At 40.3% G+C, this 72,089-nt stretch overlaps 1 pseudogene; it reads right to left on the bottom strand.

Annotated features, from left to right (window-relative positions):
- Window positions 1-8,427: 8,427 nt before the first annotated feature.
- LOC147621434 (bifunctional pinoresinol-lariciresinol reductase 2-like) lies at window positions 8,428-23,678 on the bottom strand (annotated as a pseudogene).
- Between the last annotated feature and the right edge of the window lie 48,411 nt (window positions 23,679-72,089).

Consider the following 72,089-nt stretch of genomic DNA (forward strand, 5'->3'; position numbering starts at 1 on the left):
GCTCCTGCAATTAAAAATGTCTATTAGCTATTTGAGTATAAAAAAAACCACATAACATATAACACATGCAGATCTTGATTAGCATAAAATAATATTTGATAGAATTACTTACAAAAGCATTGCGTGTTGGCATCTCCTTCTGTAGCGCTCTGTAGCCGTAAATTGTGGCTCTCTGTATCTCGTTTGCAGATGGTGCTCGACCATAATCCTTTCTCTGTCATTTAAACATTGCATATATATATAAGTAAGAAGTGAATTGAATGCATATGAGATCATAGATACATGGATACATATATATATATATATATATATATATATATATATATATATATATATATATATACACACACACACACACACACACACACAAATAGCTATAGATAGACGAACAAAAAATTTGTGCACTTACAAAGAGTGCTCAAAAGCCACTAGAGCCCATCCGGCCAAGCCGAGAGGTGTGCCCTGACTGGACACAAGCCTATGCTGCCTCCTGCAAATTAAATGCGCTTTTATATGAATATATAATTAATGCTATTCGAGAAGTACCTATCATATGCATTGAGTGAATTAACTTTGTGTACCTTCTGTTGAGGCAATGTCACTCTCAAGTGAATCTCTTTCCTGAAGTGCCGCCAAGAATCTCTGCACATTGCAGGTGGACGTGTATGCTCAGGGACGACCGAAAATTTCCTAAGCATTTAACAACAGTGTGTTATTATTACAAGGTTTCACAATTTACGATCAATAAACATATAGATGGATATATAAACACATACACATAGGTAGGTGGATAGATAAATAGATAAATGTAGCGGTCTGTATCTATGGATGCTCAATTGGGTGCATTTGGAGAGCGTACTGGCTCTCCGAATGGACCAATTGCACATCCATAGTGCATATGAACCGGCTGACGGTCCATATATGCTATGCTAATGCATTTGGGTGCATGTCAATTACACCTTGAAGAACTATTTTGTGCAAGGTTACTGTAAGCCTCTAATATGGACATAAGTACAGTAAGAAGGTATGATTACAAATTAACTAGTTTCTGCTGAGGGAAGAACATTATTCCTAACCTAGGGATAAGCAAATATGCATTGTGCGCTACCATAGCATTTACAAACACTTCTAGGATGATTTTGTATGTGTATTATTTTTGTTCAAGTTTTCTTTGATTTTTAATGATATTAATATGACATTAATATTTTTATGAATGCAGATTCCGGGTCATCCTCTGGGACACCGCCTCCTCCCACTCTTTCTGTGCGTCCATCTGTAGTTGCGAGAGGAGATGATTCCTCTTCTTCCACATCATCTACGACACTAGGCGACTCACAAACATATTACGTTGAAAGAATCCCATGTTGGTGTGCAGCATGCCATGGCACTCATCGACGAATGCGACGCATATGTTTTGCCCATATGGAGCAATATGGTCCATGTCCTGATATGCCACCACAAGAGGAACGGGAGCATCCCATGGTAAGTGATGTCATTTTAGAACTATGTATAAATTCATATCCAAGTTTACTCCGCACTATTAATCGTGTTCCATGTGTGTCTCACCCTTCATATAATCAACAATGATGCATTATTCAGCACGTACCAGTTCTACATCCTCGATTTCATGAGGATTGTGAAGACCATGGAATTGATCCTTCATTCCTTCCACGCACACGATATGGTCAAGTCGTTTTTCAGTTGCAAATGGAGGCATCATCAACTTCGTTGCCCCTCGGTGCCCAATCAGAGAGACATTGGGTGATCATCCATTGCCTGATCGTCTTCTATCTCTCATTCAAACGTACGATCGTAGACGCTATGGAGGATGGTTGGGAGCAGCCCTTCCAGCAGACGGAGAGGTTTTCAGCTTTTGGGGTGCTCGATATGTGATTGCACCATCTACCATTCCCAATGGTGGACGAGGTCTCTTTATTGCACAGGACTTACACGTGCCCGCAAACTCAGAGGTGACTCTTATGTCATTTTGTGGGCCCATTTATGGTTGGGGCGCATGGCATGCACTTGTTCGCTTTATCAGAAGTATGACAACATATGGGCTTTGTGCTAATGCAGCCTCACTCACCGAAAGAAACATTAGATATAATTGTGGATCGTGGCTTTATTTTGATGGAAGACCCTATGCTCAAGGAAATATAGCAGGGCTAATCAATAGTAGTAGAGGGAGAAATGAGAGAACGAATTGTAACTTTATGGAGTGTGAGAATAGTCACGAGCCATGCTATATGATTAGAGATGTACCCATATATATAGTAGTGTGTGCTACAAGATCATTACAAGCTGGTGAGGAATTATTTGTAAATTATGGATGGCGTCGGCCATCACCAGCCCCTCTTTGAGAATGAAATTTGAGATAAAGTGTCGGCCTCTTAAATTATGTATGTTTCAAATAATGTATCCAGCTTTGTAGCCCAATCAGCATTTAATTTTGACAAATATTTGATGATATATTTCATTGTCTGGTCAGTAATACAACCAAGGGTATTTTAGTGTCTTGTCTAAGGTTATCGTGAGTATAGATTTTTGCTGCTAATATGCTTGAATTGTGTTGTAAAAAGGGTTTTAATGTTATGATTATATCACTTAATAATTCGATTGTTGTTACTTTAAATAATTTCTTCATGTAGACTATGTTTATACATGCAGTGTCCAGATGTTGAGGGTGTATCTAGCTCTCACCGAAGTCACCATATCTTGCTAGAGGAGTACATGAGGCTTTTACGTACACAAGATCCAAGTACGTATCAATGACTTAGAGATGAGTACAATGCAAAATGCAGAGAAAAAGCGACCAATGAGGGACATGTTGATGATGACATCAATGAGTTTATCGATGATTGGTTCCAAGCAAGTAGTGAAGAAGAAACTTGTTCGCATGAAAAATTTCTACGAGAAGAAGCTTCAAGGCCCATCTACGATGGTGCATCCATATCAAGATTGAGTGTGACCTTACTCATCTTGAATCTCCAAACATGCTACCAATGAAGTAATGCATCGGTTTCTGCATTACTATCGTAAGTTATATTTGTATTTTTTTTGCATAAAAATAATGGCTCTCAATCACTTTGGTGCTTTGCATTTAAGTGGTAGGCTTCTTTCGAACAAGATTCTACCATCAAACAATGTGATCCCAAAGTCGAGGGACGAGGCAAAGAAAATGATCGCATCCCTTGGACTCGAATACAACACAATTCATGCATGTGTCAATGATTGCATTTTGTATCGTAGAGAGTATGAAAATGCAACGACTTGTCCCAAATGCGGTGTTGCTCATTTCAAGGCAGGAACCTTGAATGTCCCTATGAAAGTTCTACGACACTTTCCCTTGGCACCATGAGTTGAACACATCTTTCGCAGCCTCGAAATAGCCAAGCTTATGGATTGGAGTTCGAGAAATGCAAGTATAGACGGAGTCATGAAGATTCCAAGCGATAGCAAAGCATTTAAGCATATCGATGCTACATGGCCAGAGTTTCATTGGGAGCCTCGCCATATAAAATTTGGAGTTGGCTTGGATGGAATCAATCCCTTTTCCATGCGATCTAGCAAGTGGTCAACTTGGCCCGTAGTTCTTTTCAACTACAACATCCCACCATTCATGTCAATTAAGAAAGAGCATTTAATATTGTCTTTGTTGATTCCTGGTATGTGACAAATATTCTCATTTCTAAATAGCACACTCATTTCTATTTGAAAAATGTCAAATTTAAACGATGCATCAATGTAGGAAAGTGGCAAGTTAAAGACATCAACGTATATCTTGCACCGCTCATTGATGACTTGCAACAAATATGGAAAGGAGTAAATGTTATTGATATGTCAAAACCTATGGGTAATAGAAGTTTCAAGGTTCGTGGCATTTTAGCATGGACAATACATGACTATCCTGCCTATGGCTTTGCATCAGGTACAGCAGGGCTCTTTAGTTGTTTGTTTATTTATACAATCAAAAAATTTGGATGTTGAAAACATAAAAACAATTTTTGTTTCTCTTAGGCCTATCAACAAAGGGTTACAAAGCATGTCCACCATGCGGTGATTGGCTATGCTCCAACTATAGTCGAAGTTTGAGTAAAAATATATACCTTCGACATCGATGATTTCTGCCTCCAGATCATGTGCTACGTTCCAAAGCGAATGCGAGACATTTTAATGGCAAAGTGGAGAATGGACGTTGTCCAACGCGAATGACTCCAAGAGATTGGTACATCAAGTGGACAAACGGACCTTTAATAGATCCGGAGGCAGAACTTGCAAGCGATAACGATGACGAATATGATTTGCGACAGTCATCGAGAGGCAAGAAATCAATGGCACAGAATTCCTCCATATGGTATATGTTGGAGTATTGGAAAGATCTAAAAATAACTCATTTGCTTGATCCCATGCACATATTTAAAAATGTTGCACACTCGCTTTGGAATCATCTTGTGGGCTTCAAGGATACAGAGGCTGCAAGGGTAGACCTAAAAATTTGCAACTGCAAACGATCACTATGACCTATAATCAATGAGGAGACAAGAAATATTACTTATTCACAGGCACCATGGGTACTCACAAAGCAAGAGATAAGCGTCATCAATGAGCGGATACAATGCATACGTACTCCTACGGGCTATGGTGCTTCATTGCAAATTTACATGTTTACCATGGATGATAACTCTCTTTCGGGTCTAAAGACACACGACTGGCATAACTTCATTAAGGTATGGTGCCTCTCTAACATGTATCGTCAATTTCTAATGAAGGTGCCATTACAGTATCATTTGTTAACACTAGAGCTAATCTGTGTGCAGCACGTCTTGCCACTTGTTATCGACGGTTGTTTGACTGAGGGTATTAGGGATGTTATATATTGATTGGGATCATTGACAAGGTATTGACAGTGGAACATCATATTGTTCTTACTTCTTTGTCACAAAAATCTTATGCTAATCACATTGTTTCTCTTTATAGATGGATTACATCCAAAGAGATCGACTCACGTGATATCCCGCAACGAAAGCTAGAGTGTATTGAGCTCCTTTGTCTGATGGAGAAGGAGTTACCTACCTCCTTTTTTGACATTCAAGTCCATGTTATGATCCATCTCGTTGAAGAGATAGAGATTGCTAGGACCATGAGTACACGATGGATGTTCTGGGTTGAAAGGTACATGGGGGTATTGAAAGGATTTGTGCGCCAGCGAGCAAGACCCGAGGGATCCATGGCAGAGGGATGGTTGCTTCACGAGTGCATGTATTATCTATCCGAGTACTTGCAACATGTGGATAATGAAGCTCCTCCTGGTTGGAGAGAAGAACAATCAGACAACGAAACCACAGAGATGTTATGTGGGCAAGGGGTCCCACTAAAGATAGGTACTGAGGAGAGGGAAGCGCTTAGTACTTTTGTGGTGTATAACTCAGATTGCATGCAAAAATGGATTGACAAGCATGACAAAGAATGCAAAGAGAGAAGCAGGAGAAGTAGGGCATCCAAAAAGGGTCGGAGTGCACCTCCAACGATGAACCTAGAATGGTTGAATACACATATCAGAGAGATGCGAGGGTAGGGGTTTGAAATCTCACGAGAAGAGTTTGAGCTTAGCCTAGGATGCGACACCATGGTAAGTTACTCCAATGTTATATTTTAATTTGAATAATACTACATGTTTTTCTAGATTCTAACCATACATGTTCATGTGGTTCCCATGTGGTTTTAGGTCCGAGCTCACAACAACATGTGGGTGTGTGGTCAGCATCTCCGCGTCAAGAGGATTTATGATCTTCGTGTTACTTAGGACTCTTGCATCGTTGCATCCTTTCATCAACTCTCTCGTGCAAGTGCTTGTGACACAAATTTGATTGAGGATGAGCGCGGCTACGTAGGGGATCTGGAGGGCATATACAAAATTAACTATCATGTTATGAAACAGGTATGCATGATTCGTTTCAAAATATTATGCAAACCAAATGATTGAAATATTCAGCATATTTGAGTAACAAGTTTATATACATTATAATATTGCAGGTAATTTTGAAGGTGCGTTGGTTTCGAGTGGAGTACAAAGGAAAAAGGGCCACCTTGAGGCACGAACAAAGCGGCTTCTGGTCCGTTGACTCATCGAAGCTCCTATGAGCAACCAAAGAGCCCTATCTCTTCCCGATGCATGCGCAACAAGATTTCTTTTACAAAAATCCAACTGGCAATCCATGGTGGCAAATTGTTCATGTGAACCCGAACAATGCTCCACTCCCTGATGGACTCGGCATATGCCTAACAGAGATGGAACTTCAAGAGGCTATGGCTGACAACGACGAGGTGTTCTTAGAGATTGATATCTTTGGCGAGGCATAGTTTCCAATTGTTCATAAACAGCTTGGCTCATCAATTCATAAGAAAATGGTAATGTGTTTCTATCTCGATATCCTTTTTTTTTCATCGCTTGTTTTGATTGTACATGATACTAACTATAGGGTGGGGTGGTAGGGGGAGCCTCTTGGTCTTAGAGTGGCCTTATGCTGCTACTTAGGGGTTCGATTCCCCTTAGGCTCGTGTTCTGTAGTCATGAGTCCATGTACTATGCGTGTGTGTGTTTTGTCTTACAGGCAAAAGTGTTGTGAAAAGAGCTGATCGTGAAGCTAATGCGCAATGAGCAGCTGACGTGGCTGATGATGTAACTGACGATGCTGATGTGGCATCAAGAGCTGAGGTGGCAAATTAGCAACATCTAGTTAGGGTGTGCAAGCATCTAGTTAGCAAGGCTGGACTTGAGAAGTTTCTGAGACAAGTAGGGGAGAGAGGGTATAAAACTGCTCATACCCTTTATACCTGCTTCATGCCAGAAAGAACTCGCTTCTGCCAGAAGAAGCTGGCCTTTTTGACCAGTAAAGCTGCCCTTTTCCTGAGATGGCGAGGAAGAGCTATGCACAAAAAGAAGAATTGGTGGGCTGATTTGTGTGTGTGTAAGTGCGAGAGTATGTGAACTTTCTAGAGAACGTTTCAGGTGTTTGACGTTCCAAACTTTCTTTATTTAATTTAACAATAATTCAACCATATTACTCAAAGAAAGAAGTAGACTTGAATAACATAGCAAAGCAAATAATTGTACCGTGCATTGTTCTGTCGATGCTTTAGAAGCGTTTGCATCTCATGCAATACAGCGGTCTCGTCCCAACCAACGCCGAACTCCTGCGCGAGGATTGCCAACACATATTTCTTGTCATTATCATCTTGATCCCTACAATTTGAAAAAAAAAGTCACTTTAGTTAGATTTATCATTTGATATCAATGTATACAGAGATTTTAAAAAATACATGAAAGAATTGGACTTACCGCCAGTGGATGTGTATCTTGGGCATGTATGTGTGCACAAGCTTTCTCAAGCGGCGATGAAAAAGTGCCCCACCGTCTACATACTGCACTCGCCCACTCTGATCCACCTGAATGCTAATGGGCATCGTGCCTGATAGCATGCGAAGCTCCGAGGTGGTAGGTGGAGGTGCAGAAGGACACATGGTGAAGAGACTGGTGATGGTGATGGCTGACTACTACTACTGCACAAAAAACACATATAATTTTTAAGATTCATTTGGGATGGTTTCATGAAAATTACACCTAGACACGGAGTAGATTAATGCATACCTCGAATGGCGGCGCCTCTGTGCCAAGGGAGTGCCCTCAGCCTGTGTCAAAACACTGGGGCCCGATGTCTGCTGTACCTGCGTCTGCACCAAAAGCGTATGCACGGGTTGGGGTGTGCCGCCACCTCCCGGGAATAGGATCCCTCAAAGAGCCCTCCCCAAAGGCTACTAGCCGTACTAGTGTCACCCATGAGTGGTCTCCCTACATCTAAAGTAAGGAATCCCTTCAATTGCATCTTTTTTCTCTTCTTTATCCCAACCCACCAATGTTTAAGACTCTCTTCTCAACAAATTGAAGGGATTTTCTTCTAATTCCATCAAATTAACACACAAATATCCATGTGGAGACTACTCTCCCTGCATCTGAAGTAAGAAATCCCTTCAATTGCATCTTTTTTCTCTTCTTTATCCCAACCCACCAATGTTTAGGCCTCTCTTCTCAACAAATTGAAGGGATTTTCTCCTAATTCCATCAAATCAAATATCCATGTGGAGACTTGATGAATCAATGGTGGGATTTAATTTACATGGTCATTACTATAACAAGTTGTGGCATCTCTTGTTTTTCTTTAAAATGCAAAGTGTACTCCAATTTACACTTTGAAAGACTTGATAAATTCAACCAAACTAGCACACACATAAGCATATAGGAAAACCATAAACATGAGAAGCTTCATGTTAGCAAAGTTCTATTCACTCCAACCATAAAGCTCAAAATAGTGAAAATGCTCATACATCAAAAGCAATAAGAAATTTGCACAAATAATAAACATAAGAAACTCAAAACTGAGAGCTTATCATAGACAAATGGATTTGGGGTATGCACAAATCCAGTAAAAATTTAGAAGTCCTTGAGACCATCAGCCACCTTGTCCACAAATGAACACTTGATGTTTTCCCTACCACGTTCACAAATCACCACTTCATCTACTAGATGAGATCCAAACCACACAATGAAAAATCATCACATAGTTACACGCACCCTTAGGACTTATTTCTAGCCTTATAAGTGGGATGTTTAACTAGCTTTCCATGATTCAATTACTAAACCCATGTAATCACAAAATGCCTATCCAAAGGTCAATCTATCCCCTATCTATCCTAAGAGAGAAAGACCTAGGTTGGGGGGGTACACAATGTATTATGTTTGTCTTTGTGGTTATATATATATATATATATATATATATATAGAGAGAGAGAGAGAGAGAGAGAGGGAGGGAGGATTTGTGTCTTTGCCCTACCATGTAGAGGTAGATACTATGTTCATCAGTATGTTTTTTTAAGTCCAAGAAATCAAGGCAACTAAATTTGTTTAAATGCATACCCACATACCCCTTTTAATGTTAATGCATTTTGCAACTAGTTACAACTTCTCTCCACTAAGTTTCTCTCTATAAGGAAAGTTTAATGTTAATGCATTTTGCAACTAGTTACAACATCTCTCCACTAAGTTTCTCTCTATAAGGAAAGTTATTATGAATATTATTTCACTAAATATTCATAATCTTTGTCGGACTAAACCAAAGGAAGGTTATTATGAGTACTTCATCTAATATTTATTATCTTTTGCATACTCAAACATTAACATAACTAAAGGTTATTACTAAAGTGAAAGAAGCTATCGCTTATCGTAACTCAAGAATATAGGTTTCCCTTGCTGTGTCTATTTCGTGAAGGAAGGAGAGAGAACAAGAACTTATCGTAAATACTAGTTGGGAACCCGTGCTTCGCACGTACCCAAACCTCCTCTTCCCTTTCCCGAACCTCCGAATTCTTGCCATGTGGCAGCTTTGTGAAACCCTTCCTTAAGATAATGTAGAGATGTAGAGATGCATCACAGATTTAGAAAATTCATATAAATCTATATCATGAAGAGAGAATGTATGCTTACCATGCATGTCCTTAAGCCATGTAGACTCAAGAATGTGGGTCTTTTGTAGTGCTGTTCCTGACTGCTCTTCCCAAATGGCCACCACCTCGTTTTGAGAAAGGACGTTTGCTGCTGGGCGAATGTAGACAGTTGTGTTTACTACACGAGGATCCTCTACAGTTTTGATCACATAAGCTGCAGCATCCTCCTCTCTCACCCAGATTACTGCAAAGCCTCAAATTATCTTGAAATTAATTCATAATCTAAGGTGTAAACCTTCGAAAAAAATATGGCAAAAATGTTATACGTAGGATTTGACCTTTTTGATTGCCATCACCATAGATGACCACGCTGTCCGTGGGTGGCAAGAACCGGCCATACTGAGCAAGGCCAGCCAGGAAGTAGCCGGCAAAGCAGTTGGCCGAGACGTAGGTGTAAGGGATCCCTGCCTTCTCCACAGCTCGCCGGACTTGTCTCTTTTCCGCAAACAAATCACCCGCCTGCCGACGGACAGTCCACCAGATGGTTCGGATCCATCCCATACTCCGAAGGCAAAAACCTCTACACCCACCATTAACACGCATGCAATGCTTCTGAATTAACCTTGATGCCCAATTAATTAATCATGCCTGCTGCATTCATCATGTCACTGCTGATTGCAATAAACAAATCCAATCATGATTATCACCGTCTGCTTTCTATCAGTCATCTACCTATTCCTCGTCGCTATCTAGCTCAAGATAAATTAGTCGTCCTAACTCTCATCATTAAATCCTGCATCTTTACAGCTGCTGATGAGCCGCGTGTAAATGAAGTCTCGAGAGAGAACAAGAACCTACGAAAGACTGAAGTCTCTTTTGACACATGTCATCAAAGATCACAATGTCTACTTGCTTCACTGCATCTACCAGGCTGCTATGATCTTCTATGCTGCCCTGCAATTAGGTACTGAAGCACAGAAATTAGTCTCAAAGGAATGGAATAATCATTGAAACATTTACTTTAATTCAAATAAGTAATTTCAAGTATTGCGCTGTTCACAACTTTGATTCGAACTGAGGGACGGTGCAGTTGGGGTTTTTTTTTTTTGCCTTCAAGAAGGTAGCGCCGGATCTCTTGAGGGACATCAAGAGCTGGGCCTTGTGAACATCGAAGGCTATGTCCAGGAGGACGAAGAGAAACGTAGGGTGCCCAGCATCCAAGCTCGCCTGGGCGATGTGCTTGCCAATGTAACTAGTAGCACAAAATATCAGCACACGACCGGGCTATGACATTGCTTGTACGAGAGAGTGCGTAGGGAGGGCACGTTGTCTCTAATTATGCAGCCACACATGCGCGCTCGCACACTCTCTCGTGCTCTCTCTCTCTCTCTCTCTCTCTCACACACACACACACACACACACACACACACACACACACAGATGCACACACTCTCAAGTGGGAGAGCGTCCGACAAAGCGCAGTGCGCCTACACTCCCTAACACTGTGCCTTTCCTTTTGGTGAAATAGATACCCCAACAACACTCACCTTACCTGCGCACCGCCTTGAGCGTGGAATCAAAGTTTGAAGCTGCTACAATGCGCGTGAAACGGGTGAAGAAAATGAACACATTTTAGTTTTTTAAAAAACTCACGATGCATAAACGACCCAAAAAAAAAGGTGGCTTATGCATCGCAAGTTCGATGCATAAACCACTCATTTTCAATTTGCAAGGGTCGCTACAATGGTGGCATAAACAACTGCAATTTAAAGGTCGCAGAAGCATCCACGAAAGCGACCCCCGCTATTTTCTTCATATTTATATGAGGGTCGCTATGTATAGACTATTCTTGTAGTGTCTTCTCTAGATATGGTAGAGGCAGAGGTAGAGGTTATGGTCAAGGCCAAGGTAGAGGTCATGGTTAAGACTTTGTACTCTAACTCAAGTAGAGGTCATGGTTAAGACTTTGTACTCTAATTAAGGTAGAGGTCACGGTCAAGGCCAAGGTGAGGAATGTTCACAAACCAAGGTCACATCAGAAGAGACCTTCTACTCTAATTCAGGTAGAGGCAGAGGTAGAGGTCATGGTCGAGGCCAAGGTGATGGCCGACAAGGAAACTAGAATTCTGGAAAACAATAGTCTAGTGATTCACCAACAGTACAACAATCATACACATGTGGAAGAGGGCAGTCTAGAGGCAGCTGGAGCCAAAGAGACTGAGGTGGTTTGCAAAGAAATCATAGTGCCAATATCATAAAGTGATATTATTGTGGTAAACCAAGGCACATGGCAAAGGACCTATAAAAAGAAAAATGATATTAAAAGATGAAAGTTGCAATGTAACTTTGCATCATCTAGTAATCAGGGTGGTGGTGATGACAAAAGTAGCAGTTTTTTGTGATGTAGCACATGCTTAGTTCCACAACATCATATGTTTCAAGATCGCAAGATATATGGTATGTGGATTTTGGTGCCTCTAACCACATGACCAGTCATGGTGATTGGTTTAGAGACATGCATAAAATGAAAAAACCAGGTTATGTAGAAATAAGTAATGATATTGCGCATCCCATTATGCATGTTTGTAAAGTGCCATTGTCTATGTAGGATGGAAAAATGTACTTGGAAAATATACTTCATGTTCCAAATATTACAAAGAACCTAGTTTTTGTTGGATAGATAGTTGAGCAGGGTCTGTAAGTCAAGTTTAATCCTCAAGGATGTTTTGTGAAAGACTTTACAAATTAGCGTCACCAAAGGGTAACAGAAATGGTAGGATGTTTACTTTGGATGTGAACATGTCTAAGGTAAAGGTAGCCATGTTTAACATGTCACAAGATCATTATTCATGTTGTGGATATACAATGGTTGAAGTCTATGCAGGCCCAAAATATTGTTGTAGGTTTGCTAAATTTTAAGGTTGATGGTATGCATAAAGTATGTAACACATGCCAGCTTGGTAAGCAGACCAAACATGCTTTTCCACATGAAATGCAAAAAATTAGGGTGCAAATTATGTATTGGCTTTCAATCAATGTCAGAGACACAATGAAACTCTACCTAAAATAAGAGTTGCATACTATTGAAAAGAAAAGCATATTTATCAATGAGTATTCTTTAAATATTAAGGATATTGTTTAATCCCTCAGGTCTATTAAATCGGTGGAAGATGATGATTTGATGAGTGTCTATTTGAATTGGCATGGTAAAGAGTACAAGCCATTTAAGACTTCCATTGTAGTCAAAGAGAATTTTTTCAACTTTCGAGACTTGATGTCTATGTTGATTATAGAAGAAAATTATCTAGGTGAGGAATCTTCTTCACCAAGCAAGAACACATCAAAACAAGCCTTCTACTCTAATTCAAGTAGAGACAGAGGTAGAGGCCATGGTCAAGGCCAAGATGAGGAATCTTCTTCATAAAGAAAGAACACATTAGAACATGCTTTCTACTCCAATTCAGGGAAAGCCAGAGGTAGAGGTCATGCGCGAGGTCAAGGTGGAGGCAAAGGAAACTAGAATTCTCAATAATAATAGTCCAGTGATTCACAGTACATCAACACAATCATACACAGGTGGAAGAGGTTAGTCTAGAGGCAGGGGGAGCCAAAGAGGCTAAGGTGGTTGGTAAAGAAATTAGAATGCAAATAGAATAGAGTGCTATTATTATGGCAAACCAAGGCACATGGCAAAGGACTGCTATAAAAAGAAGAATAAGATTAAAAGTGAAAAGTTGTAGAAGCAAGGCAACTATGCATCATTTAGTAAACAGGGAGGTGATGACAAAAGTGAGTAACTGTTTGTGATGCAGCACATTCTCAGTTCCATAACAAGAGATGTATTAGGATCTCAAGATACACGGTATCTGGACTTTGGTGCCTCTAACCACATGACCATTCATGGTGACTGCTCTAGAGACATGCATAAAATGAAAAAACTACGTTATGTAGAAACAAGTGTGATGATCCCATTATGCATGTTGGTAAAGTGCCATTGTCTATGCACAATGGAAAAATGAAGTACTTGGCACATGTACTTCATGTTACAAATATTACAAAAAACTTGGTTTTTGTTGGATAGATGGTTGAGTAGGGTCTGCAAGTCAGGTTTAATCCTCAAGGATATTTTGTGAAAGACTTCAAAAATTAGTGTCACTTGGTTACAAAGGGTAACAGAAATGGTAGGATGTTTACTTTAGATGTAAACATGCTTGGGGTAAAGGCAGCCATGTTTAGCATATAGCACATGCGCATTGGTCATGTGAATATACAATGGTTGAAATCTATGCATGCCTAAAATATTATTGTAGGTCTGCCAATTTCTAAGGTTGATGGTATGCATAAAGTATGTGAAGCATGCCAGCTTGGTAAGCAAACTAAACACGCTTTCCCACATAAAAAGTACGTCAATACAAGGCCATTAAATGTTAAACAATCAGATATATTTGGAACAACCAAGGCTAAAATAATTACAGTTTGCAGGTATTTTGTTACATTCATTGATGACCAAACTAGGAAAATGTGGGTTTACTTTATAAAGGAGAAAAGTGAGGTGTTTGCTCACTTTCAAAGATTTAAAGTCTTGGTCGAGAAGGAAAAACGTAGGTAATTTAAATGCCTAAGATAAGATGATGGTGGATAGTGTTTCTCCAATGAGTTCAATGATTTCTTGAGAAAGCAGGGAATCAAGAGATAGTTTACATGCAGGTACACTCTGCACAACAAAATGGTGTTACAGAAAGACAAAATAGGAACGTTGCAGAAGTGGCATGTGCCTTGACGTGGCTAAAAAGAATATGCTATATTATTTTTTGGCAAATACAGTAGCAACTATTGTGTACATTATGAACAAGACACCCACTGCAATTATTCATGGTATGACGCCTGAATAGAAGTTTACAAGCATAAGATTGGATGTGTCTCACTTGAAAGTTTTTGGGTGTATTGCATATGTGCATGTTCTTGATGAGATGAAGTAAGAAAAACATTGGTCCAAAGGCCCAAAAATGCATCTTTATTGGTTATGCTATGTAGTAGAAAGGTTTTAGATATTATAACACTACCATTCACTATAAGGGATTAGGCTCATACCCGTGCTCCTAGCTGTTAAAAATGACTTATGGAAAAAAAGTAACGGTCCGTATATTAGCGCGTGTATCACCGTGGCCAGAGACATGCGTGTAAAAGCGCGTGTATAGAAGCATTTAACTGCGCTGATACGCGGGCGTATACACGCGTTTTGTCAGCTTAGCTGCACTTAGACGCGCTAATACGAGGGTGTATACACGCGTTTTGTCAGTTTAGCTGCGCTTATACATGCGCATTTCACAGTGTATCCGCGTATATACACACGTATTTCGCAGAGTATCCGCGTATATACACGCATATTTCCCAGATATCCGCGTATATACACGCGACTTTTTGCAGAGTTGACGCATCTATACACGCGAACAGAGAGCAAAAAAATAATCCAGAGAGTGCTATTTGGTACCTGATTGCTGTTCCAGCATTCCAGCACCCAATAACACTCTCTGGATTTGTTTTTTTGGGTGCATTGCACCATCCCCACGAGGAAGATTTAAGACAAGAACGACATGAATGCATACATTGTCAATACACGATTCAAGACAGACATGAATGCAATACTATCAATTCACGATTCAATATTACTATCAAAATTTTATGTGTACACATATATACAAGGGAGTCCATATGTCGAAGTAGGAAAAATGGAATTTAAAATCTATCGGATAAAACCATATCATGTAACATATCTATGGAAAGCTCTTGATGCGTAGATTACGGATCTGTAATCTCCGCTCAAATCAGAGCTTGTATGTAGAAGTTATGGAGGTCCGAAAATTGTAAAATTGTCCCCCCCTTTTTGGGGGCAAAAGTGCACCCTTTGACCACTCTTACACCTCTTTTAATCACCAATGGTTTTTGCTTACATGGCGGGCTCCTATTTGTCAAAAAGTTAAACGTTTCCATAACCTCATGGGGCAAATTAAAGGGCCCAAAAAGACTCCATTGAGTTCCTAATGATGTGCATAGAGTTTTGCAATTGCTATGTAGACATAAACTCTATGAGAAGAAGAGAAAATGTACCTTCTTTACTCATCAGATTGAGTATCTTGGATTTATTGTCTCTCCCAAGATGGTATCTCAGTAGATCTTGGCAAGGTCCAGGATATACTGGAATGGCCACCCCCTAAATCAGTCCACGAAGTTCGTGGATTTTTGGGAATCACAGGATTTTCATCAAAGATTATGCCCTAGTAGCTACACTCTTGATGGATCTTCTTAAGAAGGATTAAAAAATAGTGTGGTTGCCAACCCATCAAGTTAGCTTTGATCAGATTAAAAAATAGTGTGGTTGCCAACCCATCAAGTTAGCTTTGATCAGATCAAAGCCATCATTACCTTAGTGCTAGTCTTGACACTTCCTAATTTCACCAAGAAATTTGATGTGGTTTACTGATGCTGCCAATAGTCTAGCACTTGGTGGTTTCTTAGGACAAGAAGGAAGACGAGTGGCTTATACTTCTCGCAAGCTGAAGCAACATGAAGAAAATTATGCCACCCATGATTTGGAGCTCTTAGCAATTATTTATTGCCTCAAATTATGGAGACATTATCTCTCAGGGAGAAAATTCCAGCTTGTGACAGACCACAAGAGTCTGAAGTGGATCTTCACCCAGCCTAACCTCAATATGAGGCAGAGAAGATGGATTGAAATCCTACAAGAGCTTGACTTCGACATCAAATTCCACCTTGGGAAGGATAATGTGGTAGCGAACGCACTCAACGCAAATCTTTCTTGAGTGCAGCTTGATGAAATTCATGGATCAAGCTCCCTAATATCAATCAACTATCTAATTAGTTCTTAATCCTAATCTAATCCTACACTAATGACAACACTAATCTAAGGTGGATAAAAATGAACAATACTCATGGTGATGCATGTGTGCTAATTAAGTTTAGACTCAAGTTTAGTTAGGTTACAAGATGGAAACTTTTACTCATAAAAAGACTTGAGATGTTATGCTTGTATTCCATTGCTTCAAATGTCCTCCTTTTATGTGAGGAAAGAACAACAAAGCTATGATAGCTCATGTGGGATATCTTGGCTAGGTGACTTGGCACTCTAGCATCAATCATTTCAACACCCCCCCTTGATGCTAGATTGGGTACAATTTTTTGGGCTTTCACTCTTCCTCTCTCTCCTCTTGTGCTAGGCTACTTTGGCTATGAATTTCAACTTGAGTGCACCATATGGCCTCAGAGGTTGAGTACATCACACTTTTTGTAGAGACAAGAGGGGTGAAAAGTACAATGGTTCTTTCTCTAGAAGAGCACATCTTCAACTATGTTGGAAAGCTTTGGCCTCAATGTAGTTTGCCTGTTTCTTTTTTTCATAGCAATCTTCTTCTATGTGACAAATGTTTCCACAATAGTCACAAACAAGATTTGGTTTATCTTTATTGTGACATTCATTCTTGGTATGACCAAGTTTTCCAGAGTGATAGCATCTTGGAAGTTGATATGTTGATTGATTTGTCATTTGAAATCTTCCATCCTTTGTATAAAATGCTTGCTCACTTGAATGTGATTTGAATGACTCTTTATCTTTAAACTTGGATTCTTGTTCAAGTAGAGATGATTCTACATCTTGAAGTTTAGTGTTGGGCACATTTTTTAGTGTAGCAACAATTGATTGATAAGGTTCTTTGTCAACACTTTTTAGCAATACAGCAATAGATTCATCTTCCTCAATGAATTTCTTTAATGCACTAAGTTGTTGTTTAATACCTTTGAGTTTACTGATGTGTTGTGCCATGGTCTCTGTCTCCTTCTTGTCGAGCTTGTAGAACTAACTGCATGAGAAGGTTGATCTTTGAGCTCTTTGAGTCGGTACCAAAAATCTTGTTAAGTTCCTACCATGCCAACTCGGCATCCGTGATGCCAACAATGTGACTAAACACATCATCACCAAGATTTTGGGTGATGAGTCCCAATGCTTTGTTATTTTGAAGTGGCTCAACCTCCACTTCTTCATCCTCAATAAGGTGCCAAAGCCCCTTATGCATAAGCAAGTACATGGTCTTGCTTTACCATGTGAAAAAACCATCACCATTAAATCTTGAGATGACTTCTACATGCTCCATGATTGGAAGGGGGTCTTACCTTGAGCCTTGATTTTAGTGCTCAGATAGTGTCTAACCCTTTCACAAGTGATTGCAAATTATATGCTAGAGATAAAGTCAATACGGTGAAAAAATTACTTAAGTTGAGCAACACAAGTGGTTAAGATGGATTTTGATACAACAGAGAGTTTTTCACAATGGAATATCACTCCGATTTTCCAATTTTGAATTTTGGTTGGCCCAGTTTATGCTAATATTACACTAATGATAGTGATTAGTGCTTAATCATAATGATTAAGAGAGCTAAAATTTGGAGCCTTAAATTGTGCACGACGGAGAAAGCATTGAAGAGGCTTTTTGCTTTAGCTCTTTTCTCTTGATGAGAAGATAAGAACCACAAAGGAAATCCAGCTCAAAAACTCGAAAATCGTCCGCACTTTATAGATTTAAGGCGACTGGTTTTTTGATCGTAGCAGCCAATTTACTTAACCATTTGGCATAATATTTAATTTGTACATGCCTTAGAGTATGTGAAAGACACACCTAGTAGGGCTTGGCCTATTTTGAAGCGTATGTGGAGAATGATCAAAAAGACCAGTTTGAGGAAATGCGCTGATTTCGGCCGTATTAGAGTGAAATCAATGAAACCCTCTTGGCTGTGGTTTAGCCTAGGGTTGATCAACACTCTTCTAAGAGGACTTGGCCAATGCTTGAGAGATTGAGGAGGAAAATCTTGAGCAAACTTTGGCTATGAATTTCAACTTGAGTGCATCATATAGCCTCAGAGGCTGATTACATCACACTTTTTGTAGAGACAAGAGGGGTGAAAAGTACAATGGTTCTTTCTCTAGAAGAGCACGTCTTCAGCTGTGGGACAGCTTTGGCCTCAATGTAGTTTGCCTGTTTCTTTTTTTCATTACAATCTTCTTCTATGTGACAAAATTTTCCACAATAGTTACAAACAAGATTTGGTTTATCTTTATTACGATATTCATTCTTGGTGTGACCAAGTTTTCCATAGTGATAGCATCTTGGAAGTTGAGATATTGATTGATTTGTCCTTTTAAATCTCCCATCCTTTGTATACAATGCTTGCTCACTTGAATGTGATTTGAATGGCGCTTTATCTTTAAACTTGGATTCTTGTTCAAGTAGAGATGATTCTACATCTTGAAGTTTAGTGTTGGGCACATTTTTTAGTGTAGTAACAATTGATTGATAAGGTTCTTTGTCAACACTTTTTAGCAATACAGCAATAGATTCATCTTCCTCAATGAATTTCTTTGATGCACTAAGTTGTTTTTTGATACCTTTGAATTTACTGATGTGTTGTGCCATGGTCTCTGTCTCCTTCTTGTCGAGCTTGTAGAACTAACTGCATGAGAAGGTTAATCTTTGAGCTCTTTGAGTCGATGCCAAAAATCTTGTTAAGTTCCTACCATGCCAACTTGGCATCCTTGATGCCAACAATGTGACTAATCACACCATCACCAAGATTTTGGGTGATGGGTCCCAATGCTTTATTATTGTGAAGTGGCTCAACCTCCACTTCTTCATCCTCAATAAGGTGCCAAAGCCCCTTATGCATAAGCAAGTACATGGTCTTGCTTTACCATGTGAAAAAACCATCACCATTAAATCTTGAGATGACTTCTACATGCTCCATGATTGGAAGGGGGTCTTACCTTGAGCCGTGATTTTAGTGCTCAGACAGTGTCTAACCCTTTTACAAGATTATATGCTAGAGATAAACTCAATGCGGTGAAAAAATTACATAAGTTGAGCAATGCAAGTGGTTAAGATGGATTTTGATACAACAGAGAGTTTTTCACAATGGAATATCACTCCGATTTTCCAATTTTGAATTTATGTTGGCCCAGTTTCTGCTAATATTACACTAATGATAGTGATTAGTGCTTAATCACAATGATTAAGAGAGTTAAAATTTGGAGCCTTAAATTGAGCGCGACGGAGAAAGCATTGAAGAGAATTTTTGCTTTAGCTCTTTTCCCTTGATGAGAAGATAAGAACCACAAAGAAAATCCAGCTCAAAAACTCGAAAATCCTCCGCACTTTGTAGAGTTAAGGCGACTGGTTTTTTGATCGTAGCAGCCAATTTACTTAACCATTTGGCATAATATTTAATTTGTACATGCCTTAGGGTATGTGAAAGACACACCTAGTAGGGCTTGGCCTAGTTTGAAGCGTACGTGGAGAATGATCAAAAAGACCAGTTTGAGAAAATGCGCAGATTTTGACCGTATTAAAGTGAAATCAATGAAACCCTCCCGGCTGTGGTTTAGCCTAGGGTTGATCAACACTCTCCTAAGAGGACTTGGCCAATGATTGAGAGATTGAGGAGAATAATCTTGAGCAAGTTTGGACCACAAGTAGAAGAGAAGGATAAGCATGAGCTTAGTGAATAATTAGGTGATTAATGAAGTAATTAGACTAGTGTGAGCTAAGGCTAAGCTAATGGAGAGCTTAAACCTAGCTCTGATACCATGATGAAATTCATGGATCAAGCTCCCTAATGATAATCAACTATCTAGTTAGATCTTAATCCTAATCTAATCTTACACTAATGACAACACTAATCTAAGGTGGATAAAAATGAACAATACTCATGGTGATGAGTGTGTGCTAATTAAGTTTAGACTCAGGTTTAGTTAGGTTACAAGATGGAAACTTGTACTCATAAAAAGACTTGAGATATTGTGCTTGTATTCCATTGCTTAAAATGTCCTCCTTTTATATGAGGAAAGTACAACAACGCTATGATAGCTCATGTGGGATAACTTGGCTAGGTGACTTGGCACTCTAGCATCACTCATTTCAACACCCCCTTTGATGCTAGATTGGGTACAATTTTTAGGCTTTCACTCTTCCTCTCTCTTCTCTTGTGCTAGGCTACTTTGGCCTTTATGCTACTTTGGCATTATAGCTACTTTGGCTATGAATTTCAACTTGAGTGCATCATATAGCCTCAGAGGCTGATTATATCACACTTTTTGTAGAGACAAGAGGGGTGAAAAGTACAATGGTTCTTTCTCTAGAAGAGCATGTCTTCAGCTGTGCGACAGCTTTGGCCTCAATGTAGTTTGCATGTTTCTTTTTTTCATTAGCAATCTTCTTCTATGTGACAAAATTTTCCACAATAGTTACAAACAAGATTTGGTTTATCTTTATTGCGATATTCATTCTTGGTGTGACCGAGTTTTCCAAAGTGATAGCATCTTGGAAGTTGAGATGTTGATTGATTTGTCCTTTGAAATCTCGCATCCTTTGAATACAAATGCTTGCTCACTTGAATGTGATTTGAATGACTCTTTATCTTTGAATTTGGATTCTTGTTCAAGTAGAGATGATTCTACATCTTGAAGTTTAGTGTTGGGCACATTTTTTAGTGTAGTAACAATTGATTGATAAGGTTCTTTGTCTACACTTTTTAGCAATACAGCAATAGATTCATCTTCCTCAATGAATTTCTTTAATGCACTAAGCTGTTGTTTGATACCTTTGAATTTACTGATGTGTTGTGCCATGGTCTTTGTCTCCTTCTTGTCGAGCTTGTAGAACTAACTGCATGAGAAGGTTGATCTTTGAGCTCTTTGAGTCGATGCCAAAAATCTTGTTAAGTTTCTACCATGCCAACTTGGCATCCTTGATGCCAACAATGTGACTAATCACATCATCACCAAGATTTTGGGTGATGGGTCCCAATGCTTTGTTATTTTGAAGTGGCTCAACCTCCACTTCTTCATCCTTAATAAGGTGCCAAAGTCCCTTATGCATAAGCAAGTACATGGTCTTGCTTTACCATGTGAAAAAACCATCACCATTAAATCTTGAGATGACTTCTACATGCTCCATGATTTGAAGGGGGTCTTAGCTTGAGCCTTGATTTTAGTGCTCAAGCAGTGTCTAACCCTTTTTACAAGTGATTGCAAATTATATGCTAGAGATAAACTCAATGCGGTGAAAAAATCACTTAAGTTGAGCAATGCAAGTGGTTAAGATGGGTTTTGATACAACAGAGAGTTTTTCACAATGGAATATCACTCTGATTTTCTAATTTTGCATTTTGGTTGGCCCAATTTCTACTAATATTACACTAATGATAGTCCTTAGTGCTTAATCATAATGATGAAGAGGGCTAAAATTTGGAGCCTTCAATTGAGCACGAGGGAGAAAGCATTGAAGAGGATTTTTGCTTTAGCTCTTTGCCCTTAATGAGAAGATGTACTTGAAGAAATGTCTCTCATGTCAAAGGATCAAAGGTGGAAGAGTCAAGATGCTTGGGAAGCTTCAACCCTTGGATATCCCCCATATGAAGCCAAATGAAGTGGGAATTAATTAGTATGGATTTTGTCACAAGTCTCCCCATTGTACAAGGAGGATATGATTCCATTTTAGTGGTGGTGGACTTGCTTACCAAAGTATCTCATATGACTTGCTTACCAAAGTATCTCATCTTATACCAGCAAAGAAAATCTTTAAAGCTTCTGATGTTTCCCGGTTATTTGTCAAGGAGGTCTTCAAGCTTCATGGTCTCCCAAAGAGGATAGTCAGTGGATTCTGATTTCACTTCAAAGTTCTGGCAGTCCTTATTTCAGGCATTGGGAACTCAACTTTACTTTAGTACAGCTTATCATCCAAAGACAGATGGCTAGACTGAGAGAGTCAACCAAGTAATTAAAGACATTCTCAGAGCATATTGTGGACGTGAACCAAGAAGATGGATTCAATACCTTCCTCTGCTAGAATTCGCTTATAATACATCTTATCATCAGAGAATAGGAATGTCACCATTCAAAGAATTCTATGGTGGGCAAGAATGTTTACTCCTCTAAATTTCTGTGATCCAACCATAGGAGTTGAGGCATCAAGAAAAATGCACGAAGATATGGAGGAACAGACCAAGGCAATCCAAAAAGATATTAAAGCTGCACTCAAGATCGGCAAAAGCATTATGCTAACACAAGGAGGTCTGGAAAGGATCTTCAAGGAAGGAGATAAAGTTCTTCTGTAAGTGCAACCCAAGCATAGTTCTCTGTCATTTGGGAAATATAAGAAACTCAGCCCAAGATATTGTGGGCCCTATACAATTATCAAGTGTTTGGGTAGAAGTGCCTATAAGCTCCAGCTCCCAACCCATATTAAAGTCCACAATGTATTTTATGTAAGTTTGTTAAATCCTTATGTACCCAGTCTCGATCACATTCTTGATGATGAGCAATTTGTAATCCCAACTTAAGGAGTGGAGCCTAGTAGGATCATAGATTCTAGAGAAAGGCAACTCCGTAAGAACTCTTGCAGAACATCTAGTGCGGTGGAAAGATTAACCTGAAGAGGATGCAACTTGGGAAGATGCAGTTACAGCCTTAAAGAATTACCCTGAATTTATGACAGGATGAGGACATCTCGATTTCTTTAAGGGGAGAAGGATGTAACATGCCCATCTTCAATAATAATATATGCTCATTTAATAGATGAATTTATGGTCTTTTGTGGTGTGAAAATCAACAATTTTGATGAACGAGTTGTTTCCACTTAGAATCTTAAAATTTTGAGTGCAAATTTAGAATTTACGTGCGATTTTACCCTAATATAGGATTTCACAGTATCCAAAACGGACACTGGATCGAGCCTATACGTAAATTTTTAGTTATTTTTATTTAAAATACGGTAAACTTAAACCTTAATAAATGCATGACTAGGTGTCCGATTAATGGACGGTCTGCACTCCTACGATCAGGAAGACACCCCAGACATTTTTGCGAAAAATAAAATTTCGCACCACCGGGCGCTCTGGCATGCATCCTCGCCCAAAAAAATGTCATACACCATGCAACGACCAAAGTCCGTCCGCCCTAGCATACGGTCCACACAGACTGCCACATGGACGCCCATGTTGCCACTGAACCAGAAGGTACATGTGTACCTCAACTTTTGCCTGCATATGGGCACCATTCGTTTCCCCGGGGGCCATGCAAACCACAAGCCAGTGTACTTAAAATTACCGTACACCATCCTTTCCACCCACGCTTTTCTCTCCCTTTCCCTGCACCCGTACTTGTACCTGTACCTATATAAACCCCCTAGTACCTGCACAGCCAATACCTCGACACTATGTGCTTCCCTTACCCGTACCCACCGACACTCTACTACTGTGCTGACAATCCATCCATGCTCGGCACATTATGTGGGACTATACTTGACAACCCTTTGCACCCCTCTTCCAACAAGCCCTTTTTGCCCATCTCCGAGTAAGCCCTTTTGCAGAATTTTTTGGCCCCATCTCACCCTTGTGGGGTAGAGTGTGCTTAGCTACTCCCCCTGTGTGAATAGACTTAAGGGAGGACTCCCCCTTCTCTCCCTCTACGTGCAACCTTCTTCCTTGAAAATCCAGTTTAAGGACACCTTCACCCCCATTAGCGGTGACTTTAGCAAGGGCTTTTGTCTCTTAGAGGCGGTTCACCAATGTAGAACGTTTTTGCTCATAAAATGAGCAAACGAGCTTCGATTTGTGATCCGACTGAAGCCTTGGAATTGCAACAATTTGGGCAACAAGAAGGTGGGAAGAATGGCTCCTTCACGAAAGCGCTAATATATTTTCCCTCGAGAGACGTGCACATTAACGGGCCTAGAGAGGTTGCTCCAGATGCGGTCCCAACTCTCCCCTTGGGAGCCCTACAAGGAATTATTGGCCAAGTTAGCTTAGCCATCGTTTAAAAGGAGGTTTTTGATTAATATTTAATGTTAACTTTAAGAAATTAAGAAAGAAGATGTCACTTTCCTTTATACCAAAATTCTATGAAATCGTTGTTTTCTCAAGAAAGTGATGTTATCTATCATACTCTATGGTTTAATCTAGAAATTATTATTTTGATTAAGTTAAGAAGTACATGTACATCTTTCCCGCCTCGACACTAACCCTGTTTCTCCGTGCTTGTGTTGTGCGGCGACGTTAGCAAGGCTTGGAGTTGTCGACCCAAGGTATCCCTCATACCGTTGGGAGAATGAGGTTTGCCGATTGAGACAAGTATTGCGATGCTGCCTAGTTCAGCAGGCCTAGGCTAGTGCGGTGAATAAGCCCTCCCTAGCGTGTAGACATCCCTCTGAGGGGCAGGAGGATCAAGCGATGATGGAGCCTGAGAAGGCGACATGCCGACTTAAGTCCTCGCTAGCTACTGAGGATGAGGTGTATGGTCCCACAAGGATTGCCTAGTCTATGGAGGCTGGAAGGTCGAGTTCTCGATCATCGACATAATAAAGTAGAGCCTGGATTTGGCTATGAATATTTTTGAACATTGTATCTATTTTTTTAAATCCTTTGTTTGTAAGCATTGTTGTATCATTGATAAAGACTATTTAAATAAACAACGTGTAAGGCCATTAAATAAGGAACTTGTTTATTTATGTCAAACACTATGGTAGGATTAATTAGAAAACAAATTGATGCATGAGTTGGGTGGAAAGTGGGAGGATGGAATGCCTTGACTGTAACATCCTATGGACGGGTGGACCCGATTAGTCGGGTAGCTTTCCAACAAATTAATTGAAGGTTTTATGTTAGATAAATAGGCCCCTTTCGCAACCCTACTCTAGAGGACTAGGCCAGCCGGCTGTCTGTTGCATAGATGAGGAAAAAAGCACTATTTCTAGAAATCGAGAATAGAGGTTGCCCGAGTTCAGATCGATCACTCTATGAGTCGTTTGATTTTAGGAATCCTTTAGAAAGACCACACTCCCCCTGTAGGATACAACTAGGTCTTACCTACTAACCATATCCTTCTATCTTACGTGGTCAAGGTGTCGACGAGTAGGAAATCATTCCAAGTTAGACTTAGTAGACTATCTTGAGGTTTCCCCTATTTAGAAAGGGGGGACCTTACAACTACCAAGGTTAAGGCAGGGGTTTCTAAGGAGATGAGGGGTTAGAAATCGCTAAATTCCTATTCTGCTACTTGTTATGGAAGCACATGAGGCAACCTCACTTTCACTATCTTCATATACAGGGTTAGCAGTGAGACTGGCACCACTACTTATCCTAATTGCAAGTGCATACGGTCACTCTCCTCACAAAGATATCTCTCATAATCAAGAGGGTCTACCTACGCTCAATCTCCAATTTTTATAAAGAAGATTCAAGGGGACAGAAGTGTAACTTACACAATGTTTGAGTGTTCTCGCCTATGTTCCCTTCCAAATGTCTCTTTGTGTGTCACTTTTTTTTGTTTGTTTCTTGAATAATGTTTTTGGTATCTTATGTGATTACTTGCGTGAAATGTGGCTAATTTAAATGCTTGTGTAAGTGTATTTCTTTGGAGTAGGAGATCGTGCCACACAGTTATCAATTACAACATAGCACACAACATCAAATTATCACTTTGCCAAATTGAGCATTACAATTTTCATAATTCACCTTATATATGTTCACAACCCAAAGTGAAAACTTGAGAGCAGCACACAAAGTGGAAACGTGATAATCATTTTGAGCATTACATTTTTCACAATTCAGCTTATATATGTTCACAACACAAAGTGAAAACTTGAGAGCATCATAAAGTGGAAACTTGATAAAAATTTTGAAGATAAATAAATGATAACCAACTTAGCATACACTTTACTCCTCCAAGGAACTGTGATTGTGTAAGAAGGTGAGTGTGTGTGAATGCATGTAGATGTAAGTGCATGTAGATGTAAGATATGACAAAACAAGTGTATATACAAGGGTGAAGTGTGAAGTGGTCTATTTTTGGTTCTAAAAAAACTGAGCGAGCTCAAATAAATTACAATTTAGATCCTTGTGACTAAATCAAGGTGTTAATGAATTCAATTGTGGATGTGTGAAACTCAAGTGGCTACTATAAAGGTGGGTGTAATGTGAAGCTCCTGTCAATATATTGTTGTTGGGGATGACCTCTACCTTGATCAACCTACTGAGTGTCTTTGGTTATGCACGCAGCAATACACCAGTTTGATATAGAACATGTGTAGGATGATGCAGTTACAAGAGATTGTGCAACAAAATAATTATATAAGATTGGTAATTTTGTGTGCATGATTTGGATTGCCATATGAAACATAGAAGACTTAAAAGACAGACTCACAGAAATGACACACAAGACGAATATAGAGAAAAAATGAGACATGACAAATACATATAGATGATACAAAATGATCCTTTGACTCACGAAGAAAAACACCTGGCTCTAGGAAAAAATAGCTAGTCTTTGTAGAGAGTTCTGATAACATCTTTATACTACTTAATGCGCAGTTAGAGAGTGGTACAAAGATACCCTCATGCCCTAAGTACGGTGGAAGTAATGACCTAATTAACCGGCTCGACCATAGTGTTAAGTGCACTGGCTCTAACATTCCGGTGGCATTCTGGCTCAGTGGTTGTTCAGTCTGGTGGCTGTCCATCCCGTGATCCAACACCCGGCATGCCCGGTGGGTTGGATAATGGATTCGCAATCGGACCGATGACTTGAACCCTCAGTCCATGGACTATTGGTGCTAGTCCTTATAGGCCATCTTTTCATGTAGCTCATCATAGTTCCTCTAGAGGTCCATGGTCAAGTCTTCCTTGGAGTATGGCACCATTGCCAGTTTACAGGTTCTGCATGTTGATCAGCTCCGTCGCGTTCGCTTGGGCTCTTGGATTAGCGTCTTGCTCAGGGCACTAAGTTTGACATTCTACTCTTTGTAGTAGGCGAGCTCGTCTTCCAGTTGGTGCATTTTCAGGAGGGACGAGGTCATCATGGACGACACAACGGAGGCTGATGCTCTTGGGGGGGCAGGGACTAGGTCGGAGTTATTGGGGCTCTCAGTACAACCGCGACGACTATTGTGGGGCAGGTGTTCGACTCAGCGCTTTGGATGGAGGGTCCCCTTCATCATCCAAGTCAATGTCCTCATTTGTCCAAATTGTTGTGGCTTCTTGCATTTGCCAGTGTGAGGAGCAGGCAGAGCTTGTCTTGAGCTAGTTCCCAGATAAAACTCAAGTTGTCCTACAAAGCGTTGAAGAGCTCAACCAGGACTTTAGTGTTAATCTAGATGGTATTGGAGGAGGGGATGGTGTGGGCCTTGAGTTGGGCATCCAGGAAGCTGATTTGGGAATTATCTTTGAAGGATTGGTCTTTGAGAGCGAGTCGAGGAAGCTAGTGAAGTGGGTGGTGGCTCGGCTTTCGATTTCCCTCGCATGGTTAGCTCCCTCTAGGTATTTGCCACCTACTCTTGCTGAGGGTATTTTTCTCCTACTAGAGTCGATTAACAGTGTCTTGCGGGTGTTGAGTCATGGCCTTAGCATGGTGGGTGGCACATAGATCTTTCCCTTGGAAGCACTCAGTCAGGTACTCGGCATACGTCTGGCCGCAGGGATGGAGGGACCCATTGGGCTATATATTACCACCGATCAGGCGACTCCAACAGAACGCACTGCTTCTTTTCTTTGGAGACCAGGGAGGCTAGCACTAGCTTGCGTTTAAATTGGGATTCCATGGCCGTGGATCGAGAGTGCATGCTATCTTAGTGTTAAGGCTAATGATTCTCTTGGAGAAAGACACCTCGATGGGGTTTTCGGCACTTTGGCCCTCCGGCTAGGGTTCTAGAGGGTTTTGTACTTTGACAGGCTGGGGGCTCGGTACTTTGGCAGGCTGGGGGCTTGGTACTTTGGCAGGCTAGAACAATTACTGTCCTGGCCTATCACTAAATGGGAACATCATGAGGAGTTGGCCCATCTTAGTGTGTGTGTGTCTCTTTTGGAGGTGGGTGGCTTCCTTTTGTAGCTTGGGAAAGCAAAGGGTGGCCCAGCTTATATCTTTCCCTTTCTCAGCCTTACAGATCTATCCCATGGCTACTCTGGCAAGATATGTTACGTCTTGTTCTACAGCCATAAAGAACATCCTATAACAAAGAATGGTGGTGGCGTTCTTATGGTTACCCAGCTTACGCTTTCCACCACTGATACGGTCACCGATGTACCTAACCATATACTCGTGCTTGGCTGGGGCAATGTCTATCCAGCCATCGACGGGGCATCTTCAGGCGCTCGACCACCAAAGCCTCTGTAAGGGTTGTTTTGATGTTGTGTAGGTTAATTGTCATTTTTGTGCGCTGCCTAGCCATAGCTTTGGACGGTAAGATGGGCTACATGATGCAAAAAGATAGATACCACAAAAAAATTAACAACAGTGCATGATAATCTAAAAATAGTTACCATGTGTTGTTGCGTGCATGATTGCCACACCCAGTCATTGAATAACCATGATGAAGGGGTAATAAATCATTTGACTTCCTAGGCGAATTAGCAATGATTATTCTTGGAGGTGTGCCTCTATTAATGTGATGGATTTCCATGTAGTGGATTAGTGACGTTGCCTCATAAATAAATGGATTAGGTGGCATCGGCCCATTGTACGATCATAGGCAATAGCCATTCCACTGGCCTGTGGAAGCGCTCGCACTTGTGGCATCTTGAGAAGGAATGTTCCATCATAGTATTTTTCCACAATACAGAAGGGCCTAGTCCACCTTAGCTTTCGCTTCTCAAATGGAGTTATACTCGTTCCAAAGGTCCCTCTACTTGGAATTGAGTCTGTTTAACAAATTTCCTAGGCCATCTTGAATCTCACTATTTCTTCTTGAGGATTTGGATATTTCATTAATTTGTTGGGAAGCACTAAAGATTTCTTCCAATAGGGTTTTGTACCCATAGCGTTTTGGGCCATGTCTAGAAAGCATCTCTAGGTGCGTCTTTTGAAAAAGAAGAAATCTTTGTATCGTCATTGTCACTCTCAATGATCACACTACCCTCTTTATTATCTCTAGAAATGCATTATATCAAGGGTCTAGACTTTGCACGTTGTTTCTTTTCTTTCTTCTTTTGTTTGTTGGAATGATTCGTGGAAGCATGCGAGATTTTGTCACTTTCTTGTCTTTTCTGACCTATGAAGAGCCGTGGCCTTTTCTTGGGCTCATGTGAGGACCATTGCATTGGTGATCTCCAAATAGCTATTTTCTCTTAGTGCACTTATCATGTTTAATTGAGTTATGGGCCCTTGATCACTTCCTAGGGGAGGTTTTTTGGGGCAATCTTGTATGATGTGAGTTATGCCGCAGCTTAGACACCATCATGAGAGGGCTAAGATGCTTTTGTAGCTTTTGTTGAGAATCAATAAGGGAATTCCCTTTTGAGGTGTGCACCTCCAAAATTATAGTAAGCTAAAGGTTGGCCAGGGGTTATACAATTTAGGTCTCGTACCTTATAACCCGTTGGTTGCCCACGGCCATAAGTTCCAAAGGTTGACATCCTATAAATGGGAGCCAAGCTGTCAGGCATCCTTACAAACTCTACATCAAAGTCTGTACTAAACATTAGGTATGAGTTATATCCCATAGGTTCTTATACAAGATTTGGTTCTAGCATATAAGTGTCAGCATGGCAGCCACTCATTGACAATGAGTGGTCCTTTGTCGATGTATCTCATGGGTGTCACTACAGGATCTATAGGTTGAGGTCTTAGAATAGGGGGAGGAGTTTAGGTAACTTAATCATTCTTGTAGGCAGATGGTTAGTCCTAGAAGGGGGCATAGGATTGCCACTACCCACAATGTGTGGCGTATGGAGTGATAAAGGTTGGGTGGTAGGCAAGAAGATCTAGAATAGCCATACCACAATTTACTGGATTGTACCTACAATCGAGGGTATCATACTAGTGTATTACCTATATTAACAAGACCACGAGCCTGTCCATCCCTTATTGAATAGATACTCATTACTAGTGTGATTGCCTTGATAATAAGGACACCATGTGCCCTCTCTCCTTGGATATGCTCCAAAATCTCTAGGAAGTACTTTCCAATTCTCCTTCATTTTCTTTAGCACAGTAGTGCAGCCATGTCTTCGACATTCATTTTATTTGACTTTTTCTACTACAAGTTATGATATGGGGAGCTCTCAATGGTGTACTATATTTCTCAGACCCTTTTATGCAAGACATGTTTTTATCAAAGTTGAGATCATCAATGCAGTAAGAATCACTAAAGGTTGTCCACTTTTGCAGATAAAGGTAATTGCACAAGTTTTGGTCTTTCAAGCCTTCAAGAAACAACAAAATCAATCATGGTTCTAATGTGTCAAATGTATTTCTATACTGACTCATTCTCTTTCTTGACATTGTTCAGCTGGGTGTATATGACTTCATTTGGGTCCAATTTGTAAGAACTCTACCCTAAAAGCATTCTTTAAGGCAATGTAAGTGGCCTTATAGGGAGATTCTAGGGTTTTTAATTCATTGTCTAACTACTCCATCTAAAGTCAGTTTGAAAGCTTAGATTTGAGTAGGCTCGTTATTGACACCTACTTCCTCACACATTTGTTCAAATACCTCTAAAGGATCTAGAGCATCTTGTGAACCATTGTACCATCATACCTTTTCATGAATCTATGAACTTGTTGGGCCTTAGATTAAAATTATTTGTGAGGTTCTCTAGGAGCAACATGTGTCATTCCAATCCTTAACCCTCTTCCCATAGCTTTGACAAAGGCTAGCATCTTTGAAGATATCCTCACTAGCCTAAGAGGAGCCATTAATGGTCCTTATGGGGCTCGAGTTATCGATACTACCAAAGGTATGAATGGCATACCAAGTGGTGGTCTTTATTAAGGCATGAAAAATGTCCTTTTTGGGAAAGGGATAACAAGGCTACTTCTTTGGCATAAATGGTAGTATTGCAAGTCTCTCTTGAGTCCATCCGGAGGATGAGTGCCCAAAAATACTCTCAAAAGTTTTATCCTTACAAATTGGATCTTGATGTGATGGAGCCTTAGAAAGATTTTGCAAGAATTTTAGAGGCTCATTTAGTTGACACGTTTGAGGTAGTCCCATGAAATGGTTATATGTTATGGTAGTGTGATGTGAATAGTTGGAGCTTCCACACATGAGTAATCTTTGAACAAGGGTGGATGCCTTGAGGTAATGGGATTAAACTTTTTCAATAGAGTTTCTCAAAAGGATCTATAGCTAGCAACCTGTCTGTCGACACTAAAGGGGTCCCTTTTTCTAAGTGAGCATTTGTGTGGTCAAAAGGGGTTTCTCCTGTGAAAATCTCAGGGTAGTAGATGTTCCTCTTGTGAGAATCTTAGGGTAGTGACGATAGGCCAGTTCGTAGCCATTGGAGGTTCTGTATCCTTGCTTGGGTTGCTAATATTAACTACTGTAACATGCCCATATTCAATAATAATATATACCCTTTTAATAGATGAATTTATGGTCTTTTGTGTTTTAAAAATCAAAAATTTTAATAAATGAGCTATTTCCACTTAGATGGCATAAATGGGAGTATTGCAGGTCTCTCTTGATTCCATCCGGATGACGAGTGTCCAACAATACTCTCAAAAGTTTGATCCTTACAAATGGGATCTTGATGTGATGGAGCCTTAGCAATATTTCGCAAGAATTTCAGAGGCTCATTATTCAATTGAGACATTTGAGGCAATCCTACGCAATGGTTCTATGTTGTCGTAGTGTGATGTGAATAGTTGGAGCTTCCACATGCGAGTAATCTTTGACCAACGGTGGATGACTTTAGGTAATGGGATCAAGATTTTCTAATAGAGTTTTCTCAAAAGAATCTATGGCTAGCAACATGCCTTTTGACACTCAAGGGGACCCTTTTTCTAAGTGAGCATTTGCGTGGTCAAAACGGGTTTCTCCTGTGAGAATCTCAGTGTTGTAGATGTTCCTACTATGAGAATCTTAGGGTAGTGACCCTTTTTCTAATTGAGCGTTTGCATGGTCAAAAGGGGTTTCTCTTGTGACAATCTTAGGGTGGTGACCCTTTTTCTAATTGAGCGTTTGCATGGTCAAAAGGGGTTTCTCTTGTGACAATCTTAGGGTGGTGACCCTTTTTCTAAGTGAGCACTTGCATGGTCAAAAGGGGTTTCTCCTATGAGAATGTTAGGTAGTAGATGTTCCCAAAGGCGTATGTGTACACTCTACACCCTTCCTTGTTCATGAATATCCAAACCTTAGGATTCAAAGGTTCAACTACATTTTCTTGGTTTACCCCTTTGGGTTGCGTGATCTCATAGACTAGATGGTGTCCATCCACATATTCCACTTCATGTGTGATTTAATTGATCATCTGTTTAAGGATGCCAATACACCACCCATGAGTTAAAATTTAGGTTTTGTGAGATTCTTCTAATCCAATATGAGGGAGGATATCTTCTAGATGTGGGGGGTAAATTTAAACCATTGTTGGCTAAGTAGAAATCATCAACGATAGGCCGATTCATAGCCATGGGAGGTTCTGTGAAATCCTTGCTAAAGTTAGCTATTGTAACATGCCCATCTTCAATAATAATATATGCACATTTAATAGATGAATTTATGGTCTTGTGTTTTAATTTTAATTTTTTTAATAAATGAGCTGTTTCCACTTAGATGGCATACATGGCAGTATTGCAGGTCTCTCTTGATTCATCTGGAGGACGAGTGTCCAATAATACTCTCAAAAGTTTGATCCTTACAAATGGGATCTTGATGTGATGGAGCAGAAAAAGAATTTGAGAGGCTCATTATTCAATTGAGACGTTTGAGGCAATCCTATGCAATGGTTCTATGTTGTCATAGTGTGATGTGAATAGTTGGAGCTTCCACATGCGAGTAATATTTGACCAAGGGTGGATGACTTGAGGTAATCAGATCAAGATTTTCTAATAGAGTTTTCTCAAAAGGATCTATGGCTAGCAACTTGCCTTTCGACACTGAAGGGGACCCTTTTTGTAAGTGAGCGTTTGCGTGGTCAAAACGGGTTTCTCCTGTGAGAATCTCAGTGTAGTAGATGTTCCTGTTATGAGAATCTTAGGGTAGTGACCCTTTTTTTAAGTGAGCATTTGCATGGTCAAAAGGGGGTTTCTTTGTTGTGAGAATCTCAGGGTAGTGACCCTTATTATAAGTGAGCGCTTGTGTGGTCAAAAGGGGTTTCTCCAGTGAGAATGTCAAGGTAGTAGATGTTCCCAAAGGTGTCTGTATACACTCTACACCCTTCTTTGTTGTGAATCTCCAAACCTTAGGATTCAAAGGTTTAACTACATTTTCTTGGTTTACCCCTTTGGGTTGCGCAATCTCATAGATAATATGGTGGCCATCCACATATTCCACTTCATGTGTGATTGGATTGATCATTTGCTTAAGGATGCCAATACACCGCCCATCAATGGAACTTGTGATTTTGTGAGATTCTGATCTAGTATGAGGGAGGATATCTTCTAGAAGTAGGGGGCAAATTTAGACCATTGTTGGCTAAGTAGAAATGATGTGCACCTGTTGTCTTGCTTGCCTAGCTGCACCTTGCCGTGCTCAGCGCTGCCGTGGGCTAGCCCCTTGTTATGTTTTGCTCTTGGCTTTCTTTCTGGCGACTGGCTACTGCCGTGTACTCCTAGTCAATGCCTTCTCTCTTCTCCTCAGCCCCACCAACACACCAAGGAGATGGCCTTCCCTTTCCTGTTGCGCTACCTCTCCTACCTCGGCTACTGGCTGCCGTGCGCCTAGATTTGTCTCACGTGCAGGGTGCCACCCGGCCAACGGCCTACACGCTGTTTGCAGTGCGCCAACAGCCAATAGCAGCAGTGCTAGTGCTACTCCTTCATCCTGCACCTATGCTTGAAGTAGCTGATCTTCCTTATGTGCACAACGCTGCATGGCCAGGCGTCTGCTCACCTTCTCCCGGCGCCTCCTACCAACGTCTGCCAGCTGTATGACCCAAAACCACCAGTTGCGCCTCGTAAGCCACTCTTACGCTCCTCCACCTAGCCTCCGCCCTTGCGCCTGCTCCTCAAATATGTGGTTTTGCTAGAGACTCCCTAACTCTGTGTGAAGCCCAGGAGGGCGTACAGGCTGGGAACAGATGCATGCAAGAGAGCGAACGGGTCTATACTATATTATTAAATGAAGGCTTCGTGCCTGTTTACATCTGCCCGTGGATATCGTGCCTGTTCACATCTACAACATTCTCCCCATTTTCTCAAACGGAACGCAAAATCAGAGGTTTGGAGTTTGCTAATGCATGAGATTATTGTGCATACATCTAATTGTGTCTAGCATGCATGATGCCATTTTTGTAAGGTGTAGCATACACCCTAGTTGCATGTGCATGTGCTATATGCTATAGTATGATAACATCATGAAGTGTAATTTAGCCAGGATCAATCATTGCTTTGATTGATTGATAAAGAAAATATGCCATCTTTTTCTTGACTTGCGAAGGTCTTGGTCGTGCATGAATCTTCACACAAACACCCTTCTCTTTTCCCATATCTGGACAACTTGCATGCATACCATATAACACAAAAAACTTCCATGTGGTACCATCTTGGTTTTTTGGAGGTATGTGTATATCAAAATCAACAAGCTGAAATTCAGCAAATTGAAGCCTTTTACCAGCATCTTGATCGTAATTCATATCTTCATTATCTTCAGGGTTGTCTGTATCTTGTGCCTTTGCTTCTTCACGTGCAAGTCCATCTTCTTTGGTGGCCAGATTGTCGTGATCCTCTGCTTTAATGGGCAGCAACTCGCCCTCTTTGCCTTTTGTCGGGTCTCTGTCTTCAGCCGAGTCTTCAAGGTTCTTGCCCTTGTCTACTTCGGTCGGGTATGCAGGGTACTTGCCGTTTTCTTCTTCAACATCTCCTTCTTCTTCTTGTTCGGCTACAGCACTAGGTTCTTTTGCCTTGAGAGCTGCTTCTTGGCCCTCATCACTCCACTTCATTCCACACCCATCCTACACATCACTTCACATTACTCCACATCATTCCCCACATCCCACAGCGTCTTCTCAACAGCCATACATCGCTGATTTGTCTCTGCAGATCGTTAACGGCCATCCATTTACAAAAAGGAGATAAGGTTTTTCTTAAAGCCTTAATCAAATCAATCTTTAAAATAATGAAGATCTTTTGCAAGTTTGTGTTCATATGCAGAAGGTTTCCAAAGCTACATGTCTGATTTCTTTGCACTTGGAGGCCTGAGAATCTTTTTCTTCCCAATCCTTGCTCTCTTAACCAAGAATTTCATGGCCACTCCTATCAAGAACCCATATAATTTTTAGGTTTTTTTTTCGTGGCCACTCCTATCAAGAACCCATATAAGTTTTAGGTTTTTTTTTCGGCATTAATAAATTCTCTTTCCTCTTCAAAGCTGGGGATTCACACACATATTTTTTTCGAGTGGAGAACTTCATGATAAATCCTTTGTGAGGGAGAGCTTCCATGTTTGATGTTTTGATGGGATTTTTTACCATGGTTTAGGCATGGTTTGATGTGTTTCATGGATGGTGAAGCTCATTGCCTTTCTTTGCCAAATATTGTGGACATCTTTGTTGGTATTTGGGAAGGTACTTTTACCTTGTTCTTTCAAAGTCAAAGTGGCAAAATCTTTATGAGGTGTTGGTGTGAAGTGTGGAAGTGTGTGAAGAAGTGTTGGAGTTTTTGGATGGGTACCAATTGAGGTGGTCCCATGGTCCCATGGTGGAGTTTGAAGCAAAGTGAAGTGTTTGTGATAAGTGTGTTTCTTCATCAACATGTTCGAGGTGCTTTTTCCAAGGCAAAGTGTTTCTTTTTAAAGTGTTCATTGAGGATGCTTCACATTTAAGTGGAGGATGATAACCCCTATTTTTGTGCATTATTTGGCACAATTTTATGGTCTACATCGATAAATTTTTAGCAATTTGGCTATTAAAATCATTTATTTTATGAGATTTCATTCTAAAATCCATTGTAAGTTGGCATGGCTTTATAGTGGGTCCACATATGTTAAAAGTCATCTGAAAAAGTTTGTGTGTGTTCAATTTTGAAAGGTGTAGAAGGTTCTTTTTTATTTCAAAAACTAAAACCTAGGTTTCAAAAACCTTATAATGATAAATATTTTAAAGAAATATAAAAAGATGGATTGAGTGGTCGTGTGATTTGGGAAAAAGGTGGTTGCAACCTCCTTCACTCTTGCTTCTTTACCCTTTCCCACGGTTCATTCTCCCTCTCTTGGTTCTTGCAAGCTCTCTGTCTTGTGCTTTTTCTTGTTCTTGTTAAGATATCGAGCTTAACTAGTGCTACGGCAGACATTGATGACCCGTCTGAGTGGTGATAGTTTTCACACTTATGCCATTGGTATGGTTGGTGAAATTATGGTTGATATGCCACCAGTGGATGATAAGCTGTGTGACAACCACTTTGGAGTACTAGAGTTATGGCATAGTTATAGCACTAGCTCATATAGTCGTGTTCACACTATAGACCGACCACTTTGTATGTTGTTGTAAGAGATTACTTTCTCTTTAGGTATGTACTCTTATATTTTAGTTATGTGGTTGTAGAGAAGAGAACAAGATAGAAGAAAGTTCAGCCATCCATCTCTCTCTTGTGTCTTGCACTCTCTTGTGTGTGTGTGTGTGTGTGTGTGTGTGTGTTTGCTTGCAAGGAACTCAAGCTCTCTCTCCCCCCCACAATCTCTTTATGGTATTAGAGCTTTGGTTCATGTGAGAGCTAAGGAGGCAAGAACAAGGAATCAAGGAAGTGGTACATGGGTAAGAGCATTATCATCTCTTTCCTTTCTTCGTTTAGGTATAACACCCCTCGGTAGCTCTGGGAGCTACACATCTCCGATTGAAGAGCTATCTTCACAGACTTGGAGGTTCTTGTATAATATGCAGTACTTTGTACTATGGTGTTGCAACCATAAATGCATTTCAGGCGTGTCTCGGTCTCCGTTCTATCATTGCAAGGTATTTTTAGTAGTTTTTGGTTGAGAACTGTCTCTGAATGAAATTTGGTTTTTGTAGTGGAACGATGCATTTTGGAAGTATAGATAGTGTTTGTACATGTATTGTTGACATTGGGTGTATGTACATGTACTTTGGTTAGATCTAGTGACCTATAGGTTGTGCTAAAGTACCACTACAGTAAGTCACAGAAGATATAGGTTGTGCTAAAGTACCACTGCAGTAAGTCACAGAAGATATTGTTGTGTTACAGGTTGCATACAGAAATTGTCTATTACAGTTTTTTGATTGTTTTTGCAAGAAAACATGTCTCGTGTGACGGAATCAATAAGATTGTCAGTGAGAAGCTGGACAAGAACAACTTCCATGCTTGGAAGTTAAAAATGACCAATTTCCTTATGGGTAAAGGATTTTGAGACTACGTCAAAGGAGACAATGAGGAGCCTCCTGAGTTATCTAAAGAGAATGCCACTCCAGCAGACATAAAGGCATTCAAGTATTGGAACTAGGGTGCAAAGAAAGTCATGTACTGGCTTTCAATTAGTATCATAGACATGATGATAGGACACATACTGGATGCCAACACTCTAGCAGGTTGTGTGGCAGAACCTGGTGCAGATGTTCCGGACTAACACACAAAGGCAAGAAAAGAAAAGAATGTCTACTAATGAGTATGCTTTAAAGATCAAAGGCATTGTTGAATCCCTCGGGTCTATCAATGTATCGGTGGAAGATGATAACTTGGGAAGTGTTTGTTTGAATGGGCTTAGCAAAGAGCATAAGCCATTCAAGGCCTCCATTGTAGTCAGGGAGAATATTTCCAACTTTCGAGACTTGGTGTCTATGTTGATCGTAGAAGAAAAGGCTTTAGGTTGAGGACTCTTCTTCACAAAGCAAGAACACATCAGAACATGTCTTCTACTACTCCAATTCAGGTAAAGGTAGAGATAGAGGTCGTGGTCGAGGCCAAGGTGGTGACTGACAAGGAAATTAGAATTTTGGTGGACAATAACAATCCAATGATTCACAGCAGCAATCATACACATGTGGAAGAGGCCAGTCTAGAGGCAGGGGGAGCCAAAGAGGCCAAGGTGGTTGGCAAAGAGATCAGAATGCAAATAGTATATAGTGCTATTGTGGCAAACAAGGGCACATGGCAAAGGACTGCTATGAAAAGCAGAATGACATTAAAAGTGGAAAGTTGTAGCAAGGCAACTATGCATCATCTAGTAAACATGGAGGTGATGACAGAAGTGAGCATTTTTTTGTGATGCAGCACATGCTTAGTTCCATAATAAGAGATGTGTCAAGATCTCAAGATACATGGTATGTGGATTCTAGCGCCTCTAACCACATGAACAGTCATGCTGAGTGGTTTTAGAGACATATAGAAAATGGAAACACCAAGTTATGTAGAAACATGTGATGATATTGCGTATCCCATTGTGCATGTTGGTAAAGTGCCATTGTCTATGCAAGATGGCAAAATGAAGTACTTGGAAAATGTACAAGTTTCATGTTCCAAATATTGCAAAGAATCTGATTTCTATAGGACAGATGGTTGACCAGGGTCTGTGAGGTTTAATCCTCAACAAGGATGCTTTGTGGAAGACTTCAAAAATTAGTGTTGCTTGGTTGCAAAGGGTAACAGAAATGGCAGGATGTTTACTTTGAATGTGAACATGCCTAAAGTAAAGGTAGCCATGTTTGCACATGGAATAGGTGTCATTGCAGATATTGACATATGGCACAAGCACATTGGTCATGTAAATGTACAGCGGGCTGAAGTCTATGTAGTCCCAAAATATTATTTTGCAAGTTTGCCAAAGTTTAAGGTTGATGGTATGCACAAAGTATGTGAAGCATACCAACTTGTTGGTAAGCAGGCCAAACATGCTTTCCCACATGAAAAGCATGCCAGTGCAAGGCCATTAGATGACATACATTTAGATGTATGGGGACGGACCAAGATTGCAACAATTGCAGGCTGTAGGTATTATGTTACATTCATTGATAAGAACACTAGGAAAGTGTGGGTTTAGTTCATGAAGGAGAAAAGTGAGGTATTTGCTCACTTTCAGAGATTTAAATCCTTGGTCGAGAAGGGAAAAGGCATGTAAATAAAATGCCTGAGATCAAATGGTGTTTCTCCAATGACTTCAGGATTTCCTGTGAAGTAGGGAATCAAGAGACAATTTACATGCAGGTACACTCCACAACAAAATGGTGTTACAGAAAAAAAGCAGGCACATTATAGAAGTAGTATGTGCCTTGATGGCTAAAAAGAATATGCCACATTATTTTTGAGCAGAAGCAGTAGTTGTGTATATTATAAACAGGATACCCATTGCAGCTTTTCATGGTATGATGCCTGAACAAAAGTTTACAGGCATAAGACCAGATGTGTCTCACTTGAAAGTGTTTGGGTGTATTGCATATGTGCATGACCAGATGTGTCTCACTTGAAAGTGTTTGGGTGTTTGGGTGTATTGCATATGTGCATGTTCCTGATGAAGTGAGAACAAAGTTGGATCCAAGGATAGAGAAATGCATCTTTATTGGTTATGCTATGGAGAAAAGGTTATAGATGTTATAACCCTACCACTCGTGAGATGTGAGTAAGCAGAGATGTTGTCTTTGAAGAGATGAGTAGTTGGTATGCACAAGTAATGAAGGCAACAGAAAATGCAGGTGTAAGAAGTGCTGTTACTGCACCACATGTAGAGCAACAATAATAGGTGCTTAGTGGACCTGGAGAGTCCTCTAGTAATGGATCCAATGTTAACCCATGGTCAGGAAGGTTGAGGAGACAGATGCAGGTACACATGTATCACGCAGAGAGAGGAAAAAGGTAGATCAATCTTTTGTGCCTGATCTGTCAAACAGGTCACTCATATGTGGATGGTGACTCTAGTGGCTCTGAGCAGAGCATTGATGAGGAGCTTGGGATTCCATCTGTGGTTACTCCTGGTGTAAGGAGAATGAGGGCTATTTTGAGGACACCTAGCAGTGATCCAGGTTTACACAAGTCTATGAGTGTAAGGTACCCTGTTGACAGGTTGAGATATGATGGATACACAACCTCCATCATTATTCTTACATGGTTAAACCAATACAAGAATTGGAGCCCATTTGTTTTAAGCACACACTTGGAAATAAGAAATGGGAAGATACCGTGAATGAGGAGATGGCTGTTGAGATTCAAGCTCGATGTCAGCTTGTGCCAGTTGCACTATGTGCTGGCATGTTAGGTAGTAACATGTGTGAAACATAAATGACCATGTCCAGCTGGTCATAGTGTCGACATTAGCTAGGGTTAGCAGTGTGCAGACACAACACAGTGTGTGTGTTGTAGATTATGGATTATGGCTTTATGCATTGTGTGTGAGAAGGTAGATGGCTTCCCTCTATGGTTAGGGTTTGATAATACATTAGGGTTTGCTCCTGTGTGTGTCTCCTCTCCCTCTACCTGTTTTTCATCATGGTATCACAGCCTGGTGCTCTCTATTAGGGTTTATGAGAGTGAGTGAGAGAAGAGGAAGAAGAAGCTGTGAAGCTTGCCATTAATGCTGTGAAGCTTAGAGCACACCGTTTTTCATCAAATCTGAGAGCCTGGTGCTCTCTATTAGGGTTTATGAGTGAGTGAGAGAAGAGGGAGAAGAAGCTGTGAAGCTTGCCATTGATGCTGTGAAGCTTGGAGCACACCGTTTTTCATCAAATCTGAGAGCTTGGCCTACCGGGTAAGGACTACTAAAAATCCTTGAGCAGATTGCAGGTGCAAAAACACAAACAACATCAGATTTGAGCAAAGAAAAATTTTATTTTGCAAGCTCTCCATTAAAGCTTGGAATGTATGAGGCAAATGGTTGTAAATCTGACAAAGAATCATGTATATGGCAAAGGGGAATGTATTGGCAACTCATGTGCAAGCCCTACATTGAATTTGGAGCAAAGTTGATGCATTTATGTGAGTGGAAAATCACTGGTTTGAAGCCTTCACAAAAACAGAGAAAAACGGTCCATTGTTGATGCAAATTAAAGCTAGTTTTTTGCAAAAATCACTCAATTGATGGATAGTGTACATGCCTAAGAGTGTTGGGAACTCACCTATGCTCTCAATAGCCACTATAATCTTGTCAAATCATCTCAGGAGTAGGTGCCGCAGCCTGTAGGGAGAAAACAGAGCAAATTTCACATATTTTTGAGAAGTGGAGGCCAAATTCTACTTGGTTGATTGAATTCAGAATTTGCTTAGCAATTGTCTGATACACATACTTGAGGAGGTTGCTATATGATTGGTTGAAGCAATTATGCATTATGGAGCTGATGAAACAGGCTGTCTATTGTGATTAGTGAAACAGAGGGTGATTAATCAGCTAATTTCTCCCTCAACTTAAACAATTGGTCTAATTCCTTTTACATGGAGTTAGTAGACATCAATTCTAAGCTAATAAATGCCTGGTCTCTCAATTTGGACAAGAATCAAAGGAATTAGAGCACTTTTATTACTGGTTTTATTGGTTTTTCTCAAAACAGAGAAGGAGATTTGGTAAATTTGGTATGTATGCACCTTGGATGGTGTTGATATGAAACATTGAGCTTTTTTAGGTGTTAATGCAAGTTATCCACACTGGATTGAACCACTACATTGCAATTTGAAGCCTTGGAAAGTGCATCAAAACAGGGTACTTTGGACTGCATATGCCAGTTCAATTTGAATGCAGTTGATTTTCTACATCAACAGTGAAGTTTGTTGAGTACTTTGGAGTATCTGGAAACTTATTAGAGTGTGGTGGAGCTGAGGAAGGCTCATTTACAGATTTGGACGTGTGCGGAAGGTGCATTTGCATTGAGCAAATATGTCAGACAACCCAGTACAGATTGTGGATGAGAAGTTGGATAGAAAGAACTTCCAGGCATGGAAGTACAGCATTAAAAGCTTTCTGAAAGGAAAAGGGTTTTGGAACCTTGTTATAGGTGCGGAGCTAGAGCCAGAACTACCCCGACAACCTACACAACAACAGGTTGTAGCTCATTAGCAATGGTCAGAGAGAGCATACATAGTTTTGCATTACTTGTCTATATGTATCTCGGATGCTATGCTCATACATATACATGATGCTGAGAATCGCAAGGATGCATGGGATACTAGTGCTTGTAAGTCTCAGTTGAGACAATAGATTCATAATGTGAAGCGCAAAGGAAGGAGTATCCATGATTACATACAAGAGATAAAGAAGTATGCAAATAGCAGCTATCAATGCCCCCATGCCTGATGATGATTTGGTAGACATTACCTTGCGTGGTCTTGGCAAGGAGTACAAGTCTTTTGATACATCTATTTCTATTCAGAGTACATGTTTACCATATTTTGATGAGTTGGTTTCTCTCTTGCTTGTTGAGGAAATCAAACTTAGTGACTCATTTCATGATGCATCTACTAGCCACCATGATGAAAATAGCAGGAATCAGGCTTTATATTCACAAAGGAGATTTAGAGGCAGGAGGAGACATTAGGAAATTTTGGAGCTCATTTTGGGGCCCTGTAAGGAAGTTTGATCGGAATATTCCCTCCAAAAAGGGGCACTGAACTCCAAATTTGTCGGACCTCACATATTTAGATTCTACTCTTCAAAAGCTATCCATTGATATATAACGCGATATTTAGATTCTACTCTTCAAAAGCTATCCATTGATATATAACACGATAGGGTTCGGAGAAGGGACAAGATAGATACCTACGAACTCCAAATTTGTCGGACCTCACATATTTAGATTCTACTCTTCAAAAGCTATCCATTGATATATAACACGATAGGGTTCGGAGAAGGGACAAGATAGATACCTAGAAGATTCCTTTTTGCCTAGGAAAGATTCACGTTACGTGAATCTTTCCTAGGCAAAAAGGAATCTTCTAGGTATCTATCTTGTCCCTTCTCCGAACCCTATCGTGTTATATATCAATGGATAGCTTTTGAAGAGTAGAATCTAAATATGTGAGGTCCAACAAATTTGGAGTTCGTTTGTAAAAATTTTATCCAGTGCCCCTTTTTGGAGGGAATATTCCGGTCAAACTTCCTTACAGGGCCCCAAAATGAGCTCAAAAATTTCCTAATGTTTGCATCACATGGTCGTGGTAATGGTCGTGGTGGATGGCAAGATAGGTCACCACAACAGAATTTTCAGCCTACATATGGTGCTAGAGGTGGTCGTGGATGTACACCTCAGAGAGGTAGAGGTAATCCTCGTGGTAGAGGACGTTGGCAAGGCCAACAAACATCTATGCAAAATGTGGATTGCCATTACCATGGAAAATTTGGTCATATGGCATATGATTGTTTCCACAAACAAAATGATTTGAGAGGGAGTAGAGCACAACATGGTGGACATTATGCACAACATGGTGGAAATTATGCAAATGGTGGAAATTTTACATCAAGCAGTAATGATGGTAGCGCAAATCACTTGTTTGCCATGAAACATGTTGTGGGATCTATGATGACAAATGGTGAAAGTGATGACACTTGGTATATGGACTCATGAGCATCAAACCACCATATGACTCTAGAGCATCAAACCATATGACTTGTCATGGAGAATGGTTTGAACATATGAAGCCTATGGATGTGAAAGGCTATGTGGAGACAGGAGATGATACCCAGTAGGCTATCACACATGTTGGAAGTGTACCATTGGTTATGCACAATAGTGAAACAAAGTCTATGATGGCAGATGTCTTGTATGTGCCTTCTATTACAAAAAGTTTGGCCTCAGTTGGTCAAATGGTGGAACAAGGTTTACAGGTTCATTTCAACGAGCATGGATGCTTCGTTGAGGATTTCAAAAATGGATGTAGAGTCATTGCCAAAGGCAAGAAAGAAGGCAGGTCATTTAAGTTGGATGCTGGGATTCCTGAGTTGAAATCAGCCATGTTCTCTAAAAGTTGAAGTGTAGTACAAGACATTGACATGTGGCATAAAAGGATTGGACATGGGATTCCTGAGTTGAAATCAGCCATGTTCTCTAAAAGTTGAAATGTAGTACAAGACATTGACATGTGGTATAAAAGGATTGGACATGTGAACATACAAAGGTTAAAGAACATGCAGGCAAGAGGCATTGTTAGTGGGCTGGCTAGATTCAAGTATGATGGGAATATGCATGTTTGTGGTGCTTTCCAGTTTGGAAAGCAAGCAAGGTTGCCGTTTCCTAAAGAAGGCAACATGAGTAGCAGGCCACTTGAGATAGTTCATAGTGATGTATGGGGTCTTGCACAAAACCCATCCATTAAAGGCAGCTTGTATTATGTGACATTCATTGATGATTTCAGTAGAATGACTTGGATTTACTTTCTCAAAGAGAAAAGTGAAGTGTTGGGAAAGTTTATGGACTTCAAAGCTTTTGCAGACACAGAGAAGTAATATGGCTCTTGGATAAAATATTTGAGGACAGATGGAGGTGGTGAATACACCTCACATGCTTTTGAGAATTTCTTGAGAAAGCATGGCATAAGAAGGCAGTTAACTTGCATGTATACACCTCAACAAAATGGTGTTACTGAGAGGAAGAATAGAGTCATTTCTGATGTGTCCAGGGCGATGCTCAATGAAAAGAGCATGCCAGACTATTATTTGGTACAAGGCAAAGGATGAGGGTGTCATTGATTCCGTTGATACTGATGTGCATGTGAACTTGCCACAAGAAAGTTCTATTTCTATGTCTGGGCCAGCAGAGTCTGAGAGTAGCACTATACATCCATGGTCAAGACGCTTGAGACATGAGAGTGTGAGCACTGGGGGTAGTGCTGTGGATAAAGGGAAAAAGAAGGTTGAAGGAATTGGCATTACAGGTTATGAGTCGTCAAGTTCAGAGAGTTTGGATGAGGAACTTGGCATACCAGTTTTACGTACACCAGGTGCAAGGCATGATAGATATGTGCCTCCACATGCTAGAGTGATAGGTGTTCAGAGTGATCCGCATGCATTGCGGAGGTCCCAAAGGGTCAGGTATCTAGTTGACAGGTTGCCATATCGTGACTTTGCTATGCATTACATGTATATGACCTCTTTGGTGAAGCATGTGGAACCTACATGCTATACAGAGCTATTGGGAAGCATGTATGGGAGAAGGCAATGGATGTTGAGATGGACGCATTGGTTTAAAATGAAACATGGGATTTGGTTACCTTACCACAAGAAGGCAAAAATGTCATTAGTTACAAATGGGTTTATAAGGTGAAATGCAAATCAGATGGTTCCATTGAGCACCATAAAGCGCGGTTGGTAGCAAGGCTTGGACTATGATGAAACATTTAGTCGAGTTGTAAAGATGGGAATAGTGAGAGCAGTCATTGCTTGCAGCAAGTGGTTGGGAAATGCATCAAATGGACGTGAAAAATGCTTTTCTAAATGATGATTTACAAGAGGAAGTATATATTGCACAGCCAGAAGGATATGTACACCCGAGGTATTCCACTCATGTATACAGATTAAAGAAAGCATCATATGGTTTAAAGCAAGCACCTCGTGTTTGGAGTGATAAGATAAGTCGATATCTTATCTCCCTTGGATTTCAGGTTTCTTCAGCAGATTCTTCACTCTTTGTGAAGAAAACAGATTATGGGATTGTCTTGTTATCTATGTGGATGACTTGATTGTCATGGGAGATCATGCTACAGATGTTATGCATGTCAAGAAGGCATTGAGTGGGCAGTTTGATATGAAAGACTTGGGTGAATTGAGATATTTTCTTGGGATTGAAGTGATCAAAGACCATGCAGGTACATGGTTAGTGCAACGCCAATATGCATTAGATATGTTGGCAAAATTGGATGACAAGGTGTAAGCTAATGAGTACACCTTTGGAGCAGAATGTGAAGCTGCGGGCTGATTTTGGTGAAGAGTTAGATGATCCATCTATGTATAGAAAGATGGTTGGCAGTCTTATTTACATGACTATCACACGCCCTCATCTCAGTTATGTTGTGGGGCTAGTAAGTCAATTTATGTAGAGCCCCAGAAAACCTCATTTGGATGCAGTGAGACACATTATGCGCTATGTAACAACCACGGCACATTATGGTTTTCTTTATGAGAATGGTAAAGGCTTGGATGTACACAGCTACACAAACGCAGATTGGGCAGGTAGCTCGTATGACAAGAGGTATACTAGTGGTTATGCCTTTACATTTGGAAGTGCAGTGGTGAGTTAGAGCAGCAAGAAGCAACCTACTATTGCTTTATCTAGTACACAGGAGGCTGAATACAGGGGTGCAGCCATTGCTACATGTGAAGGAGTATGGTTAAAGAGTCTCTTGGCTGATTTGGGTGAGCCTATTGATGGCAAGGTTATCATTCATTGTGACAACATGAGTAGCATACAGTTGGCCAAGAATCTAGTTTTCCATGCGCGGACCAAACACATAGAGGTCCACTATCATGTTGTCAGAGAGAAAGTGTTCGATGGTACAATGGATCTGTAGTATGTGAAGACTAAAGAGAGCAAGTGGCCGACATCTTTACAAAGCCACTTAGTAGGGAGAAGTTTGAGTACTTCTGTACTATGGAGTACATGGGATGAGCTTGAGGGGGAGTGTTGAGAGCTTTGATAGCCCAAGCTCATCTACATCTTCATCTATGGCAATACATGGTATTGCATCAAGCTCTACTTGTTGGGGAGAGCACACTTGGTCTTGGGCTAGTGTAGTGCACTAGTTTCATGGTCTTTGATTAAATTAAACACTAAAAATGGGGAGAAAGTGTGAGTTGTGTCATGACAAGGATCACCACACTAAAGATTATCAATTCTATTTGTGAAATCACTGTAATGCAAGGGGTCACCAAAAGTATTGTGCACTATCATTGGAGAATGAGTTCAAGGAAATCTTGCATGCCTTGCATAAATCTAAATGACACAAGAAAGTTAAGAAGGCAATTCATTAGGGCCAAAAACGTCTCAAAATGGGCTGTGTAAGGAATTTCGCTAACTTGCTAATTAGTAGAATGTTGACGGTCAAAACGGCTCCAAATTTAGCCGTTTTGGGTATTTAAAGCGTATCTATCTGACTGAATACGTATCTAAGTGCATATTTTAAAATCTTAAAAAATAGATCGTTTTCATGCTACTCTTTAATGGCTCGTCTTCAAATTTGTCCTCTTTTAGTGACTACGTGGCAAAATGACCATTCTCTCCAAACGCGCTCTTATCCATTCTCCAAAAAAATTTCACTCCTCTGCTTCTCTAAAAATTTCACAAGCTACATCTCATTCTCATTCTTCTGTGTCTCTCGTGATCTAATAGCTCTGCTTATACTTTTTGCTCGGTTAGTAATGAGTGATACATCTAATCGAAAGTTTCATTTGAACATCAAGCTCAACCAAGAGTATGCAACTACACGGAGTGTCTACCAAAGATCCCTATCATGTGCAAATGAAGCTCAACATCTTCGCAACGAAGGAAAGAAGCATATTGACCTATGGACAGATGGAAGTCTATATCCACCGGATCCCAAAACAGGAAGGTATCCTTCTTTTCACACACCACATGATTTGATTAGATTTGTTGGTGATGGGGAGGATGGCTTACTTGGTTATAGTTCAAGACTATCTCAATCACATATTAATTATGCAGAATATACTACATATCTTCAAAATACTTCATCTTTGAATGCAACAAAAATTTTAGAACTTGAAAACGAAATAGTGTCTTTGAAACAAGAAAATGATCAATTGAAATCCTTAAAAGAAACTCCAATAGGATTAAGAGCACGAGTAAAACGAATGCGGGATGTAGTTAACTTAACAGAGAGATCTGGACAAAGAAAAAAAAGGTTAAAACTTGTAAGAGATCATGTTACTAACCTTCTAGGATTTGACATGTCTAATGCTCAGGAAAGGGTGACATTTTTGAATGAGCTTATGAATAGGTCGGATATCTTGAAACTTTTAGAACTTCCTGAAAATCAAACTCAAAAAAAACTGGTCTTTCAACATCTATTAAAAGATATGGACTTATTAGTCCAGCCTTCCCAAATGCAAGAAGTTTGTGACACAGTGGGAGTGAGTAGAAAGGGATACAGAGCCATCTCTAAAACCTGGTTCAGGGTCCTTAAGTATTACAAAATCAAAGCTTTTGGGTTGCCTAGACCTCACAATGTTGGAAAATATAGAACTATGTTAAATGAGGAAATTTCTAAACATTTCGGAGAGTATTTCCATATTGAGGGAACAATGCCATATGAGAGACAAAAAAAAAATCATCTTTTGAATACAACGTTTATAATAATATTTGGATGAACATTAGAAAAGTCCAATCTTTTATGGTGAGATATTACAACATAAGAGAAATAGATTGTGAAGGAAAACTTGTATTTGTTTTAAAATTAGATGAAGCTCAAATCCAAAAGTGTCAAAAAATGGAAAGAATATCTATATCCCTAATGAATAAAGCATTGGACTATAGTCAGGGTAAGCTTGATTCTCCATACCACAAAACTCAATCAGAAATGGAGCTATAGTGGATTGGATCAGCTCAGGTACCAGTAGAGAGTCATGAAACATTAAAGTGGCTCTTCTCAAAAACAGACATTCCTTCAGTTATTCAGAGCCAGAATACAGGTGAACACCTTCATGTTGATGACATAGGTGATTTCATTGTGGAATGGCATTTGAGTGCCGACCTCAAGGCGTTGAAGTGTATGTTTGGTGTATGTGGAGGAGCAAATACCAAATATCCATGTCTTTATTGCATGGCAAGCACAGGGACAAAAGAATGGCTTGCAGAAAATGAGATTGGAAAACCACCATCCAGAAATAATGTGAATATTGTCGATTATCCAACTTCTGTTAAAATATGGGATCCAATTCTACCAATACATTTGAAAAATGTGCATATATGTACACTGCATGCAGAGATAAGAATCTTGGACAAATTGCTCAGACTTCATCTGGACTATGCATATTCTATTAAGCCGACTAAACTTGCAGATGAGTGCATAGAAAAGTGCGAAGCCTTGCTCTCTCAAATGGGTTTTCATGGTGGGGAAGTGCATCTTAAAAAAGATCCTGTTCTTTCTGGAGGAACAGGTGATGTTCTGCAAGATGTTTCAATGGGAGGAGCAAAAGCGAGAAGATTTTTGAGCAACCATGACACCAAACAAGTCAACGCAATGTGGAACTGTTGGAAACAGCTGTGTGTCATCACCACAAATGTCAAAAGTAGACCAGATGTAGCCAACAAACGTATGGAAGTTTGGAAAAAACTCGACAATTTTTTCAAAGTCCTTAGACGACAAGTTGGTTCAAATACTTATGCAGATGATTTCAAAAACGCAATAAAGCTTTTGATCAAAGCTATCACAGATGCCTGGGGAGAAAAAGACATAACTTATTACTTGGTGAGTATTCAGACTTATCAAAACAGTTATATATTGGTGTGTCCAGACTTATTACTTGAAATTTCTTAAATGTACTAACAAAAATTTTCTTTGTAGCATATTCTTTACTTGCATGGACCATATTTTGCTACAGAAGGACCACTTGCAACATGGAATACACAAGGATTGGAAAAGTCTCATTATCAAGCGAGAACTTCCTTTTTTAGATGTACCCGAAGAGGAGGAGGTGGACAAAGAAGAAGCAATGCACTAAACGAATTATTCAATTGGTTCTACAGGAGGCAATTACAAAGGATGAGATCAAAGACCCAGCAATCTGAAACTACACCAACACCTCAAGAAAGAGACTAATGATTACTAACACATTTGTACCTCTAACAAAAAGTTTTGCTGAAATAAAGTTGGTCCTTGCAAAATATTGTGTACATTAGTATTTGATTCTCTTGGGACTTCTTGGCATGTCACCTCTGTATCTCAAAAATTTTCTCCTTCTATAACCTCCAAGGAGATTGATATCTGACACCTTAGCTGCAGCTGCATAGCTAGAGTAGCAAAGAAAGTATCCTGCTCTTGAGGCATTGAAACCTGCAGCATATCCAAAGATTCTAAGAGCAGCAGCTCTCTCTAGAAGCAAAACCTTGTTAGCATTTATTTGAAGGGGAGTATATCCCATAAACCTTGACAACACCTTGAAGGCAAATATTGGCAACTCAGCATCTTCAGAGAAGTTCATGTGGAATGCACAGAACACAGCCTTATCCAATGTAGGCAAGTAGTGCATGAGAGCAGATGAAGGCCTTCTTGACCTTGTTTCTGTAGATTTCACTCTGGTGCCTCTAGCTCTTGCCAGAAAATCATCCTTATCAAGCAATTCAATCTGCAAGACAAAAACCTCAATTAAAAAAAATTACAATCACAATAACATTTAACAAAGGATTAAATGGAAGCTACCTTCTGCAACTCATTCTCAATTACTACTTTGTCTTTCATCAAGTTGCAAGAGCCAACCCTTTCCACTTTATCAGAATCTGCCTGAAGCTTGAAATCTCTGCCAAAAGACTCAATACCTAACTCAATGAGCCTGTCCTCAAAATCCTCATCACTCAAGGAAGGTTTCCCCTCTTCCATTTTTTTAAGGCACAAGGCAAGTGCATCAGTAGCAGGGATAAATGAGTTGTCAGATGTTTGCAAATCAAGTGCCAAAAACTCTTCCTTTGGCTCTACTTCTGTATCAATAAAGTCTTTGGCCACTTCACAAGCTTCTGAAATTGCTGCAATACAGTAGTCTTCTCTGATATTGAAGAGACATTGAAGATAGGAAAGAGGAATAAAATCTTTCTCATTGATATAAAAGAAAGGAAGGTTTGGAAGAGTAACAGAGGATTCAGATATACTTGCTACCTCTGAAGGCTCTTCAGTAATAGTGGAAGCCCTAAATTCTGCAACATCAAGATTTGCACTTTCTCTCTCCTCAGCTTGAACATCAATTTCTTCCTCTTCTAAAATTTCACATTTCTCTAACTTTGAAACTGTGGTGACAATTAAGTTTTCTTCCTCATTCTCTGCATCAATTTCTGGTTGTTGCTCTTTATCCTGTATTTCTGCTTTCAAAAATAGGAAGAAAAGAAAGGAGACATCCTTGGGGACAAGGTTGCAATGTTTTTTATGGATAGGACAAGAAATGCATGAAGGGCATGTGAAAGAAGTTCTATTTGAAAATCTACTGAACCTCTTTGTTACTTTGGTTTTCTCCACAGATAGCTGTGTAAAATCTGTAAGGTGACAAAAATCATGGTCTCCGACACGAAAACAATGAGCTTGAATTGACATTTCAAATTGGTTGTACTCATCTTCAAGAATGTCCTTGAGCTTCAACAAAACATCTGAAAGAGAAAACCTTGGATTGAAAATCTCCACTGCATCAAAGTATACCTTCATATCATGACCATCTTGCAAAATAGCATTCAAGAGCTTCTCACTTGGGCTTTCTTCAACAAGCTCATGTCGACCCGCAACACCTTTACTCATTGAGATATTTGACAAAAATGCCTGAAAAATTCTGATGTGCCAGAACCAAGCGAAAATGATTGGAATGACTCTATCGCTTGGTGCAGGATTTGAGAATTCCAAGGTCTCCAAATTAATTTTGATTTTTGCAAAATAGGGTTTGGAAGAGAAAACGGTGCATAGCTTGATCTGACGCAAATGAGTGGTCCAAAACTGGGGAAAAATTTTAAAAGCGCGTGACTAAAAGACATTAAATAGTGACCGTTTATGCCACGTGGCAATAATGATTACATACCACGTGCACTCAACGGTACTTTGTACGACATATCCGAGGTATAAAAACTTAATATTGTTAAAAATATTCATTTTTTTCTCCGTCACTGTATCAAGCGAAACCAGGCTACCTTTTGTTTCTCAACCCCACTTTTCCCATATCAAGCGTTTTCAATTCCCTACCCGAATCAAGCGATAACGATTATCCGAGATCCTTGCATTCTCCCATCGCTTCGTTCATTCCCGAATCAAGCGATTATTCACATCCGATCCACTAGGATTTCCCTCATCGCTTCGTTCGGGTCTTCATTTTTTTCTCCATCCCGCATCAAGCGATAACACAAATCCGAACCTCCCGGATTTTCATCATCGCTTCGTTCGGGATTTTTCTTATTTTTACTTCGTGCCCGAATCAAGCGATAATCACCATCCATAATCTTTGGAATCCCTTTATCGCTTCGTTCGGGCTACTTCCTTTTTTTGTCCTTTAATACAAATTGCTTGATCTGGTCTCCTTTTCTAGCTTCAATGGCAAGGACGAAGCAGACTGCAAGGAAAGTTTACCCACCATTGGAGACTGAAAAAGCTGAAGACAAGCCAGGTCCTTCCGAACAGGAAAAGCCCCTTCCAAAGCCTCGTGCGAGGGCGACAGCAAGAAAGAGATTGAATTATCAGGTGAAGTCCTTAAGAGAGATAAGAGCAGCACAGAAATCTACAAGTCTCCTCATCCCTCGACTGCCATTTACACGGGTTGTCAGGGACATATCAGAAAGGTTGGTTGGTAAAATGAGAAACACATATCTTCAGAAAGTTCGATGGGAAACCCAGGCCCTCATGTGTCTTCAAGAGGCTGCTGAAGATGTTTTAATCGACTTTATGAATGATGGCTACATTGCTGCTGCATTTGCTCATAGGATCACTCTTATGAGCAAAGATTTTGTGCTGGTGTCCAGACTTAGATATAAGTTTGACAAAGCTTTGGAGCCTATTCCAAGTCAAGATATGAGGGCTTTTGAAATTCTTAATATCCCTCCAGCAAGGCAACCCAAGCAGTCTGTTGTTATTGAAGATATTTCTCATCCTTATGATACAAGAAAAGCTCAGGATATCAAAGAAGAAGTTGAAAAAGAGAGAGAGCAAGAGAAAATTTCAGAGGATGCACTTCTTTCTCAGCAAGCTGAGATTCTCCATTCATCCAATTCAGAGCTTTATAAGAATGTGACAGGTCAGATGATAGTAGATGTGTCCATGCCTGGAGAGGATGAAGTGTATTGTGACATTGCCCCTGAGGACACAAGCATGCTTGTGAATCCTAATATTGAGATATCTGACACAGTCCTCTTCATCTGCCTGAGGTTTGTAGGGATTTGCTTTTGTTTTCTTGATGAATTTCCCAGGAACCATATTTTGTTGACATGTTTTGTTTGTGTATCCAGATGTCTTATGAGGGATCTTCATGAATCAATGGCTGTGCAAGTGACAATTCTTGATCCCCTTGTTACACAGTGCCTTTTCAATAGGCAAGGGGATCTTGCAAGTTTTCTCAAAAACTTTGATATGCTTACCTGCAATTACATTGTGTACCCTTATGTTGAAGTGTAAGACTCATTCTCAATTACCTTTTGCCTATTATAGACATGACAGTTTTCATTACTAATTTCAGTACTCATATTATCACAGAGGCCATTGGAGTCTTATTATTATCAATCTATTGGATAGAGATGTGATCTTTATGAACTCTTTGGCATCCATCCATGGGAGAAGTAAAATGTAAGAATCAATTTTGCCATGTGTTGACCCTCAAATTTCTTGCATGATTTCAATTATTTGGTTGACCCTCAAAATTTTTTGTTTGCAGTGCTGCCAAACTTATCTTGAGTTTTCTAGCCTCTACCTATGTAGACTACAAACTTGAAGATTTTAAGTACTTCAATCAGGAAGTTCCCTTGCAAAAAGACTCAACATCTTGTGGATGGATGGTTCTTGCTAATGCTTGGAGATTTCTTGAGTCAAGATTCAGAATGACAACACTTCCTGTAAGTTCATGAATAAAAACCATTGATTGATTTAGTGAATACATTGAGTGACCTGTTTTCTTACTTTCTTATTTTCTTTTGTCTTAGTTGCATGAGTATTCAGATTCTTGGGTAAGTTGGGTAAGGGAGAAGGCAGTGTCCATGGTTTTGAGCAGATCCATCAATCCATATGATCCTGATTCTCCCTTTCCACCTGGATCCAAGGATACAACTTCAAAGAAAAGGAAAAGGGAGAAGAAGGAAAGCAAAGACAAGGATGACTCATTCAAGAAGGAAAAGACCTCTGCCAAAGAGAAGAAGAAGAGAAAGAAGAGCCCTTCCAAGAGCAAGTCTTCCAAGGGGAAAAAGAGCCATTCTAAAGAGAAGAGCCATTCTAAATTAAAGATCCCTCAGGCTACAGAGAAGATCCCTACCCCTCCTGTTAAAGAGAAGAGCCCTAGCCCACTTGCTAAAGAGAAGACCCCCAGCCCTCCTGCCAAAGAGATGAGCTCTTCTCCTATCAAAGAGAAGATCCCTAGTCCTCCTACCAAAGAGAAGAGCTCTTCTCCAGCTCAAGAGAAGACACCTATCAAAGAGAAGACCCCTGTCAAAGAGAGGAGTGCTGCTAAAGGTCTTCCTTTTCACTCACCAGTGAAATTTAAAATTCAGAAGCGTCGTTTGTCCATTAAAGGTAGTAAGAGGGCAAATGTTGGCTCTCCATTTAATTTCTTGTTCAAGTTCCCCAAGAAGACTGCCAAATCTCCAAGGCCAACCTCCAAAGAATCTTCTCCAAAACCAGACCCCACTGCCAAATCTCCCTCGCCAACACATGAAGGTCTAAAAGAGGAGCCCAACTTACCACCATTAGGGGAATCCACTCTAAAGTCTTCCTCTCCAACACCTCAAGTGCTGAAAACTCCAGAACTTGAACCTCAATCAGCAAAATTTGAACGAAGCAAACAGAAGAGAGAAAGATTCTCTAAAGATGCAGGGTCATCTCATGCCAAAAGGAAAGTTGATTTTGCAGAGTGATTCCACATATTGGATTTTGTTTTGTTCATTTTGTCCATATGAACACACATTTTTTGGGTTAATTTTCTGTAAAATTCTGTATCAATAATTTGATATCAATCTGTTAAACCTTGTTTTGTGTCGCGAACAATTTGTTAACCAATTTTGTGAAGAAGACGAGACGAAATCTAGCAGAATATATTGATTACATTATCATTTTCAACTATACAAACTTGCCCTTGCAAGTGGCTCAAATACAACTTTTTTTGGGGGGAGACATGTGATGCATGAGGTTACACTCTCCATCCTTGTACGGATAACAATATCATCTACTTTGAATCTATATTCAGGTGATATTTCATCCAGAAACTCAAGCGACTCTCTAACATGTTGTAGTTGCCAGTTTGATGTTACTATGAGTTTCCTAGGATCTATGAATGGATGGACTATGATGTTAAATTCAAACTCTGGACAATTCTCTTCAGAGTCCAAAGGGACCCAACTACCAAGCTTGCTTTTCCATCTCCTATAGTCATAGCCCAAAACTAAGGATTGGCGACACAGTTGGTATGAGATGGACAAAGAATTTGGGCTTACTCTACAACTGATATTGTCCCCCATATGAAAAGTTTCCTTGGTACTCCATCCTTCTCCAAGTACAGTGTCCAGATTAGTCAGAGATAGTCTTCTATTAAGCCACATCGTTCTTGTCCTCTCCAATTCCATTGTTTTGAAACATGCCACAAAGACATGTATAGGCAAGAACCATTGAAGTTTAATCCTTCTTGAAATCCTTCCAGGAGACATTGCTTTAAGAATATCATATTTGATTTTGGATTTGAAGCTTGTTATGGTATTTGGATCAGGAACTTCCCATTCTAGTGACATTATTGTGGGAATAGGTATGTCATACAATTCTCCATGAACACCTTCTCTTGATGGAACCCTGTATTCTGCAAAATACACAAATAAATCCACTGATTTGTAAAATGAAGGTGGTTTGTCTGCGTACATGACATCTGCAATCCCCTTGTGAATTGCCTTGAATGTGCCACTTAAGCTCTCAACAGGCTGCCACTCCACAGCTGTTGACGGAAAGATAACTGAAATGAAACAAACAACAAATATATCAGAAAGAGAAATATTGTGTTGTGTCAAATAGATAAAGGTTTGTTGAATTACAGTAAGAATGGAGAATTGGATGTTCATCCAAGTTCAACACCATGTCTTTGGCCATGTAGACATGTTGAACTTTTGCAAGCCAGCCATTGTCGGTCACTTTGAATGCAAGAACACGACCTTTCCAATGGGATTTCACTTCATTTCGCTTGGTTCTTTTCACCCTGTGGGCACCTTTGCAAGAGGGAAGCATTGTTACCCAATCATTCACACGAAAAGATATGGGTTTCCAAACACCATCTTCTCTCGTGTTATGAAAATCACAAGAAGTAATATTATGAGAAGGACGACGTGAGGACGCCATAGAAGCTCACAGATAAGAGAAAAATAGTAAATCTTTTGAATAGTGAATCTTTTGAATAGTGAATCTTTTGAAAGTGCAAAGAAGAAAGAATAAACCATATGCCAAAATGAAAGGAAGGCGGAAAGTAGACGTCTGATGTTTTGTCATTAATAGCGTTGTTTTCAAGGCCTGAAAAGAGGATTTCGTATCTTAATGCTTGATTTTTTGAAATAAAAAATGGAACAAGATGTCACTATTTTGGACCCAAACTTTAATGTTAGTCATCGTAAACGTCTAAATTTAGCCGTTTTAGCCGTTCGCCACTAAAATAGAACCGTTAAGAAGACATTTGGAGGAGACAAGAATGCCATACTTTTGTATACGTGTCAATTCACAATTGGACAATTTCTTAATCCTTGGATTAACAAACAGCCCTTTTCTAGCCGTTTTTGGCCCTAATTAGTAAAGTCTAAAGGATTTCATGAGCACATTAAAAGAAGCACACACATGGCTATCACATGTTGGCTTTGATGATCAAACTCATCTATGCCTAGAGTAGATGGAACGTATCCTTCACCTTCATGGGAAACTTGGGAAAGAAGACCTACATAGATGGTGAGTAATTTGCCAATTTAAAGTACATCAATTGTTGTAAATTGCCTTGAAATATTGTATGAATAAAAACATTAAAAAGAATGAGGCATGAGGGCCGGAGGAGAGGCCTAGAGAGGTCCCTACCGTGTCGCTTGTAAGTCTAGGAGTGAGCTATGAGGTCCAAATAAGAGGCCCAATGAGGTCCCTATCGAGTTGCCTGTAAGTCCAAGAATGAGGCATGAGGTCCAAATAAGAGGCCCAATGAGGCCCCTATCGAGTTGCCTATAAGTCCAAGAATGAGGTATGAGGGTCGGCCCACGAGGTCCCCACTGAGTCACATGTAAGTCCAAGATATATAGAATGTAAACCAAAATGAAAATGTTAAAAGCATAAGAAAAGGATTTAATGATTTCTAGAACGCAGTTACTTGTTGAATGTTGTAATCTCAAGACCCAAGGGAGGACTCACTTTGTGGACACCTGGAGAGCAGAAGCAGGTGGCTACATCAAATCACCTACAGAGTTGGTTGATGTGGATGACTACATCCACATTCACAAAAGAGGAAGAGGAGGAAAAAGTTGGTGGCATAGGATGAAAACAAGCTTCACCGACACAAATGGTAGCACACTTGAGTGCCCATGGATGAGATTTTTCATCAACATATGCTTGTGGATTCTTTATCGGATTGGCCCGAAAATCATCTTCCCACAATCTCCTTGGTCTTCCATCAGTTTTATGTGATTCTACATGATTATATTGTATGACTTGAAATGGCTTGCATATTACCTTCTAGCAGCCACTTATTCACAGACTCTCATGATGTATTTGATATTTATAGGAGATAGTACACCCCTAATTAAACAAAGGGAAAGAGAGGTGTTGATTATTGTGAACATCGCCTAGCATTTTGGCATTAGCTTGGGTGTAAACACCCCCTAGAATTACTAGCAAGGATTTAATATTCACGTGATCACAAGATTTTTTGTGATAATAACACATGTGAACAAGTTATTCACATGTTCTCATGTTACCGTTCACAAAATAACAGATCACTTGCCATTTGGGAACCCCTTAAAAGCTTGGCTACACATGGGAATAAGCTATTCACATGTTCTCATGTTACCATCTCCACATAATAGCAGGTCAATGGCCACCTAAGAAGATTTTTTATGCCCGACAAAGATAATTTTTTTAGGCCCTTGTGAAAGCTTTGTGAATATAACATGTGATCACAAGATTTTTTGTGTTAATAACATATGTTATTAACATGTTCACATGTTCTTGTTTATGTCAGTGAAATCCCTGATTACTAGCATAGGCTTAGGCTAATGAATTGTGAAATTTGGTCATTACACGATGTCTTATCAAGAAGTGGTTACAAGATGGCTAGTGGGGAGTTAGGATCTTGTGGAGGTTATGGGAGCCCAATAGTCACATGGATATCCCAAGATTCACATGGTTGGATGGCTATATAAAGCCCCTCTTGTATGCAAATTGGACAATGGAATACACTATGATGTGAGCCCAATAGTCACATGGATATCCCAAGATTCACATGGTTGGATGGCTATATAAAGCCCCTCTTGTATGCAAATTAACACCATATTGGGGAATATGGGAATTTCCCACAAGTTTGGGACATGTGGTCAAAACTTTGAATTTTCCATAACTTAAACACCATTAATCCAAAATGAGTGGTTTATGGCTCTTTAGATCCCATTTTTCAAGCGCTTTCCAATGATAGGTCACATGATAGGGCTTTGAGAAACTTACAAACATGTTATCCATGTCCCCCTTTTTTAGTATTCAAAAATGGGAATTGGGAGATTCCCAAATTCTCTAATATGGTGTTAATTGGACAATGGAATACACTATGATGTTTTTCTTGTATCGTTATCTTGTTCTTGATCTATGTCTCTTACTCCATGCTCGTGCACATTCTCTTACTCCATGGCTATGTGTGTAGAAGCATTTGTTTTTCACCATATTAGCAAGGCTATGCTAACACACAATCCTGGAAGCCAGAAGAACATCTAGGTGATGGCTATAGTACCCAATACCACCTCAAAATTTAATGCTTTATTGGATCTTGACAAAATGGCTAGAAGCCTATGGAGGGAATCCCCACATTTGGGTGCTAAAAGAAACTTTTGCCTTGGACTCTCATAAATGCACCCTCAAATGTCGAATCTAAGTGGGTGTCAAGACCATAAGCCATTGCTGTTTCATGGGCGAGATAGCCATGGGCCGGACAACTGTAAGCTAGACAACCATCAAGCTGGAAATGCTAGAGCTCATATACTTAACACCAATTAATTAGGTCATTACTTCAGTAAATCAGAATCAATTCTTCAGGTTAGCACTTGAACTGCGTTACTTGGTGTGGCTAGAAGCTCAGGAACTCTAGTTTGCTAGACCTGAAGAAGAAACATAAGAACCGAAACATGAACCAGAAGAAGAACCGACGATAACTCTACCACCACCACTATTTATACCACCACAACAACCCCCACCACCACCTCCCCACCTTCTACATTACAACATGCTTTAGTGTAGCCAGTTGTTCATGGTGGTGAGGTATCAAAAATTCTATGGGGAATCCTTGGAGGATGTGGATGCCCACATCCTTCTCTTTAACAGTGCATGATGCGTGAACATCCCCGGCCCGGTGGATCTTAACCTCAAGAAATTCACTTCTCCCAACTTTAGAAAAAAATGCTTCTCTTTAGGTTGCTCAATACAAGTATGCTCATTTCTCAACATACGATGCAATCAGAGATACCTTTCTTCAAAGATTTAGGGAAGGTAAAGCAATGTGCTTGATAAGCTCTGCCAGATGAACCAAAAAAACCTCATTGTCGAAGACTATGCTTCTAAGTTTCAGAAGCATCTCCCAAGACTAGATGTAGCCAATCGGTCCGCAGAGGAGATCTTCAATTCCTATTTCATGAAGGGATTAGGCAAGCACTTGAAAAGGGCAATAGTTGGTGTCGATCTCACAACAATGGCTCTGGAGGTACTTGGGTTGAAGGAGCTCTTAGAGAAGAGCACATGTTGGTAGGGTTTGTCAAGAGCAAGAGCAAGAGCAAGTCCAAAAGGTCTGCTTCCGACTCTCGGAGGAGGAGGAGGAGGATGATTCTGATCACTCAACTTCAAGTGAGGAATCAAAGGAGGAGGAGGAAGATCGCAAGACACGGTCAAAGCACAAGAAGGCAGGAAGAACAACCAAGGAATTGTTGGCTGTAGCCATAGCTCAGTGGACCAGTGAGGGAGAAAAGTCCCCTCCCAAAGTCCGGTCAGGCACTTGGTGTTCGGGGTGGAGATGTAGATGTACATCTCCAACAGAATGCAAATCTGATCAGCCTATTAGAGGTTGATGTGGTCCATATCATGCATAGATATCGACCAAACCATCATCACAAGAATGAAGCCACCAAGGATCAACCCGATCTGCTGAGTGAAGGGTAATTTTCTGATGAGGCCAAATATTTTATGAAACCTTAGCCGACGATGGCAATACACCGAGTTTGCACACCAAATCATTGCAGTAGAGAATGAAAGAGACCTGAAGCAATTCAAATGGGTCAGAGAAGAACTCATGGAGATGAATCTAGGTAACGATGCCGACCCAAAGATGGTTAGAGTCATTGCCAAACTAAATGCTTCATTCCGGGAAGAGATTTGGGTGCTGCTCATGTCCTTCAAGAATGTTTTTACATGGGGCTACACCAAAATGAAAGGGATTGACTCCTAATTCTACCAACATTAGATCAATATGAGGGAAGATGCAGTCCCCATCTAGCAACAACAAAGATACTCGATGAGTCCCAACTATGCAAAATGGGTCAAGGAGGAACTGGATAAACTGTTTCACATCGGATTCATATATCCAGTCGATCGGGCGACATGGTTGTCCCTGATCGCGATCATTCCAGAGAAGAATCAAAAGCTCAGGGTTTGTGTGGATTACAGTGGAATTGAATACTGCTACAATCTCAGACCCCCTCCCTTTTCCGTTCACAGACTCCCTGCTAGATGTAGTAGCCTGCCATGAGATGTATTCATTCTTGGATGGATTCAGTGGCTACAATCAAGTCCAGATGGCACCAGAAGATTGAGATAACATGGCCAAGTCAACTGCCTAATTTCTTTATGAGATGATTGTTAAACAATCCTAAAATGGGATTGATCATGGTGATAGACATATATTAAGCAACATAATTAAGGTGGGTTATACCACACTAAGAACTCCATAAGAGAGAGAGAGAGAGATATTACACACTCAACACTCAATTCTATAGCATATCACCAATGAACCTTACAATGATATAGGCTTTCTAGCTTTATCCCACTTTACATGTCATCATCCATGTGGCACTCCCTTTTCCACTTCTTTGGTCAACACTCACACACCATACATGTGGCATTCTTATCTTACCACAATATCTTACACCTCTAGGGTGTGTTCACACACTCAACCAAATAACCCATTCATTTTGCATTGCACATTTCAACACCCCTCCTCAATGTAAACTTGGTGTGTGCATACAATCTCTCTAATCAATTTGATGAGTGTTCCCATGGCATGCAAAGCCTAGCAGCAGGCCGATTCCTCTTTTTTTTCAACCCATGCAGCACTTGTGGGTTTCTCCCATAGCCTGCACAGCTTGATAGGTCACCAATTCCGTTTTGCTGTGGGCGCCTTTTGTAGCATGCATAGTTCAGCAAACCCATGCTTCCTTTTTTTGGCATCCCCAGGAAAGCACTCGTGAACTACTCTCACAATCCATGTGCACATTGTTTGCTTTGTCTTTCTCTCACGAGCTCTCTTTCCTCTTTGATCTTTTCTGAAGGTAGGTGTTGACGCTGCTCCAACTCTTCCATAGCCATTGAGATGGCCAATATTGTGAGCTCTCCAATGCTCTTCAAATGCAACTATCCATTTTCTTTGAATTGTTACCTCCAAAAACTTGGAAATGTAGCCTCTAGCTCGGCTAATGCAAGCTTCAATATGAACTTAAATCCTCTACATGCTTCTCCTTTGCATGGAATTAATCCAAAGGTGCTATTATAAAAGTTTCTTCCATAGAGAAACCATGAGGTGCCAACCATGTGAAAGTCAATAACTGCTTTCACCACAACATGCCCATCATTATATGAGCATGTCCATGAGTTCATCTTCTTCTTGATGCACACACATGTGAACTCCATTCAGTCCATCATCTCACTTGCCATCATCTTGACAAGCATGCACCTCCACACATGCTCTTTTTCCAATTGCACACATGAGTTCATCTTCTTCTTGATGCACACACATGTGAACTCCATTGAGTCCATCATCTCACTTGCCATCATTTTGACAAGCATGCACCTCCACACATGCTCTTTTTCCAATTGCAAAGAACCATAGAATTTACAAATACAAAACATAGCAACCCTTTTATAGAGCATTCTTCCATTATTGTCAAACACCAAATTAGAGGCAAAATCACCAAAATACCTTCACAAATCTTTTCTTGGCAGCTTCCTTGTTGACATCGAAGACTCCATAGTCTTCATACTTCCTTGTTGACACCGAAGACTCCATAGTCTTCAATATTGCAAAACTCCCATTTGCAACTCTCTTAGGCAGCTTCCATTTAGCCTCCTTGTTGCAAATCTCCTCTCAAACTTGAGAATGGTAGCTCCAAATCTCTCTCAAATCCTCACAAATGCAAATCCAAATGATAATATGAGTGTGCTAATTTTTTTTCATAATAAACTAAAAATAATGCCAAAAAACATAATAAACATAAATATTCACCATGACCAAGGACCCACCCAATCTCTAATACCATGTTAAAAATCCTAAAATGGGATTGATCATGGTGATAGACTCATAGATTAAGCAACATAATTAAGGTGGGTTATACCACACTAAGAAATCAAAGAGAGAGAGAGATTGCACACTCAATTCTACTGCATATCACCAATGAACCATACAATGATATAGGCTTTCTAGCCTGATCCCACTTTACGTGTTGTCATCCATGTGGCACTCCCTTTTCTATTTCTTTGGTCAACACTCACACACCAAACATGTGAGATTCTTATCTTACCACAATATCTTGCACCTCTAGGGTGCATTCACACTCAACCAAATAACCCATTCATTTTACATTGCACATTTTAACAATGATCAACCGGTTCGATTACCCGATCAAGCTGATCAATGACCAAGGCAAACACCATGTGAATGATGTCATCTGATAGTTAACTGGTCACTTAGCAACTCATCATCCATAAGAGATCCACAATATATTATCCATAGGACAATGAGTGGAGTCCCACCAACAAGATACTGCATCACATCCTCAAGAAAAGCTGGTGAACGAAAATCGCACCGATTAGGATGAGAAGCTGTACTTAGCACTATGGGCATTCCACATAGCCTATAAGGTTTCCATAGGGATGACTCCATTAAAATTGGTGTATGGCACTGAAGCTATTATGCACAACATGGTGGAAATTATGCAAATGGTGGAAATTTTACATCAAGCAGTAATGATGGTAGCCCAAATCACTTGTTTGCCATGAAACATGTTGTGGGATCTACGATGACAAATGGTGAAAGTGATGACACTTGGTATATGGACTCATGAGCATCAAACCACCATATGACTCTAGAGCATCAAACCATATGACTTGTCATGGAGAATGGTTTGAACATATGAAGCCTATGGATGTGAAAGGCTATGTGGAGACAGGAGATGATACCCAGTAGGCTATCACACATGTTGGAAGTGTACCATTGGTTATGCACAATAGTGAAACAAAGTCTATGATGGCAGATGTCTTGTATGTGCCTTCTATTACAAAAAGTTTGGCCTCAGTTGGTCAAATGGTGGAACAAGGTTTACAGGTTCATTTCAACGAGCATGGATGCTTCGTTGAGAATTTCAAAAATGGATGTAGAGTCATTGCCAAAGGCAAGAAATAAGGCAGGTCATTTAAGTTGGATGCTGGGATTCCTGAGTCGAAATCAGCCATGTTCTCTAAAAGTTGAAGTGTAGTACAAGACATTGACATGTGGCATAAAAGGATTGGACATGGGATTCCTGAGTTGAAATCAGTCACGTTCTCTAAAAGTTGAAATGTAGTACAAGACATTGACATGTGGTATAAAAGGATTGGACATGTGAACATACAAAGGTTAAAGAACATGCAGGCAAGAGGCATTGTTAGTGGGCTGGCTAGATTCAAGTATGATGGGAATATGCATGTTTGTGGTGCTTTCCAGTTTGGAAAGCAAGCAAGGTTGCCGTTTCCTAAAGAAGGCAACATGAGTAGCAGGCCACTTGAGATAGTTCATAGTGATGTATGGGGTCTTGCACAAAACCCATCCATTAAAGGCAGCTTGTATTATGTGACATTCATTGATGATTTCAGTAGAATGACTTGGATTTACTTTCTCAAAGAGAAAAGTGAAGTGTTGGGAAAGTTTATGGACTTCAAAGCTTTTGCAGACACAGAGAAGTAATATGGCTCTTGGATAAAATATTTGAGGACAGATGGAGGTGGTGAATACACCTCACATGCTTTTGAGAATTTCTTGAGAAAGCATGGCATAAGAAGACAGTTAACTTGCATGTATACACCTCAACAAAATGGTGTTACTGAGAGGAAGAATAGAGTCATTTCTGATGTGTCCAGGGCGATGCTCAATGAAAAGAGCATGCCAGACTATTATTTGGTACAAGCCAAAGGATGAGGGTGTCATTGATTCCGTTGATGCTGATGTGCATGTGAACTTGCCACAAGAAAGTTCTATTTCTATGTCTGGGCCAGCAGAGTCTGAGAGTAGCACTATACATCCATGGTCAAGACGCTTGAGACATGAGAGTGTGAGCACTGGGGGTAGTGCTGTGGATAAAGGGAAAAAGAAGGTTGAAGGAATTGGCATTACAGGTTATGAGTCGTCAAGTTCAGAGAGTTTGGATGAGGAACTTGGCATACCAGTTTTACGTACACCAAGTGCAAGGCATGATAGATATGTGCCTCCACATGCTAGAGTGATAGGTGTTCAGAGTGATCCGCATGCATTGCGGAGGTCCCAAAGGGTCAGGTATCTAGTTGACAGGTTGACATATCGTGACTTTGCTATGCATTACATGTATATGACCTCTTTGGTGAAGCATGTGGAACCTACATGCTATACAGAGCTATTGGGAAGCATGTATGGGAGAAGGCAATGGATGTTGAGATGGACGCATTGGTTTAAAATGAAACATGGGATTTGGTTACCTTACCACAAGAAGGCAAAAATGTCATTAGTTACAAATGGGTTTATAAGGTGAAATGCAAATCAGATGGTTCCATTGAGCACCATAAAGCGCGGTTGGTAGCAAGGCTTGGACTATGATGAAACATTTAGTCGAGTTGTAAAGATGGGAATAGTGAGAGCAGTCATTGCTTGCAGCAAGTGGTTGGGAAATGCATCAAATGGACGTGAAAAATGCTTTTCTAAATGATTATTTACAAGAGGAAGTATATATTGCATAGCCAGAAGGATATGTACACCCGAAGTATTCCACTCATGTATACAGATTAAAGAAAGCATCATATGGTTTAAAGCAAGCACCTCGTGTTTGGAGTGATAAGATAAGTCGATATCTTATCTCCCTTGGATTTCAGGTTTCTTCAGCAGATTCTTCACTCTTTGTGAAGAAAACAGATTATGGGATTGTCTTGTTATCTATGTGGATGACTTGATTGTCATGGGAGATCATGCTACAGATGTTATGCATGTCAAGAAGGCATTGAGTGGGCAGTTTGATATGAAAGACTTGGGTGAATTGAGATATTTTCTTGGGATTGAAGTGATCAAAGACCATGCAGGTACATGGTTAGTGCAACGCCAATATGCATTAGATATGTTGGCAAAATTGGATGACAAGGTGTAAGCTAATGAGTACACCTTTGGAGCAGAATGTGAAGCTGCGGGCTGATTTTGGTGAAGAGTTAGATGATCCATCTATGTATAGAAAGATGGTTGGCAGTCTTATTTACATGACTATCACACGCCCTGATCTCAGTTATGCTGTGGGGCTAGTAAGTCAATTTATGTAGAGCCCCGGAAAACCTCATTTGGATGCAGTGAGACACATTATGCGCTATGTAACAACCACGGCACATTATGGTTTTCTTTATGAGAATGGTAAAGGCTTGGATGTACACGGCTACACAGACGCAGATTGGGCAGGTAGCTCGTATGACAAGAGGTATACTAGTGGTTATGCCTTTACATTTGGAAGTGCAGTGGTGAGTTAGAGCAGCAAGAAGCAACCTACTATTGCTTTATCTAGTACACAGGAGGTTGAATACAGGGGTGCAGCCATTGCTACATGTGAAGGAGTATGGTTAAAGAGTCTCTTGGCTGATTTGGGTGAGCCTATTGATGGCAAGGTTGTCATTCATTGTGACAACATGAGTAGCATACAGTTGGCCAAGAATCTAGTTTTTCATGCGCGGACCAAACACATAGAGGTCCACTATCATGTTGTCAGAGAGAAAGTGTTCGATGGTACAATGGATCTGTAGTATGTGAAGACTAAAGAGAGCAAGTGGCCGACATCTTTACAAAGCCACTTAGTAGGGAGAAGTTTGAGTACTTCTGTACTATGGAGTACATGGGATGAGCTTGAGGGGGAGTGTTGAGAGCTTTGATAGCCCAAGCTCATCTACATCTTCATCTATGGCAATACATGGTATTGCATCAAGCTCTACTTGTTGGGGAGAGCACACTTGGTCTTGGGCTAGTGTAGTGCACTAGTTTCATGGTCTTTGATTAAATTAAACACTAAAAATGGGGAGAAAGTGTGAGTTGTGTCATGACAAGGATCACCACACTAAAGATTATCAATTCTATTTGTGAAATCACTGTAATGCAAGGGGTCACCAAAAGTTGTATTGTGCACTATCATTGGAGAATGAGTTCAAGGAAATCTTGCATGCCTTGCATAAATCTAAATGACACAAGAAAGTTAAGAAGGCAATTAAAGTCTAAAGGATTTCATGAGCACATTAAAAGAAGCACACACATGGCTATCACATGTTGGCTTTGATGATCAAACTCATCTATGCCTAGAGTAGATGGAACGTATCCTTCACCTTCATGGGAAACTTGGGAAAGAAGACCTACATAGATGGTGAGTAATTTGCCAATTTAAAGTACATCAATTGTTGTAAATTGCCTTGAAATATTGTATGAATAAAAACATTAAAAAGAATGAGGCATGAGGGCCGGAGGAGAGGCCTAGAGAGGTCCCTACCGTGTCGCTTGTAAGTCTAGGAGTGAGCTATGAGGTCCAAATAAGAGGCCCAATGAGGTCCCTATCGAGTTGCCTGTAAGTCCAAGAATGAGGCATGAGGTCCAAATAAGAGGCCCAATGAGGCCCCTATCGAGTTGCCTGTAAGTCCAAGAATGAGGCATGAGGGTCGGCCCACGAGGTCCCCACTGAGTCACATGTAAGTCCAAGATATATAGAATGTAAACCAAAATGAAAATGTTAAAAGCATAAGAAAAGGATTTAATGATTTCTAGAACGCAGTTACTTGTTGAATGTTGTAATCTCAAGACCCAAGGGAGGACTCACTTTGTGGACACCTGGAGAGCAGAAGCAGGTGGCTACATCAAATCACCTACAGAGTTGGTTGATGTGGATGACTACATCCACATTCACAAAAGAGGAAGAGGAGGAAAAAGTTGGTGGCATAGGATGAAAACAAGCTTCACCGACACAAATGGTAGCACACTTGAGTGCCCATGGATGAGATTTTTCATCAACATATGCTTGTGGATTCTTTATCGGATTGGCCCGAAAATCATCTTCCCACAATCTCCTTGGTCTTCCATCAGTTTTATGTGATTCTACATGATTATATTGTATGACTTGAAATGGCTTGCATATTACCTTCTAGCAGCCACTTATTCACAGACTCTCATGATGTATTTGATATTTATAGGAGATAGTACACCCCTAATTAAACAAAGGGAAAGAGAGGTGTTGATTATTGTGAACATCGCCTAGCATTTTGGCATTAGCTTGGGTGTAAACACCCCCTAGAATTACTAGCAAGGATTTAATATTCACGTGATCACAAGATTTTTTGTGATAATAACACATGTGAACAAGTTATTCACATGTTCTCATGTTACCGTTCACAAAATAACAGATCACTTGCCATTTGGGAACCCCTTAAAAGCTTGGCTACACATGGGAATAAGCTATTCACATGTTCTCATGTTACCATCTCCACATAATAGCAGGTCAATGGCCACCTAAGAAGATTTTTTATGCCCGACAAAGATAATTTTTTTAGGCCCTTGTGAAAGCTTTGTGAATATAACATGTGATCACAAGATTTTTTGTGTTAATAACATATGTTATTAACATGTTCACATGTTCTTGTTTATGTCAGTGAAATCCCTGATTACTAGCATAGGCTTAGGCTAATGAATTGTGAAATTTGGTCATTACACGATGTCTTATCAAGAAGTGGTTACAAGATGGCTAGTGGGGAGTTAGGATCTTGTGGAGGTTATGGGAGCCCAATAGTCACATGGATATCCCAAGATTCACATGGTTGGATGGCTATATAAAGCCCCTCTTGTATGCAAATTGGACAATGGAATACACTATGATGTGAGCCCAATAGTCACATGGATATCCCAAGATTCACATGGTTGGATGGCTATATAAAGCCCCTCTTGTATGCAAATTAACACCATATTGGGGAATATGGGAATTTCCCACAAGTTTGGGACATGTGGTCAAAACTTTGAATTTTCCATAACTTAAACACCATTAATCCAAAATGAGTGGTTTATGGCTCTTTAGATCCCATTTTTCAAGCGCTTTCCAATGATAGGTCACATGATAGGGCTTTGAGAAACTTACAAACATGTTATCCATGTCCCCCTTTTTTAGTATTCAAAAATGGGAATTGGGAGATTCCCAAATTCTCTAATATGGTGTTAATTGGACAATGGAATACACTATGATGTTTTTCTTGTATCGTTATCTTGTTCTTGATCTATGTCTCTTACTCCATGCTCGTGCACATTCTCTTACTCCATGGCTATGTGTGTAGAAGCATTTGTTTTTCACCATATTAGCAAGGCTATGCTAACACACAATCCTGGAAGCCAGAAGAACATCTAGGTGATGGCTATAGTACCCAATACCACCTCAAAATTTAATGCTTTATTGGATCTTGACAAAATGGCTAGAAGCCTATGGAGGGAATCCCCACATTTGGGTGCTAAAAGAAACTTTTGCCTTGGACTCTCATAAATGCACCCTCAAATGTCGAATCTAAGTGGGTGTCAAGACCATAAGCCATTGCTGTTTCATGGGCGAGATAGCCATGGGCCGGACAACTGTAAGCTAGACAACCATCAAGCCGGAAATGCTAGAGCTCATATACTTAACACCAATTAATTAGGTCATTACTTCAGTAAATCAGAATCAATTCTTCAGGTTAGCACTTGAACTGCGTTACTTGGTGTGGCTAGAAGCTCAGGAACTCTAGTTTGCTAGACCTGAAGAAGAAACATAAGAACCGAAACATGAACCAGAAGAAGAACCGACGATAACTCTACCACCACCACTATTTATACCACCACAACAACCCCCACCACCACCTCCCCACCTTCTACATTACAACATGCTTTAGTGTAGCCAGTTGTTCATGGTGGTGAGGTATCAAAAATTCTATGGGGAATCCTTGGAGGATGTGGATGCCCACATCCTTCTCTTTAACAGTGCATGATGCGTGAACATCCCCGGCCCGGTGGATCTTAACCTCAAGAAATTCACTTCTCCCAACTTTAGAAAAAAATGCTTCTCTTTAGGTTGCTCAATACAAGTATGCTCATTTCTCAACATACGATGCAATCAGAGATACCTTTCTTCAAAGATTTAGGGAAGGTAAAGCAATGTGCTTGATAAGCTCTGCCAGATGAACCAAAAAAACCTCATTGTCGAAGACTATGCTTCTAAGTTTCAGAAGCATCTCCCAAGACTAGATGTAGCCAATCGGTCCGCAGAGGAGATCTTCAATTCCTATTTCATGAAGGGATTAGGCAAGCACTTGAAAAGGGCAATAGTTGGTGTCGATCTCACAACAATGGCTCTGGAGGTACTTGGGTTGAAGGAGCTCTTAGAGAAGAGCACATGTTGGTAGGGTTTGTCAAGAGCAAGAGCAAGAGCAAGTCCAAAAGGTCTGCTTCCGACTCTCGGAGGAGGAGGAGGAGGATGATTCTGATCACTCAACTTCAAGTGAGGAATCAAAGGAGGAGGAGGAAGATCGCAAGACACGGTCAAAGCACAAGAAGGCAGGAAGAACAACCAAGGAATTGTTGGCTGTAGCCATAGCTCAGTGGACCAGTGAGGGAGAAAAGTCCCCTCCCAAAGTCCGGTCAGGCACTTGGTGTTCGGGGTGGAGATGTAGATGTACATCTCCAACAGAATGCAAATCTGATCAGCCTATTAGAGGTTGATGTGGTCCATATCATGCATAGATATCGACCAAACCATCATCACAAGAATGAAGCCACCAAGGATCAACCCGATCTGCTGAGTGAAGGGTAATTTTCTGATGAGGCCAAATATTTTATGAAACCTTAGCCGACGATGGCAATACACCGAGTTTGCACACCAAATCATTGCAGTAGAGAATGAAAGAGACCTGAAGCAATTCAAATGGGTCAGAGAAGAACTCATGGAGATGAATCTAGGTAACGATGCCGACCCAAAGATGGTTAGAGTCATTGCCAAACTAAATGCTTCATTCCGGGAAGAGATTTGGGTGCTGCTCATGTCCTTCAAGAATGTTTTTACATGGGGCTACACCAAAATGAAAGGGATTGACTCCTAATTCTACCAACATTAGATCAATATGAGGGAAGATGCAGTCCCCATCTAGCAACAACAAAGATACTCGATGAGTCCCAACTATGCAAAATGGGTCAAGGAGGAACTGGATAAACTGTTTCACATCGGATTCATATATCCAGTCGATCGGGCGACATGGTTGTCCCTGATCGCGATCATTCCAGAGAAGAATCAAAAGCTCAGGGTTTGTGTGGATTACAGTGGAATTGAATACTGCTACAATCTCAGACCCCCTCCCTTTTCCGTTCACAGACTCCCTGCTAGATGTAGTAGCCTGCCATGAGATGTATTCATTCTTGGATGGATTCAGTGGCTACAATCAAGTCCAGATGGCACCAGAAGATTGAGATAACATGGCCAAGTCAACTGCCTAATTTCTTTATGAGATGATTGTTAAACAATCCTAAAATGGGATTGATCATGGTGATAGACATATATTAAGCAACATAATTAAGGTGGGTTATACCACACTAAGAACTCCATAAGAGAGAGAGAGAGAGATATTACACACTCAACACTCAATTCTATAGCATATCACCAATGAACCTTACAATGATATAGGCTTTCTAGCTTTATCCCACTTTACATGTCATCATCCATGTGGCACTCCCTTTTCCACTTCTTTGGTCAACACTCACACACCATACATGTGGCATTCTTATCTTACCACAATATCTTACACCTCTAGGGTGTGTTCACACACTCAACCAAATAACCCATTCATTTTGCATTGCACATTTCAACACCCCTCCTCAATGTAAACTTGGTGTGTGCATACAATCTCTCTAATCAATTTGATGAGTGTTCCCATGGCATGCAAAGCCTAGCAGCAGGCCGATTCCTCTTTTTTTTCAACCCATGCAGCACTTGTGGGTTTCTCCCATAGCCTGCACAGCTTGATAGGTCACCAATTCCGTTTTGCTGTGGGCGCCTTTTGTAGCATGCATAGTTCAGCAAACCCAT

Source organism: Cibotium barometz, chromosome 30 (assembly GCF_041138505.1).
Source record: "Cibotium barometz isolate CiBa-2024 chromosome 30, ASM4113850v1, whole genome shotgun sequence".
Taxonomy (NCBI): domain Eukaryota; kingdom Viridiplantae; phylum Streptophyta; class Polypodiopsida; order Cyatheales; family Cibotiaceae; genus Cibotium; species Cibotium barometz.